Here is a 72,089-nt window from a genome sequence, read left to right as displayed (position 1 = left end):
TTGTCTCTATGTGGTCCATGATGCCTCTGTAGACCTTCAAACTCTGGACTAATGCATGCAATGTTTTTCAGTAAGAATTACTGAGCCATCAATTAGCATTTGCCTTCTCCCGCCCTAAGCAAATTATTTATTTAGAGAAATTTCGCTTAGCATTCCTGGAGCAGAGTCAGCATTTTCTGCAACTTTGCCATAAAAAGGAGGTGGTTCAATCTATTTGTAAAAAGAAGAAGAAAATATTACCAGGTATCTAAATCCCTAATGTAGCCTCCCAAGCTAATTGTGTTAAATGTCACTCTGTGAAAAGTGCTACTGGAAATATTAACTTTGTTCCCCAGTCAACATCCTCCACACAGACAAATGTGTTTGCGTCCCAAAGCACCACATTTTAAAGTTTATTGATATGTTGTCATTGCTTTGGCCAAATCCAGGGCATTTCTGCAGGGGCTGGCAGAGAAATCACAAAACAATCAAGCATCTCTGATACGCAGCATGTTTTATTGAAAATGTTGAAACACAAAAGTGGGAGGAAGGAAGGAGAGAGACACAAACACAGAGAGAGAAAGAGAGAAAGAGAGAAAGAGAGAAAGAGAGAAAGAAAGAGAGAGAGAGAGAGAGAGAGAGAGAGAGAGAGAGAGATCTGGATTCACGTTCCCTGAATTGAAGACAACCATACTAGCCGTAATACTGTAATTATCTCTTTAATTCCAGTGCATGTATATGTGTGCATAACATGAGAACTATGGCTTATATCCAGAGCTGGCCCTGTCATGAGGGGAAAGTGAGACAGCTGCCTCAGGCGGCAAATACTGAGGGACAGAGAGCAGACAGAGCTGTGTACTATGCTTCCTGCCCTGCATCCTCTAACCTAACTTTCTGTCTTTGGGTGCGGTAAGGACCTCTGTGCCATTGCTAGAGAAGAAATAAGATTCAAAGCCAAATTAGGCAGCTTTTGCACCTTTAATGGGGGACACACAGTCTTGTCTTTCACCTCAGACAGCACAATGCCCTGAGCTGGCCCTGTTTTTATCAGTGCTATGGCATGCACTGCTCTTGCCTCCCAATGTTGCTCGCTCTTCCTGAAAGAGAATAAACCTAATGAAATAATTGAATGTGCAAGTTTAGCATGTCTCCACAGAGCCCTCTTTTTATTTGCATCCTTATGCCATGAATCTTTGTCTCCCAGCTCTGGGAAATGAGTGTTTCATTCTTCCTCTCTCTCATGTCTTCATTCGGTCTCCATTAGCTCCATCTCAAATCCCTCACATCACATTAGAGAGCCTTGTTTTATTTATACTTGAAGCATCAGTGCAGTCATATATATTGAATCCTTTGGAAAGAATGCTCTCAACTGTCTCCTTTTGTTGGGGTTCTGGGCAGGGTGCATTAAGGTTAATTACCTAATAATTTACAGCACAAAATGCTTCTGCAGACATTTTGATTTCCACTAATTGTGAAACGGAACAAAGTAAACAAACAGGTTGCTGGTTTTCCAGCTTCAGGAACTTGGCAAGAAATTCTTTGGTGGAGATTTTTCGCTGGCCTCGCTTTGCCCTTCATTACAGTGGCACTTTGATGGCATTCACTGGAGGGATTTGTTTTTCTTAATACAGCCCACACTCTAGAGTACAGATGAGCCACATTGCTTTGCTGCAGCATATCAGAGATTTGACTCTACACCATAATACTAATGAGTTTCAAAGGTTGAGGATTTCCATTTCTTTATTTCCTTGCTTGCTTTTTACCACACAAAACCAAGGCTGACATCCTATATCCAGTTGAGATTCCTGCATTGCAGGGGGTTGGACTAGATGACCACCAGGGTCCCTTCCAACTCTACAATTCTCTGATTCATTTGTATGAACTCAATGGGACATACTCCTGAGTGGACATGCATCAGATTGCACTGCAGAAAATGAAACCAAATGATGGAGATTAGCATGAAACACATGCCAGTGTGGTGTAGTGGTTAAGAGCGGTAGACTCGTAATCTGGTGAACCGGGTTTGCGTCTCTGCTCCTCCACATGCAGCTGCTGGGTGACCTTGGGCCAGTCACACTTCTCTGAAGTCTCTCAGCCCCACTCACCTCACAGAGTGTTTGTTGTGGGGGAGGAAGGGATAGGAGAATGTTAGCCGCTTTGACACTCCTTCGGGTAGTGATAAAGCAGGATATCAAACTCAAACTCTTTGTCCATATAGTAATCACAATTAGTAGCCATTGATAATCTTACCCTCCATGAATTTATCCAGTCCTCTTTTAAAGTCATTCAACTTGGTGGGCATCACTGCCTTGTGTGTGGACAAGTTCTGTGGGGCAAACCTGATCTGCCTTTCAAACTAAGCGAGCCCCTTTTATCCCAGTCCACAAAGCTCCAGGAAGTATGAGGTACCAACAAACACTGTAGGAGTGTCTTAACTCCAGCTACAGACATTGCCTCTGCAATTTGCACCTTCCTTAATGATTGTACCATTTCCCAATTAGATCCCTGACTGGGTAAGTTTAACAAGTTAATCCCACAATCTCCGAACAAACCACATATAATTTTTATAACCGTGCTTTTCTGCCATTAGTGGCCCCACATGATTGATTAGGCTGTGAATCTGTGACTTGTCCACTACACATTGAGCTTTGTTGACTGAATGGGGATTTGACTTCACATAACCTCAATCCAACTCCAACACACTCTCTGGTTAACGCATCCCTCTGACTACAATCTGCAGTATCTTTAGAGACTGAGTTGATTCCAGTCCATCAAATATAAGGCAAAGGTAATGGACCTCTGGACAGGATCTTCTGGATAGCAAAACAGATTGAAAAAAGGATGGGAATTATATGAAAATGATGTATCGTTGCTACTTAACTCCTAGTAAATTAGCTAAAATGTCTAAAAGAAAGTCAAATACATGCTAGAAATGTAAGGGAAAAGAAGGCACCTTTTATCACATGTGGTGGACTTGTAAAGTAATAAAAGAATTTTGGGAGATGATATAATGAACTGAAAAAAATGTTTAAAATAACCTTTTTTTAAAAAACAAACAAACCCAAAGCTTTCCTTCTAGGAATTCTAGGTGCCAAGATAGCAATGGATCAGAAAAGACTATTCAAGTACGCAAACACTGATGTTTGGATATTACTAGTCCAGAGATGAAAAGAAGACACAGTCCCTAAGAGAAGAAGGACAGATTAAACTGATGGATTATGCCGAAATGGCAAAAATGACCAGAAGAATTAGAAACTAGGAAGACCAAAATTTTAATAAGGAATGGGGAAAATATATAATTTACCTTAAAAATCATTGTAAACAATTAAAATTATTAGTAGGATCGGAATGATACTTGTAGTTTAATGTTGAACTATGGTTGTAATGGAGATTTAATGGATTTGGATTAATAAAGAAGATGTGGGAGGGGAAAAGTTAACATAAGGACCCACAAAGGAGAGGAGGGAAGTTCAGTGGATTCTGTGGAATTCTCTTTTTATTCTGGTTGTTTGACAATTGTTTGTAATTTCAAAATCTGAAAATTAAATAATATTTTTTTAAAAAAGAAAAGAAAGAGATACGTGGAGAAAAGTGGAGAGAGAAAGCAGGTGGGTGTGCATGTAAAAGAGGTTCATTTAGAGGGGTTCCCACTGTCAGCATCGCCCTTGAGCCAGTGTCACCAACTGGACTCATGCACTTCAACCCCGACTGGGCTAGGCGAGCTGGGTAGCACTTCCAGAGACCACCTGGTCAAAGTGCTGTGGACTCACAGCTTAAAGTTGTGAGCACCGGATTCACTTCCACTATACAGTCGTCGCACAGCAGAGTATAGCAGAGTCTAGCAGTGTATACACGACTCGGAGAGCAGCTCTGTAGAATATCTTCTTTTATTCTATAACTACAACTATAATACAAAACTATATACAGAGCTAAATAGGTCTAAGCATAAATGAATGCTGCACTGAGTGTCTGCAGCTGCTCTTACCAGCAACCTTATCTCTACACACGATCTCTTAACACTCAGTCTCTCTCCCCGACACACTGACTGACTGACTGACTGACTTGGTGCTGGAGCTGAATAAGTAGAAAGCAGAACACTGCTCCTCCTCTCTGGAGAATCAGCAGACTCGTCAGGAGATTCTTGGATATGGGAGGGGTGAAATCTCCTCACCCACATCTCTTCTGCACTTTATTGAACTTCTATGTTAGCATAGAATTGCAGAGTTGGAATGGACCCCAAGGGTCATCTAGTCCAACCCCCTGCAATGCAGGAATCTCAGCTAAAACATCCATGACAGATCACCATCCAACCTCTGCTTTAAAACCTCCATGGAAGAAGTGTCTACCACCTCCTGAGATATTCTGTTCCACCGTCAAACAGCTCTTACTGTCAGAAAGTTCTTCCTGATCTTCAGCTTGGGATTTCACCATTCTGCCAATTTTAGCACCCCCCTCTTTTTTTGGTGAACGCGAACCAATCAGTCTTACTTTCCATTTGAACATCATTGATGGATTGTACTAGTATAGAGTCACTCTTAATCTATCCAATGGCCATGGTGGAGCATAATGAAGGAAGCTGTCTTTAAGGCATGCATGTTTTTAAATTAATGATTTTTGGGTACCTGCTGAGCACAGTAGGATTGCTCAGTATTAGGTGTTACTAAATCAGACCTTTTAAATATATACATAATACATCAGTAGGAAGAAATGCATTTTAGCAGAAACATTACAGACTGAATACGTATAAAATGGTGTAAACTGATCAGCCTTTTCTTCAAGCAGGTGGAGAAAAGCCTAATTTATGAAGATTTGATCCCTGCTGCATTGTTAAACCAAGAGTGTTTGCTTTTTAAAGGAGCCTGACAAAAGCTTCTCTCAGGGACACAGCCCAGGCAATCTGAGCTGAGCTTCGTAGGGTTTGCATTTAATGGAAAATCAATGCTATTGATTACCTGAAATAAAAGATGCTCTGCAAAAAGTTATTGTGAAATCTAGTAGTCTCAAAGCTTTTTAAAATTATTTTCAGCTGATAAGAATCAGCATGAATTTCCCATGGAAAATACAGTAATGAGCATTTAAAATGATTAACTGGATGTTTTGCCAAGGAAATGTGTGCTGGTAGTTTGAAAGAGCACCTCATGTTCCTACTTCCTTTTTGACCCAAGCCTCTCTGCATGAAAGATTTTCCAGAGATGCTTAATAGCAACATTTAAAGATCCCCCACCCACCTTTCTAATGATTAAATACAGATATTCATCAAAGAAGTGTCAAAATCATGAAGGGGCAAGAATTCATTTATGACAATGCAAAGCCCTTAAACATAAATGGGAACTTCTTGGCATGCATTCACTATGCATCATTCAGTAACACTTTTAACACAACATCTTCAGCATTCAGATGAAACGTTGAACCACAATTCATAGGTGCATATATTCATCCAGATTTTATTCACCTCAGAACTTCCTTTTCATAAACAGCCTTCAATACAACATCCACATTTAATCTAGGGTGTGGGTGCTGGCATGATATAATAATAAATAATTAGGTAACAAAACAACAACAACACAACACAGCAAATTGGAAGTGTGTGTGTGTGTGTGTGTGTGTGTGTGTGTGCAGCTTTTCAAAAACTTGTAATTTCCTAGATCAAGTGTTCATGTAGTGGCACACACATGGTGAGGAACTTTGAATTTGGGATTGGGGCAAATCATAATCACCTAGAGGCCACCTTATGGCAGCTTGGGGGTCCAGGGTTGCAAACTTGTCCGGTGCTTGGGATAAATAACAGCAAAATTATCAGACTCTTGTCTGAGTTCATCGGGAAGCATTATCTAGAATAATGCAGCAGATGGACTAGGGCAGAGATGGAGTACGTTTTTCAGTCTGAGGCCTTCATTCCATCATGGTATATATTACTCAACCATTCCGTCTTAAGCGAGATAGCTCTCCACCCCAGCTTCTGATTCCATCCCGGGAAGTTCTGTTTTGGCTCCCACACTCTGGCATGAGTCAGCTGGCTTGTGCCAAAGCAAGAGACCAAAATATGTGTGTCTTTTGGCTCCCATGTTCTTCTGTGATGCCAGTTGGCTCCTGTCAAAGCACAGGACCAAGAGACATGTGTCTTTGGGTGCCGTGCTCTCACCTTGACCCTGCACGCCACCCTTTCCTCTTCCTCCCCATCCTCCATGTCACATGGCCCAAGCGGCACTGGCCTCCAGAAGTCCCCCACTTAGAATTTCAGCTGGAAAGAGGTAGAAATCATTGCGGCCCTAGTGTGTGTGTTGAGGGCTGGGTGGGGAAGGGGGCCGGAGAGCAGTAGCAGAAGAAGAGCTTGGATTTGATATCCTTCTTTATGACTACCCAAAGGAGTCTCAAAGCGGCTAACATTCTCCTTTACCTTCCTCCCCCACAACAAACACTCTGTGAGGTGAGTGGGGCTGAGAGACTTCAGAGAAGTGTGACTAGCCCAAGGTCACCCAGCAGCTGCATGTGGAGGAGCGGAGACGCGAACCCAGTTCCCCAGATTACGAGTCTACAGCTCTTAACCACTACACCACAATGCCAACAGTTGGGACAAAACAAAAACAAAAAACAGTGCAAGAGCCCATCAGTGGGATGATGCGGGGAGAGTGGTTAGGCCCGAGGGAAAGAGGAAGCCAAGTGAGTGGGGGCCTGAATGAGAGGGGTGGGCCCTCCATCAAGGTGTTTGATGGGATGAGGAGACTCACCAAGGGTGGTGGATGTATCCATGGAGCGGTAAGGACCTGCAGTGCGAGGTTTCTAGCCCCCTTAATGCCAAATTGTTGCAAGCTGATTATTCAATAAAGGAATGGCCAGTTTTCACCCCATCTCAGTGTGCTGGCTTTCAGTAGCCCTTCCTTGCTCCCTTACTGTGGAAACTCTGTATCAGGGGTCCCCAAACTTAGGCCTGCAGGCTGGATAAGGCCCACTGGACTCATTTAGCCGGCCCGTGGCGCTCCCTGCCACCCACTCTTACTGGTGCTGCACTGCACGGCTGCCCATTTCCGGGTCGGAGGAGCACCGGAAATACCTTGTGCACATGTGCGAGCGTTATTTTCACATGCGCAAATGTTATTTCCGGTTCACATCTGGGTCGGAGAAGGCCCGTGCACATGCGCACAAGCTATTTCCGGTGCTCCTCCAACCTGGAAGTGTGCCGGAAATAGCATGTGCGCACACGTATGGGCATGCGCTCCTCCGGCCCACAACGCGATCGGCGCTGGAGACACCAGCCCAAGGCGCGGTAAGTTTGCTGACCCCTGCTCTGTATCAACTAAAGAATGGACCAAGAGGGGCTTAATGTTAGACTTCTGCTGGCGTACTTCGCATTGAATTTCAGTGCTAATGAATTTATTGGCCTCCTGGAAGCAGAAATGAGACTCTTCAATTGGTATCTAGATGGGCAAAGTGAATCTGCAATGGGATATTTAAAGGCATGTAATGAGCTAAATGGTGCCCTTGCCTGGCATAAAAACCAAACATTTCTACTGAGCAGAACTGTATGTTGCTTTATTAATTGTTTTGTGAGATTAAGGGGATTTTTTAAAAAAGTCTGTTGTTATTTGTAATCATCTGTTTTACATTTACCTTTTGCTCAAGGGTGGGTGTTTCTAAAACGTATTTTTATCCTAGGAATAAGCCTATTTTATGAAATGTAAACAGAGTAAGGGAGCATACAGCTCTTGCCTTCTACCGAGACTGAAGCATTTCACTCAGTTTTGTCTACCGTAATTGCAGACCGCAGAGGTGTTTCACTGCACAGCTGTTCTGCCAAAAGTTCTGGATGCCTAAGGCAGGGTTATTTAGAATTCAGATAGGTTTTATTTTCAGGATATGGAAAATAAAGAACAGATCAAAAGGAGATAGGCAAGCTCTTACAGCTCCTTCTTTTGCCAGAGACCCCCTTTCCATTCTTGGGGAGGCAACAGGTGAAACTCCTTACTCTGTAGCACTGAGATTCTCTTTGGCCCTTGGTGGGCTTATATGCTATCTGGCGCTGCTGATAACACTTGAGAACCTGTTCCTGGGGTCATCTCCCCATGGCTTTGTCTTGTGAGGTCTTCAAAGGGATGTTCTAGCCTCGATATATTATGATTCACATGGGGATGTAGGGGACCTTATCTCTAGAGGACATGTGGCTCCACATCTCCCACTTCTTCACTTCTTGACGAAAGATAGGCAAGACTAGAGGTGCTTCTGCTGTGGCAGACTGGGTACAGAATGATCTTGCCCAATTGTCAGGCGAGCACACCCTTGTTAAAGAGCCATTCCCTCAAGATTTCAAAGAAGAATAAAAACAGCATCACATGAATAAGCTGTTATATTGCATTGCCCTGATTCTTCTTCACCAGCTGCTCATGATGCTGTTCCACAAGATGCAGAAGATGCATTTTGTTGTAATTAGAATGATAAGAACAAACTGCTTGATGTTTATACAGGGTAAAAGCCTCACATTCCCCCAACCCCAGGTTCATTCTCCTAATCCTATCCACTGGTGCTGAACAAAAGTTTGCCCACTTTAAAATTTGCAAGATTCTCTAGGTTGGCTTCAAAATCTTCTCTTTCAAACTTGGAATATTTCCACAAGGCTTGAAATTTTGCAGCGTTGAATTCTGACTGCAAAACTTCAGCGCTGGCAATTTCTATTCAGTTTTCCACAGCAACAGGTGAGGGGAGGAAGGCTCTTCTATACTTCAGATGACTGAAATGCTATTCATTGGACTTCAGGTACAAGGCAGAGCTTCAGGATATTAAAATGACGATAGTATAAGAAATGTTACAGCTTTTACTTAACTTTAAGAGAGAGAAAATAAAACAAGGTGGAATCTCCATATCCAGAAACTTAAGATATTAAGTATTGAGACAAAGCTTGTTTCTAATGGTCATAGGTACTGAAACAGACATTGCCATTGGAGGCTTCTGCAATCGTGCTGACATCAGATTCCCCCTCCCCTATAACATGTGATCAGCACTAGTGATTGGGATTGTCTTCGTTCCTTTAATGTTCTTCTATTTAATTTGAGTTTTAGTTAAACTAGGAGAATTTCTAAAATTAATTCTGGAATTGGAGGGTTGTATCCAAAGCCTTCTGTGCAGAATTGTAATGAATTTCCACTACTGCAACAGGATTTTACCTTTTTCTCCTGGTGCTGTGGTCTAAACCACAGAGCCTAGGGTTTGCCAATCAGAAGGTTGGTGGTTCCAATCCCCGTGACGGGGTGAGCTCCCATTTCTCAGTCCCTGCTCCTGCCAACCTAGCAGTTCGAAAGCACGTCAAAGTGCAAGTAAATAAATAGGTATCGCTCTGGCGGGAAGGTAAATGGCGTTTCTGTGTGCTGCTCTGGTTCGCCAGAAGCGGTCCAGTATACCTGAAGGAGCGTCTCCACCCCCATCGTTCTACCCGGACACTGAGGTCCAGCACCAAGGGCCTTCTGGCAGTTCCCTCACTGTGAGAAGCCAAGTTACAGGGAACCAGGCAGAGGGCCTTCTCGGTAGTGGCGCCCTCCCTGTGGAACGCCCTCCCACCAGATGTCAAAGAGAACAACAACTACCAGACTTTTAGAAGACATCTGAAGGCAGCCCTGTTTAGGGAAGCTTTTAATGTTTAATGTATCACAGTATTTTAATATTCTTTTGGAAGCCACCCAGAGTGGCTGGGGAAACCCAGCCAGATGGGCGGGGTATAAGTAATAAATTATTATTATTATTATTATTATTATTATTATTATTATTATTATGACCCGGAAGCTGTACACCGGCTCCCTCAGCCAGTAAAGCAAGATGAGCGCAGCAACCTCAGAGTCGTCCGCGACTGGACCTAACAGTCAGGGGTCCCTTTACCTTTATCCAAAGCCTTCTGTGCACAATCGTAATGAACTTCCACTACTGTGACAGGATTTTACCTTTCTCTCCTACCCACAGCTCCTCAATTGCCCCTGAAATCTTCCCCAGAGGGTGCCCCAATACCCCAGAGCAGATTTTGAAGAAGTGTGGGGAGCTGGAGTGGGCAGCAGTGAAGAGGAAACTGAAGTCCCATTGTGCAACATTAGATTCCATCCAGAGTGTGCAATTTGCTATGACTTTCAGCTCCTAAGCAAACACACACATGGACATGCACACACACACAGTGTTGTTGATGTGCTTGTGTCCTGGAAAGGATGAGTCTACCATGGATTTTGGAGAAAGCATGTCAAGCACTGGCATACAGCAGATAGATGAAGCAATGAGACTGAAAGGCAGAGAGAGTTGACGGTCTACTTTGAAAGTCAAGAAGCTGAAGTAGGAAAGCAAGAGTGGACAGACCTCACTAAGTGCTGGTGCTGGATCCTGACTGGGCCTTTATATCAGGGCTGGGAAAACTGTGCCTCTCCATATCTTGTTGGAATGCAACTCCCACCATCCATGACCACAGCACATGGTGGCTGAGGCTGGTGGCAATGAGAGTGCATCAATATTTGGAGACCACAAGTTCCCCATCCCTTCCTGGTTTACTTCCAGAGCCTGTCTACCCATCACAAACCAGGCCTGTGTGTAACAGAATGGGTAGATTTAAAGAGGCAGCCCTATGGTCTGCAGTGAGGCCATCAATCATCTCTCCATCACTGGTGGGCAGATTGTTTGAGGTGATGAGCAGTTTTGCCACGTGGGGCCCTTGAGGGCCCAGGAGGGTGCTCTGGATCATAGGCTGAAGCCCCTGAGGATTCTGGCTCAGGAATTTCAGGTTTGGGAGTCCCAGACTCCAATAGTTCCTGGTTGCTGGACTTGGGCTCCATGTTGGGTCCCAAATCTAGTGTTTCTGGATTTATATTGCAGAAATATAAGTTCAGGAAGACTTCCAAAACATGAGAGTAGCCAGCAAACAGGACAAGTTCCTCAACATTCTTTGGTGTTCTGTAGAGGCGGGAATAGTAGCTTCATTTTCTTGGAACACTTTCCCCCACACCCTGTAACCCAAGCTTGCTGGTTTTCAATAAATTAGCAGTGTGATTCATGCTTACTTTTAGAAATCTCCTGTGAACATACATTCCTTGCTTCTCTTTATAATGTTATGTTATACATTTTGTGTTAGATATGTTTTCCATTATGCATCTGTTACATTTCATATATAAAGTTCAGGATATAAGCCTCCTGGAGCCTAAGGGATTAGAAGGATAGAAATGTAATAATTTAATAATAAATATTAAAATCCTGCTACTGCTTACTGTGGAATTTTCATTTTGCAGTCTAGCTAATTCACACTTTTCTATTAGGTAGCTAGGTACTAATTTATCTCTTCAGTTCTGACTCAACAGACCATGAAATCTCATACATCCAATTGACTTTGATGGCTGTTAAACACTTCCTTATTTATCACAATACTATCTGCGACTTTTATTATGTGTTTAATTACCAGAAAACTTTTCAATATGCTCTGCTTTTGATTTCTATCATTCATTTCCGCAGTCATTTCTGGGTAGAAGCAAAATCTCATTGAACTATTAAAATCCATTGATTCATTAGTGTGATGTACAGATTAATTAACTTGGTAATACATGTAAAGTCATCATGTTGAGAATTGTTTTCTCAGTTGTCTAAAGGAGGAGTGGAGAACCTCAGACCCAGGGGCCACATGTGGCCCTCCAAACCTCTCTCTTTGGCCTTTGGAACACTTCCTGGATCATGCCCACTCCCATAGGTCTTACCATCCTTGAGTGTTTTTTATCTGGCTGGAATGTGTCTTTGTCCCCTGCAAGACTAGATATATAACTCAGGTGGTTAGGAAGGCCCAACAGAGACTCCATTTCCTCAGGGTCTTGAGAAAGAACAATGTTAAACAGCAATTGATGACCTCCTTCTACCGGTCCACAATAGAAAGTGTCCTCTCATATTGTATCACAGTGTGGTACATTAGCTTGACAGCCACAGACAGAAAGTCTTTACAGAGGGTGGTGAACGCAGCACATGATATCATGGGCTGTCCCCTGAGCCCGCTAGATGGTATCGCAAGGGATCAATGCCTTAGGAGAGTGAGAAAAATTCTCAGGGACAATTCACACCCCGGCCAGCACCTCTTTAATCTTCTACCCTCGGGCAGGAGATACGGAAGTATAATCAGTTGTACCAACAGGCTAAAAAACAGTTTCTATCCGTGGGCTGTTAGGCTGCTGAACGGAAAATAATATAGTGCAACTGACTTTCGGGGTTGGTGTATTGTGCGACAAGCACACAGAGTGCAATGAGATTGAGTGTTTTGCGGGGGGGGAGGCTCAGATAATTTCATTGTATACAGGTTGTACATTGACAATAAAGGTATTATATTATTATTATTATTATTATTATTATTATTATTATTATTAGATGGGCAAATAATAATAATAATAGTAATAGTAATAATTTTTATTTGTATCCTGCCCTCCCCAGCCAAGGCCGGGCTTAGAGTGGCGAACATCATAAAAACAACACAATATGCATAAAAACAGACATAAATTAATTACAATACATCTTAAAATTAATTCAGACAAGTTAAAATTATCAGGCAATTATCAGGTTGAAATTGAGAGTGGTTAATACTTGCCAGGACCAACTGTTTCCACTGATCATACAAGGACCTGTGAGCGTGTTGGGGCCTCCTTCGGCTTGTTTTATACAAAGGAAAGTAAGTCAAACTGCATCCTGCCCAAAGGCTCCATCTTGCAGGCCCTGAGGAAAGATGTCAAATCCCACAGGGCCCTGGTCTCTTGTGGGAGAGCATTCCACCAGGCCAGGGCCATGGTCGAAAAGGCCCTGGCTCTAGTCGATGCCAGTCTAATTTCCCTGGGGCCCAGGATCTACAAGGTGTTCTTGTTAGCAGACCATAAGGTCCTCCGTGGGGCATACCAGAAGGGGCAGTCCTGTAGGTATGAGGGCCCTGGGCCTGTGATGAGGCAGGTCTATTAACCATGATGCTTACCCATGATGCTGCCTTTTACCTGTCTGGAAAGAGGATGGAGTTATGAGCTTTATGCGGGAACCCCTGACTTTTGCATGGCTGGAATGTAACAACCAAGATGTTGGATGTAACATCCATTGCTTGCTGCTCACTGTTGCATCTGGCCCCACAAGGTTGACCATGGGAGAATGTGGCCCATAGGCTGAAAAGGGTCTTCTTTCCTCATCTAAACTCATAGAATTCTTGGAGCAGAAGGGGCCCCAAGGGTCTTCTAGCCCAAACAATGCAATGCAGGAATCATGGCTAATGACTCCCTGATGGGTGGTCATCCAATCTCTGTTTAGAAACCACCACTGAAACAGAGTCCACCACCTTCTGAGGCAGTCCATTCCACCGTGAAACAGCTCTTATTGTCAGAATGTTATTCCTAGCATGTACTTTGTTCCAGGGCTTTTGAACTGATTGATTAGATGAAAGTGGCGATCTAAACCAGACAATTGCTTGTTCTGACAAATTGCCAATGTATGTCCTTCTGTGCCAAAATTTCAGAGCCTCTTTTTGCTCCCAAGTTGCTGATAACATCCCAGAAGGCCACCAACAGTACAATCTCATATGTAGCTACTCAGTAGGGAGTCCTGTAAGAGTTTAATGGGTGTGGGATTGGCATGGGCCTGTCCAAGAACGCATTGCAAAAGTGGATTAGGAGATGTAAACTGAAATGCAGGATTTAGTGGAGTATGTTCTCCTTTGTTCAGTTTTGAACCAAAGCCACCACAAATGCAGGGGGAGGGTGGCTAATTCGCATTTATTGTGCCATTTGGAAAGTCTGTTTTGAAAAGTCCCTCAATCAATGTGCTTAATCATGCTTAACTTTGTGTTGGTTTGTAGCCAGGAAGCATCTGAGGCTAACTCCTCAGAAACCTTACAAAGTGATTTTAAAGTTTTTAAAAATAATGATTGCCCATGCTAATGCGAGGATAATTGCTTGTGTGAGTTAAATGCCAGATTAGTCCTTAAAATGACACTTAGACATTTCATTCATCGCACCATGTCAGAAGTCACTAAGTCTCACTGTCTCAGGGCTAAACTGGACACAACTCTGAATGCGTTGTTGAATTTAATATACATGGGTTCCTTTAAAATATACAAATAACTGCCTAGAGTGGGGTGGGGGCTGATGGTGGAGGACTGAGATTATGGTGGAGAGGAACTTAGCGTTTTCCACATACTATGATCCCAATGGCATTGAGGAGAGGTTTGTTTACAACCCAAATAGAAGCACTGATATGGTCACTTCCATGGGTTCTTTTTTGTGTGCAGAGGGAAGGCTAGGCAAGATGGTTACCCAGTGGTAACTGCCACTTGCTCCCTTCCTGTCCAGCCATGGTGGAGACCCCAAGTCCTTGACCACCCAGCGTGTCTGTACTTGCCAGGGCTGTCACCTGAATGAGGCAGCAGGGGTGGAGCAGCCATCAGTCAGATAGCAACTACAGTGCAAGGCTGAACATTTCCTCAACATCTTCCAGCTGAGCCACATCAGTTGTAGTGGTGGTTGCAGCAGCTGTGGGCCCTGCCAGAGCCCTGGACTCTGGAATTTGTCCAAGGAGTCTGTGTGATAGCCTCAGTCCAAGTCAGTACATAGCAGACATCACCTTTCTCCTGGTGGCTGGTAGAGTGTCTGTGCATCCCCCACATCAGACGATGTTTCACATCAGTTGTTTATCCTTTGAAGGAAATAATTAACTGAAACACATATCTCCATCTAAAGCCAATGGCTCCACTCTCGAGAATGGAAATCACAGTTATTTCTTTAGTCATCCTTTTCCCGTCTCCAGTTGCTGGAGCCATTTGAAGAAGTGAATCCTGTTTCTCCCTTGATATTTGTAAATTCTCTAATGAAGGTAAACACCTGCTTCATCCTAAGCCCAGTAAACGAATCTCTGTAGCCCTTGCGCTGGTACCCTTTGAAGGTATATTGCTTGATTCAGCAATATGCTGATATATGGGTTTTGCTGTGAAGCAGGCTATTGTATGCTAGCCTTAAAATATCTCTGCAAATTATTCAAAATATGAGTGAAAATGGATCCAGAGTTCATTCCTGTCACCAGGTATACATGGCTAAATCTTCAACAAGACTTATGCATGCGTATCAAGGAGTGGGATTGCAGCCTAAATCAATGGGTTTCTTTTATTTATAGCTATTTCTATTATCTCACAAATTGTGCTTTAAAAAGGACTTGGAAAAATTTAGAAAGTTATATAGGACCTCATTGTTGGTGGTGGTGGTGGATAAATTTGTATACCCCTTTACACCCATAGGTCTCAGAGTTGTTCACAACACAAATTTACAATATACAAAGCACAAAATTAATAATAATAATAATAATAATAATAATAATAATAATAATAATAATAGCATAATCAAAACAATTAACAATGCTAATGTATATATGCTAATAAACAATACACCCCCAACAAAAGCCCCTAAGCAACTGCAGCCCATAAATAGAAACATCAAATTAACATATAACATTTTAACAACCATTTAAGACAACCCCACCCTCCAAATAAAACAGCACCTACCCAAGTTAAAACCCCATCCCAGTTAAAACAGTAATGGTAAACCAGTAACCTGAAATAAAAAGCTGCATGTGGATTCCCCTCTTCCTTTATGCAGAATAGACACTATTGTGTTCAAGTCCTGTTTGTTTGCTTCCCAGACGTATCTGATTGGCCATTGTGAGAAGAATATGCTGGATTAGATGGGTCTCTGGCCTGATCCAGCAGGGCTCTTCTTATGGAAGTTACAGAAATTCCAGCTATTTGTTTTAACAAGTAGTCTTTTATAGGAATTAGCACCATAGAAATCATAGCGTTGTAAAGGTCCTCAAAACCTTTCTGGTCCAACCCACTGTTGATGCAGGAAACCCAACACTGCAGCATCCTGAGAGGTCAGCATTCAGCCTCTGCTTAAAATGAAAGACATCTGTTCCCCCGTCAGACAGCTCATACTGTCAGGACATTCTTCCTAACATTTAATCTAAATATCTAATATTTTTGAAAGTGAATCATTAATGAATCATAAGCTGTGTGAAATTCCTTCCTTTGACTTGAACCTACTGTCAATCAACTTTATTGGGAGACTGCCCAGTTTTTGTTTTATGAGAAAAGGAGGGGGTGGAATTCTCTCCACACAGCTCTTCACATCAGTCGCAATTCCGTAAACCTTTGTCATGTTACGGATAAGAAGAACATATCTCCATCAAGACAAAGGCATCACCTTTCTCCCAGTGGCTGGTAGAGTGTTCTAACTTAGCTGTCTTTTTAATTACCGTATTTTTTGCTCTATAAAAAGTGAGGGGAAATGTGTGTGCGTCTTATGGCGTGAATGCAGGCTGCGCAGCTATCCCAGAAGCCAGAACAGCAAGAGGGATTGCTGCTTTCACTGCGCAGCGATCCCTCTTGCTGTTCTGGCTTTCGAGATTCAGAATATTATTTTTCTTGTTTTCCTCCTCCAAAAACTAGGTGCGTCCTGTGGTCTGGTGTGTCTTATAGAGCGAAAAATACGGTAACCCCAAAGCCATACACAGTTTCGTCTTTCCTCACAGAAAATTTATTCATTTATTTGACCATATGCTTTTGTTGGCACCTATCTGTATCGGGAGACAATGGAAGTGTGGGCCTTTGTGGGTGAAGTCAAACTATTGGAAGGTTGCAATGTCTGCTGTGGCTGGAGATACAGGAGAAAAAATTTGTTGTTGTTGCAGCTGGGGCAGATGAAGGCATCCGATTGTGCTGCTGCAAATGCGCCATAATATTTCTTATCTCTGCGCTCCTCCCAGTAATAATTTAAGCCCTCCTATATTATTATAATTATTGTTATTCTACTTATTTATATTCCACATTTTTTTCCAGACAGAGACTCAATGCAGCTTACAGCAAAAAAATGTAAACAGCTAAAAACAAAGAAAAAGAACATAATTAAAGAGCAAGTACAGAGTAATATAGATCTAGATTAAAGCATATAGAGAATAAAATACAGTGGTACCTCAGTTTATGAATTTAATTCGTTCTGGAGGTCTGTTCTTAAACCAAAGCTGTTCTTAAATAAAGGCGCGCTTTCCCTAATGAGGCCTTCAGCCGCTGGTGCCCTTCCACCGTTCGGCTTCCGTTCATAGACCAAGGTAAAGTTCGCTAACCGGAACACTACTTCTGGTTTTGCAGAGTTCTTATACCGAATAGTTCGTAAACAGGGCTGTTCTTAAACCGAGGTACCTCTGTATATGGCTTTTACAGTTCTGTGACATCCTTTAGAGATGGGAAGACAATATTCCAAAAGTGGATGCACCACAGATTCTTTAAGTGAAGGCCAGAAGTGTCCACTCCTGTCCCCCCAAATTTGTGCAGGCACTAAAGCAGGAACAGCCAGGGGCAGAGGAAGGAGGGTGCGGTGGGGGCGGGTTGCCCCAGGTGTCACCACTGAGGGGGGTGACAAAATGCCGGGCAGCACTCACCACAGGACCTGCAGCGTGCCTGAGCCGCGCATCTCTCCTGGGAGTTACATGGTGGCTTGGGTATCCACAGGCTCTGAGCTGCCCACAAACAGTTTGCCTGCTGCCTCCCCCTCAGCTGAGTGGGAGGGTGGCTGAGTGGGAGGAGGCAGGGAGACTCCTTGGAGGCCTCACAGAACATCCTGGCCTGGCTGGCCCCACCCCATGGGCGGCTGGCCCCATCCCTGGGCACAGGGCACACACACCACCCCAGGCGCCCGATTGGGTTGCTCTGCCACTGGGAACAGCCAACATAGTGGGGTGCTATCGTGCTGCCAGGACAGGAAAGTGGCAGAGCAGAGCAGTGACAAGGGCAGGGTGCACAACTGCACCAATGGGAGTGCCTGATTGGGTTTTGCAAAGCCCCAACCTCACCCTGCCCAATTCTGGTAGCCAGCCATGATTTTGCCAGAAGGGCAGCAGTGTATCACCACCCTACTGAGCCAGCCACTCCTGCATTTGCCTCATGCCTTAATTCAACTCATGAAGAGGAGATTGGTGACAACTGTGTCAGCTGCACTTCCCCTGGTGCCATCTCTGCTGCCCTCCATGAGTTGGAAGGTGACTGTTTGCAATTGCACTCTCCCAATGTTGCACATTGCATGGGCAACTTCCATTAATACATGAGGTTCCCTTGATTCAGTTCACATATAAAGGTGAACTTATTTAATTTTCACCTTCTGAAACCGAAACACAGCCCTTCTGTGTGAACCGAAACACAGCCCTCTTTCGTAATTCATACTTTTCTGAATTAGCTAGAACTTTTTCCAAATTTCACAACGCCAAATAATACGCACAAGCAAAGACGGCATGAAAGGCCATATATTAGTGCATATAGCATGCAAGATTGCTTTGCAAAAATGTGTATAATATAAGAACTTTGCACCAAAAAGTTAATGAATTTTCAAGGGTCTTTTTAAAACAAATAAACAACAACTTCAAGTTGATGTAGAATTGTGGAGAACTGAACCTAATATTGGGGGGAAATGAGAAACTCATTTGAGAAATCAAAATTGGCAGATTAACTCTTCCCTGTTCCCCAGTACAGATGGATGCCCTTTACGTTATAGGGGACAACAAGGAATGGATAGAGCTGTTACAGTCATCACTGTTATCCACCCCCCTGCACATATTGAATTAATGTACAAGACAAATTCCTGAGCAGGGCTCAAATGTCATGGCCAGCCACACTTAAATGAAACTGTAGCCTTTTCTCTCTCTCTGAAACCATAGTCCTTTTCTCTTTCTGATATATACTGGATTCGCTTTATTTTTATTCTGGGGTTTGCAGTTGGGTGAGTACACCAGCAAGCTATTGGCACATAAATTGCACCTTGTCTATAAAACAATTCCCCCAGTATCATTGCAAAACTGAAATAATTCTGTTTCACTTACAGATACTTTTAGGAGGCTAAACTGGTTTCCCTTATCTTCTGGGGGGAAATGAGCTTCTCGAAAACATGGTGCATAAATACATAAATAATCCATCCCCTAACTATTTCAAAGATAAATATCAGCTGCTAACCTCAATTCACTGAGACAACATCAGATGGAATGCTAAAGGGAATATGAGTTTTCCTGAAGCTAGTATGAATTTTGACAAAACATCTTTAACAAACTGAACTACACTGTGCATTATAAGTTGGTCTCTGACGGCATCCCCACATCTGGAACTATTTTGATGTTTCAGAGGGGAATTCAACCCTCTGGTTGATGCTTGTTTGTCCAGTCTTTTAAAGCTGTCCTATGTTATTTTTCTAAGTGTGTGGGAAAGGGATCTTCCACAGGATATCTCCTCAGTTTTGATGGCCAGAGGTTATTAAAGCAGGACACACGACCACCCCAATACCCAAGCCCATGCAGAGCTTGTCTGAGGCCTGGAGGAGAAGTCTCATTAGAATAAAGTTATAAGTAAACCCAAACAAAAAAGCAGATGATCCCTGGTGTGCTGGCACACCCCACTGGCCAGGTTAGCTCTCCAAGGCCTGGGGCAAGTCTACCCAGATGTCTTTTCCCTCTGCACAGGCCTGCCACCAGCAGTTCCATGCCATTTTGCTGGGCAGATGTCCTACCCCTACCCTTCAATGCCACATGGTCCTTACCCTTCTAGCTAGTCCAACCCTTTGTTTATCCTACTGGTAAGGATATAGGACTATTCTGGCAGAAATGGGAGCTGAAATTGCAGGTGTTCCCTTATTTTCAGCAAATACAATCAGTGTTCACTGCTGTCATTGCTTTCAATCCACAAACAATAAGTAATCATTTATATTTCCCTCCATTTGCACTGCATTTTCTTCATATTGCAATCACAATGAAACTAACATAATTTAAATGATTACATGAATCCAGCAGTGGTGAACAGTGAACAGTGAACAGTGGTGGCATGGAAACAGTGCTGCCTGTGATTAAAACAGTGCAGAACAGAAAACAATGCCTTCTTACATCCCAACATAGCTGTCAACCGTCCCTTATTTGGCGGGAAACTCCCTTATCCCAGCGCCGTGTCCTGCTGCTGTCCCTTATTGATGATGTCCCTTAAATTTCCCGGGTTTCATGTTCGCCCGGCTCAGGTGGGAAGCAGCGGCTTGGAGTCCTTCGCCGTGAGAGAGAGCATGTGCATGAGCTGCCGCGTCTCCGTTTCTCCCTTTTCCCCCTCAGGGGTGCGTTGTGAGAAGATGGGTGGCAGCGGGCGGCAGGGAGCCCCTCTCTTGTGAGACTTCCACCGCGCTGCCAGGGGAAGCCGGAGGCATCAGCAGCAGCTGAGGAGGCGGCCTAAGGAAGGAGGAAGAGGAGGAGATGGGGAGGGATGCAGAAGGGTGGCACTTCAGGGCCGCCGCCACACCGCAACCTCCTCATGCCGGGCTTGCGGGTGGTGTGGGCGAGAGTTTCTCTCCCTCCCCCCCTCTCTCGGGTGGGGAAGGGCCGATGGAACTCCTTGTGCCAGGATGACGGCAGCCCCGACGTGCTGCTTAGAATACCCCCCAACCAGTGCAGCATCTTAATGTAGTGATTTCCGCCTCTGCATCCCTTTCATAACTCGATTTTTATAAATCATTTGTCCATCCATAGTTCAAATTTTTACTACAAGTTTTCTGTCAATCCTACCAATGTATGTAACTCTTGACAAAAGCTTTTCAAATAAATTATAAACTTTCCCCATTCTTTATTAAAGAGGTCCTCTTCCTGGCTTCTAATTCTGCCCATAAGCTTTGCCATCTCGACGTCGTTCATCAGTTTTGTCTGCCACTCTTCTTTGGTGGGAGTTGTAGACCCTTAGGATTATCTAGTCCAACCCCCTGCAAAACACAGCCAGTCGCAGCAAAAGCAGCATGGCTCCATCAGTGGCAGATTTATGTATAAGCTAAGCAAAATCCCTTATTTTGGCTGCTGATCCCTTATTTTCGAGGCTGCTGGTCTTCCTTATTTTCAAATCTGTAAGTTGACAGCTATGCATCCCAACCTACCGGCTTGATTCCATATTATGGAATGAGAAACTCTTGTGTGCCAATGTCTGCAGAGCAGAGTCAGAGAGATTTAAGAAAGCAGAAAAAGGGAATGACTCAGTGACAGAGAGGGAAGACACAGATAGATGGAATACTAACCAGGAAATAACGCAGCACTACAATACAAACAGAGGTCAGGAGAGGCACAGAGAATGAGTTTGAAACAGGTGTGCTTAGCAAAAGACTTCGTTTCATCTAATTCCTGCAGCTGATACTTCTGTGGTTGAAAACATCGTTTGCTTCACATTAGACTACACATGGCATCCTGCCCAGCTAGTTAGGTTCACCTGATTGAGAAACTTCCATTTGCTCTCCCAAAGAGGAGAGCAATAGACAATGCTGGCCCAGTGTTGGGTCGGCAAACTACAATGACATAAAGAGTAAAAACGGCCAATTTGAGTCCTACATACCTTTGCCAAAGCAAAGTGCAAGTCACCAGTTTTGGAGATGCCCTAAGAAAATCCTGAATGCGTGCCAAGGAGAAACTGTCAAGAAAAGTTTCCGGGAGAATGTGACTCATTCAGTGAACCTGCCAGCAACCAGCATTTTGAAGGTTATGTCTGCTGGCTCTAGCCAGCAGAAAGCAGGGATACTTTAAAGCAAGATCACTATCCACTGGTGACAGGAGAGAGGTGGGAAGGTGGACTAGAGAAGGAAGGAAACATCCCTAGGGAAATCCATATGGGAATTTGTTTCACTCTTGGAGAAGGCTATAAGGTGAATCAGCTCTCTCCAACTCTAGCTCCCAGAGCAGAAATGGGGAACCTATGACAACAAGCAACATTCCATCTAATATTCCAGCATGACCACTGGTCAGGGACAAAGGGAGTTGTAGTACAGCAACTTCATGAGGACCACTGGTTCCCCACCCCAAATTATAGAGGCCATAAAGGTAAAGGGACCCCCTGACCATTAGGTCCAGTCATGACCGACTCTGGGGTTGCGGTGCTCATCTCGCTTTATTGGCCAAGGGAGCCAGCGTACAGCTTCCGGTCATGCGGCCAGCATGACTAAGCCACTTCTGGCGAACCAGAGCAGTGCACGAAAACACAGTTTACCTTCCCGCCAGAGTGGTACCTATTTATCTACTTGCACTTTGAGATGCTTTCGAACTGCTAGCTTGGCAGGAGCTGGGACCAAGCAACGGAAGCTCACCCCGTCGTGGGGATTCGAACCACCAACCTTCTGATCGGCAAGTCCTAGGCTCTGTGGTTTAACCCACAGCGCCACCCATGTCCATAGAGGCCATAGAATCATAGAATTGTAGAGTTGCAAGGGATCCCAAGGGTCATCTAATCAAGCCCCCTGCAATACAGGAATCTCAACTAAAACATCCATGGCAGATGGTTAGCCAACCTCTGCTTAAAAGCCACCAATGAGGAGCTTCTACCACCTTCCAAGGGAAACATTTTTAGCAGGCACTGAAAGAAAATATTCTGATGGCACCTGCCTAACATCAATGAGCCGGGAGTTCCAGAGTGTAGGAACTGATGCACTAAAAAATCAGTTCCTTACTAGTGCTGCTGTACTATACGTACCTACTTCATTTGTCATTGACCTCAACTTCTGTAAGTGCCCAAGTAGTTTCCTTGTTATTATGAAATGCACATGCTCATCCATATGCTCTATTTTTAAATGTCAAATGTTGCATAAAATGATTCATGTTACTGATGTTCCTAGCTAGGACCTTCTGAGCTGTAGTGTGTTTTGTTTAACCTCTGGGCATGAGAAAAGCAGCACTTTTTTAAGGTTTACAAATTCAGCTTATAGAAAAACTGGAGAACTGCAGCCAAGCAGAATTAATAGCTTGCACCTGTGAAAAAAAGAGCTTCAGGCCACAACCATGCCTACAAAGTTAGGCGTTTTTACCCAGATATCCAAAATTCCATAGGTCATTTTGAACTCCTGTATTTGTCTTTAGCATTTTCACATTCATTCGTTTCTTCCCTGTAAATGGCCCAAGATCTTTCCCCGCTAGTCCTTGCCTACCCCACTGCCTTTTATGTTTTTACTGCAATTTTACTGGTGTTAGCCGCCCTGAGCCCGGCTCTGCCAAGGGAGGGTGGGGTATAAATAAATTTATTATTATTATTATTATTATTATTATTATTATTATTATTATTATTATCATCATCATCATCATCATTATCATCATCTCACCACCCTCTATCAAAAGAAGGCCCATAACACAGTGTCGGGGAACACCATTTATATGCTAAAAGTCCTAGTTTCAATCACCAGCCTCTCCCATTCAAGTAACTCAAAAGCCGAGATGGGATTCCTCAGACTGGTACCCTGGGAAGCCAGTTAAGAGTAGAAAACACTGGACCAATGATCCAATTCAATCTAAGGCAGCATCATATGTTCATCTGCAAGAATTGCCCAGCTAAACAGACAAATTAAGCAGGAAGAACTTGGTGCAATTAATGCATGAGAACCTGAAGTAAATTGCTTGCACAAGGAGAAAGAGTTGAAGAAAATGGGGCATGAAATCACTTGAGTGCAAGTATGCATTGGAGAGGTGCATTAGGAACAAAGGAAACTGTTGTTAAGTCAGAATATTGGTCCACCCAGGTCCACCCAGTGACTTTCTGGGGTTTCAAAAATGAGTTTTTTCCCATCAGGCCAGGAAAATTCTAGGGACTGAACCTGGAATCTTCTGCCTACAATGCACATGCTCTGTCACTGAGACACAGTGCTGGTGGGGAATTAAATGGTTATTTTAGTCTTTAAAATAAAATCTGGAATCCTGAGTATTTGCAAAAAATTTTAATAATAATCAAAAAGTGAACGTGCTATCAATACAGACATTGGATTGGATTGCTTGCTGTATTTCACACTTCAAGGTCCATGCTTCATATTGTGAAGAAAACTGCTTGCGTGTCGAGGTCCCCAAGCCACCCTAATAAAACACAAATCACACATAATTTTTGTTTAAGGTTTTTGGCATAATTTTGGCCACAACTTTATTAAAATACAAAATATGTGAGTGGTTGCTTAGGCATTGGTTGCAACTATCTGACCCTGCATGGGGACAGACTGACATTCACACGCCCGCGAAAGTCAGAAAGGGAAAACATTTTGGGGAGAAAGATGGAGCTGGGTACCATGCCCTCACCTCTCCCCAAATGCTCCCAGGGGCTCTTGCGCAACCCTAGCCACTTGACGGATTCGGACAAAAGCATGGTGAGCTCCTGGATTCCTTTAACGGAATACCCTTGCAGCAGCAGCATTGGAGGGGCAGACACAGCCAATCCATGCCCCTCCACCAACCAATTCAAAAAACCAATGCCTAACCGCAACCTTACAAGTTGTGACAATTTGCTACACAGTAGGCAAAAACCAAATGGCACCAGCCAATCAGCCAAATGGACAAAATTCCTACCAGGCCCCTGCCCCAAAAGCAGGGGAGCCCAATCACTAAGGTGGCCAGCTATCTTTACCCGCCCAGCAACAGGGGAATGTCTTGACGGCCCCCACCGCAACACTTACACTCCATGAAGGAGAACACGCTTTCTCATATCAGAACTGATAATTCTAAGATGTTTTTCTCTCCATTTAACTACTTGGGATGCCTCCACTGGAAACTTGCCTCCTGGCAGAAACTCTTCCCCCAAAACATTTCTGGTTGCAAAATATCAAGAAGTGAAGTTGAAGAACAGAAGCCTTTTCACACATTAGCCACCTGAGGGACGAAGAGGGGTCACTAACATGTCACCCATAGGTGCCAACGTGCTTGCCAATACCTCGTTTTAGGTAGTATTTTGTAGCATGGGCTATGTTAATGTTATGTACTGAAGTTCTCACCCTGGGCCAGCAGGGGGATACTGTAGTTTTCACTCAGGTCCACATATGCAAATAAGGAATTGAAAGAGACGTTCAGTGATTGGATAGTTACAGAAAGTTGTTACTGTTGCCTTGTAGTGGAGCTCTATATAAGCAGGCTGGCTAAACCCTTCAGTTCTGTTCTGTTCTAGGCCTGTGAATAAACAAGAGCTGTTTGAAGAATCGCTGTGTCGTCTGATATGTTCTCCTACAACTTAACAGTTAATTTGCACTACAGCTGTGAAATAACATTTTTTGGATACTCCTGTGACATTAGAAACTCACCTGCTGATAGAAAACCAGCAGAGCAGGTTGGCCAAAAACATCTCTGTCTGATGTGCTAGGCTTCTACGTGCACAGATTATTTCATTTTTCCTACCTGGGGAAGTGTCCCAAAGGGTATCCTTCACATGTAGTCCAAAGGAGTTTATTCCATTCTGATACCTTATTCTGCCACATGTGCAGGCCTACCCTAAGCCACACTGAAATCAGTGGCATCAATTTCCAAGCAAACACTGATATTTCTCAGCTGCACAAGGATTCAGAGCTGAATTCCATCCCATTCATTTTCAGTGCCAAACGACCATCAGAAAACAGAAATAAGCTTTCTTCTTTTCAAGTCAATTTAACCTGGACGTTGTCTGAATATCAACCTCACACCCAAATTGAATCCATCATCATTCTCCTTTCAAATGGGCTAAATTGTTCAGTTATTTAAACCCCCCGTTTTCCAGGACCTCTGGGCTCAATATTACATTTATTTAATAAAAAAACAGCCATTATTTACCTTACCTGTAACAGTAAGCACTTTTCACTTCCCTCAAAACAGATTAGAGTTGACTGCATGCTCTATTTTTATTTTTATTTTCATTATTGCTACAACTGCACAAGTTTACAAATCACAATTGAATTACCAAACTGAAGGAATGAATGATTATTCCTGAGGCTATTGTGAGGGTTCCTGGCTTGTTTTCTTTTTAAGAAGCATTTAAAGAATTAGCAATAAATGTTATCAACCAGAGCTAGAAAATGATGCTGACTTATTACTTTGTGATGGCCTTCAGGGGCACCATGAAAAAGAAATTTGATCACTGGGTCTTCTTGAGGGGGGAGTGTTTGTGTGTGTGTGTGTGTGTGTGTGTGTGTGTGTGCATACATACTGTATATAAACTGACAGCTTCTAATCCCCACTGTGCGACCCCTTTCTGCTTAAAATAGAAGCTGGTGGGTCTTGATGTTGAAGAAGAGCAATAGGTCAGTGGTGGATCATCTGCTTTTCTCAACTGCCAACATCTCCAGGTTGGGTTGAGAAAGGACTCCTGTATGAAAGCCTGAAGAGCTTCTGCCAGTCAGTGTAGACCAGTGTTTCCCAAACTTGGGTCTCCAGCTGTTGTTGGATTACAACTCCCATCATCCTTAGCTAGCAAGACCAGTGGTCAGGGATGATGGGAACTGTAGTCCAACAACAGCTGGAGACTCAAGTTTGGAAAACCATGGTGTAGACAATACTAAGTTACATGAGGCACTGGTCTAATTCAGAAAAACTCAGCTTCCTATCTTTCTATTATGTTAGCATGTGGCAAAGTAGAAGTAGAACAAGGCATTGGGAAGTTTGGCACTCATGACCATCTGCCCCCCCCCCCCGGCAGGTATTGTTTTGTGAGTGGGGTATTACTGTATTTGTGAAGGGTGCTGATATTTGTTAGTGTCGGGGAATTGGAGGCAGAGAAGGGGGAGAGAAGGGGGACCTATAGAGATAAGCCTCCGATACTTAGCAGTTGTACTTCCTTGGAGGAGGACGGTGATGAAGGGCTGTCAGAAAGCAATGACTCAGAGAGGGGGGAGCAGCTTCCAGGGCCCAGCCACTCTCGTAACAGAGGAAGGAAAGGGGGAGGGTTCCGGAAGTGGTTATGCTGGAAGAAAGCGAAAGCATCGCCAGTCTCTGCAACTGACACTCCATGATGCAGATGTACTCTCAGAGCTCCGTGTAAATAGCAGAAAGAAACCAATAAATCCTGTAAATATGGCTGGATTCCCAGACTCTTATCTCTTCTAGCACTCACCAATCACTCCTGACAGTTAGGAGACCCCTGTTCCCCTTACAGAGGTACAATTCTCAGAGTGGTTTAATGGTCAATCCCTCTTCTCAGAGAACTCTGGGAATTGTAGCTTTGTGAGGGGAACAGAATCACAGAATTGTAGATTTGAAAGGGACCACAACAGTCACTTAGTCAACCCCCCTGCAATGCAGGAGCCTTTTGCCCAATGTGGGGCTCGAACCCACAACCCTGAAATTAAAAGTCTCATGCTCTACCAACTAAGCTATCCCATAGGAAATCAAATTACAACTCTCAGCACTGTGTACACACTTCTGAGAGTTGCACTGGCTCTTCCTCAGTGCTATTTATGCCCTGGAGGGATGTCTGCAGTGTGGCAAACTGCCCAAAGTACATCAGTTGTCCAACGCTGAGCAGACAGCCCCCAGTGTGTTGAGAGCATTAGGGGAGGGGCTTATGTGGGGTGCACTCCCTCCCCTCTCCCTCCTCACATGGTTGCATTTATGTGTGCCTGAACACCAGAACAAGGTGTCAGTGGGATGGTAGACTGGGATGTAATATGGGTAGCGAAGGAAACAGTTGCCTGCACAGAAGGATTACCACTAGCACAATGGAACTTTCCCTCTTCTCCTTCCCCTGGGCTGTCCCCAGATCTGCTGTGGAGGGAAACTCCAAGCATATTTAGAGGGGTGGGGTAGAGGACAAGATGGAGAACGTTCCATTGCACAAGGAGAAATCATTCCACTGATGGAACCTTAACCTTATAATAATATAATAATTAATAATAATTTATTATTTGTACCCCGCCCATCTGGCTGGGCTTCCCCAGCCACTCTGGGTGGCTTCCAAAAAAATATTAAAATACTATAATATATCAAACATTAAAAGCTTCCCTAAACCTTAACACCACATTGAATGCAACCCGCTATTAAGAACACTCATGGGAGTCCATTGCATGAGCCAAAGAGAAATGTAGCCACCACTATTTCAGCAGTTCCAGAGTGTTCTTTTTTCAACCATTTTGATGCTGTTAGCTTCTAACAATGCATTAGGGGCAGGCATCTCAATGTTAAGTAACTCCTCTAAGCTGGAAAGTAGCCAGCATCCCCCCCCCCCAAAGACCTGCAGTTAACCGAAAATACACATCAGTTTACTTCCAAGCCACCCAAAAGCACTGGACTGGGAGCAGCTTTTCAAAAATTAGGCAATGAATGGTGAAAACCTGAAACTACAGAGCTTTGAGAAATTGAAACCTAAAGTCCGAGACTGGTTACATTATTACCAGATTAATGAAACCTTTAAGCAGGACAGGAAACTAGGATTTCAGAAGGAGAGGTCAAAGTTAGAAACAGAATTGCTAGAACCCAATACTAAGAATTTGTCTAGAATGTATAATTTGCTGCTAAAATGGAACACACAGGATGAAACGGTTAAATCAGCTATGATTAAGTGGGCACAAGATGTTGGTCATGATATTATGTTTGCTGACTGGGAGCAGTTATGGACCACAGGTATTAAATTTACGGCATGTAGTGCCTTGAAAGAGAATATAATGAAAATGATCTATAGGTGGTACATGACCCCAGTCAAGCTTGCAAAGATATATCATCTGCCCAATAACAATTGCTGGAAGTGTAATGAATGCGAAGGAACTTTTTATCATCTTTGGTGGACCTGCCCGAAGATTAAGGCCTACTGGGAAATGATCTATAATGAAATTAAGAAAATCCTTAAGTGGACATTTATAAAGAAACCAGAGGCTTTTCTCTTGGGCATGGTGGGCCAAATGGTTCCAAAGAAAGATAGAACATTCTTTATGTACGCAACAACAGCAGCAAGAATTCTTTTGGCGAAGTATTGGAAGACTAAAGAAGTACCTACTCTGGAAGAATGGCAGACCAAGGTGACTGAATTTATGGGATTGGCAGAGATGACCGGCAGAATCCGTGACCAGAAGAGAGAGACAGTGGAAGAAGACTGGAAAAAATTCAAAATCTATCTTAAAAATTGTTGTAAAATTTCGGAATGTTAAGATGTCAAGGGATTGGATATAAAGAATTACAGCTGTAAAAATTGAAATTTAAAAAAAGCCTTAAAGAGAATTAAATATAAAAAGGGATGAAGGATTGCTAAAAAAATTTAAAATAAGGATGCAGTGAAGGGGAGGTTTGGGGAAGTCGTGTTATGTTTGTCTGTTTTTTTTGTTTATGTTGTAAAATTAATAAAAATTATTTTAAAAAAAATAAAAAAAAATTAGGCAATGATTTCATTTTGTTCTGAGCTAACTAGGGCTCTCTCTGAGGGATCTAGGACATTTTTGTGTATGTGCACTAGCAGAAACATTCACTTTACTTTTTGATTGTGATTCACGCCACTTCCTCAGAACCTTGGTGGTTCTATCTCACTCTGCAGAAATAGTGATGTCCTCTTCTTCTCGCCTTCTTAAGGTCACCTTCTCACTTCAAGACAACCTGCTTATGGAGCATCCTCATTCGTTTTGCACAAAATTTGTGAGGACGTTAGGCAATGTCAGCTGTGCATTTGGCACCTTCAATTGTACCAAAGCAGCTCCAGTCATATTCCTCCAAAACCTTGCAATCATGAGTAAAAAATAATAATCTTCTGTAAAAAGATGAAGGAGTGCTGGTTATGGTGGGAAAGATAAATTTGACACTTTACAACAGATCCAATCTCTTGAAAGACTTTGGTGTTTGGACCTATGGCCTGGCAACCCTACCAACATTTCAATAAGTTCATATATGACAACCCAAGCAGTGTGAGATTCCATTGATGTAGTAATTTTAACACGAGCTACCTATTCTTTGCTGAAATGGAGTGAAATGGTGCTTTGTTCCATAAGGATGTCCAATAAAACTCTTAATTCTATTGCCAGCTCATGCGCCCATAACTGCTTTAAATGGTTTACTGTTTTTAAATTTGTGTTATAATTGCTGTATCCCCATCCTGAGACCTTAGGGTGAAGAATAGGTAATAAGTTAGAATAATAATAATTAATAATAATAATGCTCATTTGCTATGGTTTGCCTAATCTGACAAGCCAATAGACACTGCACTGACTATGGTGAAGCAGGTCTTCAGTCTCTTGATGGCATCTGTCTGTCTCAGGAGACAATGGCATGTGCCTCATGGGGGGAGTCAAACTCTTGTGCCAAGGAGGTGGCAGTTCTGGTCTCCAAAGAGCATGCTGGAGTTTCCACTGCCACTGTAGCCGTGGCAGAAAGAGGGGCAATGCATTCATTGTAGGCTGGATCTGCTGCCTCTGTGGATTCTACTACCCGAAGCAGTTGCCTCACCTTGTCTTGTGGGTGGGCCAGCCTTGTTTATAGTCCATTGACACCTAGAGGGTCAGAATTTCCCCACCTCTGGTTAGGATAACCCAGTGAGTTAAGAACTTGAATCCAAGGTAGCCTACGCGTCTGAGATTTCAATTCTTGCTTCACACTGCCGGAATGGCATAATTAAATGACTACAGCAATCATCCACTGACCTGAAAAGAAACTCATTTTCTATATCATTCAGTAAAAATAATTCATATAGACACTCAAAATTGATGGCCAAATCAAGCTTGATGAATCATTGTTTACGAGAATGTACACTCTGGCTATCTTCCTTAAGCTGTATTGAATTCAAGACAAGAAAGATAGATGATCTGTGAGTTATCTTCTTTGGAAGCTCTTTTGATGGTGATGATGATGATTTTAAAGAAATCTATTTCCACAGGACATCCAAGAAAAGCAGGGGAAAGTGCAGATCACAGCATTGTGTTTATTTCCTTTCTATAGCTGTAAGCCCCCCTCATCCTCCTATGTTTTACAGAGCTTGCTTTCTTGGTTTGTAGGGTTGTTGTTTTTTGCTTTCTCCGAACAAGGGTTTCTTTTGGTCCTACAAAATGCCTTGTGTGTTACAGGTCACTCTTCAAAGCAGTTTAACAGAATTTAGAGAGCAGCACTCCTTCCCTCACTAGCTATAAATATCTGCTCTGCAAACGGATCTGACTTTTTAAACTGCTGAGCTCTTTATGACTAGCATGCTCATGCCACAGAACTGCATGTTACTGGATGGCAGTAAAGGCCCACTTCTTTTCTAGGAGCTATTCTGGTCATCACAGCAATAACAGCAGCTGCTGTGCAAAAAGTAATGTCTTGAGTCCCAAATATCTGAAAGACTCCCTCCATCCCTACAGATCTTCTCAGGTGTTAAGATTGGCAGAGGGGGCTCTCTTGGTTATTCCACCATCCTCTATTTTTAAAAATAGAGGCCCAGGAGAGGACTTGTAGGCATATGTGTCGTGATGTTGGGGAAAGACATGGAACAAAACAAACATGAGACATTTCTGGAGCAAAATAAGGTCACAACTTTATTGATTGATTACAGGGTATATGTTTGGTATAGGCATTGGGCATGGGGGCCCAAAATCAAACTAGCCCAAGTGCTGCTTGATATGCTGTCACACCAGTATGGGGTTCCTTATGTTCTACGTCAGGACTTGCCAACATATCACCCACAGGTACCAGTGTGACTGCCAGTACCTCCTGTGACACCCTAAAAAAAGTCTCAGTAAATATTCCCACAGTGCACAAGAGACCATTGCTCTTCCTGCTCAGATCCTCTGGCTAGGCCTCTGCTTCATTGAACAAACCCCTCTCAGACATGCCCACGTTACAGTGGATGCAAGGATGGTATAGCCACCCTCCCTTCCATTCTGAAAGCAGAAGAGTTGGAAAGAGATTCTTTCTGTGAGTGAACTGATGGCTTTTTATTTACCTTGATTGGAAGGGAGCTGAAAAGGAGCATGTCCACAATGTTTTGTGGTTCTATACCTTTTTTCCGGTTCTTTTAGCTATGGCAGACATTTCATGTTATGCCACACCCTCACAGAAGCCATTTTGTGTTATGCCACGGCAGCCATTTTGTGACTGGTGCCCATGGCACTTCCTTAAAATCTAAATGTGCCAACTGCCCCAGGAAAGCTGGTATCACTTCTCCATACACACACTGTTTTCAACTCCTACTTTGAGCTCCTGTACCTAAGACGGGAGGGGATTTTGTTCTGACCTGAAGGCAGAAAGCTAAATTTCTTTCACAAACAAAAGTATATTTCTTTCGCAAACAAAACAGGCAGTTAAGCAGTGCATTTGAAACACAAGGCTGGCCCACAAGAAGGATGGTTCCCTACCTTCCTGTGTGATTTTATTTTATTTTAAAACCATTATTTTACTTTACTCTGAAAATGAATTCAGGAAACCTTAGCAAACAAGTCGGTTTAAGTCTATACAGAAACCTCAATGTTTTGATGCTTTTAGCTGAGGTAAACTTAGAACGAGACGACAGAAGAGGATATGTTGGTGTTTCTAACTCCTTACCTAAGATTCATCAGGGAATCCTTGGAAGATGAACAATCTTTTAGCCCAGGTTGATTGAAACGACATTGCAGCAACTGCTAGCATTCACAGTCAACATAAACACCTGCCAAGAGCTGCAGCAATGGAACAGTTTGCCTAGGAATGCTTGCAGCCTTCCCTTCCCCTCCTAGCCTGATGCCTCATTGAGTGGCACTTTCCTCCCCCCCCCCTCTGTCTGTTTGTCTGTCTGTCTGTCTCTCTGTCTCTCTCTCTCTCTCTCACACACACACACACAGACACCTGCACACCTGCACACCTGCAATGTCAGGCTAAGTACAACAGAGGAGGCTCTCTGGAGATGAACAGCTGGCCCAAACCCTTGGGCTGCTTGCTTGACGGCCTCTAAAATTCTCCAGCCTGCTTACCTATGTTTCTCTGTAAATTACATATGAAAGCATTTTTTAAAAAATGAAAAAAATTAAAATGGTGGAAAATATTCAGAGGAATTTTACAAAGTGACGTCCCTTGCCCCAGGAGTGCAGGGATGGGGGGGATTCAATAATATCTTCTGGGGAAACGTATTCTAATAAATTTCTGCTCACCTCTAGAAAGGCCCTGCCTCAGTGGAGGGGAGTTGACTCTCAGCTTCTGGATTGCACCCACTGGGCTGTATTCAACTAAATTGTTGCACTAGCAGAAACTTGCACAACTCTTCCTGCTGGCACAGCTGGCCTTCCCCACCTCTCCTCCCACCCTGTGTCCCTTGCATTCTCCCCAATTCTACTCCAGAGGATCAGGAGTACCCCCAGAACAGCACATGGGGAGGGAAAGGAGAAACCATTCCATCAGGCAAGCAGAAAGGTTTGCACTGACAGAACTATCTCCTTAGCACTACATAGAATGCAACCTTATGGGCTCGATCCAACAAACTCATTGCACAGCAGAACTTTGCTTCCTTCCCCCCACCAAGCGCCCCATGCATCCCCTCAGAGTTTCTATAGATGGTTGGAGGGAAACCCAAAGCAGATTGGCATGGGAGGAGGAGTGCGAGGGAACATTCCACTTGCACAATGATTTTGTTTAGGTTTGCCATACGTCTGAAAAATTCCTGACATGTCCTGGCTTTTGGATGTAAAAATGGTTGTCGGGGGAATTTTGCCAAATTGGCAAAATGTCAGGGAGAACTCGGGTGTATGGCAACGCGATGGAAAAAGCAGCAGAAACAGCTCCAAAAGCTTAAAATTACTATTCTGTGGATGGTAGTTTCCCCAAAAAAGCTCAACAATGTGGGTTTGTTCCCAAAATAATTCTGGGTGACAGGAATTTTGCTTTTTGAAATATGGCAACCCTAAGTTTGTTGGATACAACCCTAGGAGCTGAAGCTGTGAAGGCCCTACCATTCAGGTCAGATCAAAGTTCTAACTACCATAGTTAGTCCTTCTCTTTTTTAAAATCAGCATAAATTGATTTAACAGGGCATTCAAAATGGGAAAGTTAAGATTGTGATTGCACCATAGGAGAAGGGAAAAAATAGTTTGTGATGAGTAGTTGAATCTTTGACACTGACATTCAGAGTGGTGCGGGAAGCCTGCCAGGATCAATTCAACTGCTTCGTGTTTAATTCTGCAGGAAAATACAGGTGCATTTTTTCATTCGTGCGATTCTTTTTTCTTTCTTTCTTACAGCCCACTTGCTGTTTAATTGCTCATTCCTATGATGAAAAAATTCTGCCTCGCTGTTTACAGAAAATACTGCTCTCCACAATTTATTTTAAGAAATTGCTCATTATATATACATAATACAAATGTATAATGAATGTAGCACCTTGGCTTTAAAGTCCTATAGCCTTATTATAAATAGATGACCATTTACACACACACACGTGTCTAAAACAAAGCCATAACCATTATTTTAAGCATAATGCTAGAATATTATCATATAAATGGGTAGAATCCAAACAATGTTTGCGAAGTCAATATTTTCAAAACCTTCAGAATTAGACCCCGAACTCTTTCTATATGTAGAATTGTAGAGTTGGAATGGGCTGTAGTCCAGTGCAGCAGAATAAGTAATATAGGAAGCTGCCTTGTACTCAGTTGTACCAAGGATCCATCAAGCTCTGTATTGTCTTCACTGCAGCAACTCTCCAGGGATTCATAGAAGAACCTCTCCTTGGTGATGCTTGGAAGTGAATCTAGGACTTTAAGCATGCAAAATCTGCATTCTACAACCAGACTACTGTCTTTCCCCATGGCATCTCCTTTTTACTGCATGCTTACAAGGAGGAACGTAAGAAACAGATTGTACCGAATCAGAACATTACTCCATCTAGTTCTCTGGGATTTCGGGTAGGTGGTCTTCTCCAGTCCTGCTTGGAGAGGCCAAGCAGGACTGGATTCAACCTTGAACCTTTCTGCATATAAAGTAGATGCTCTATAAGCTATAAGCCTTCCTAATAGGTGACCATCCAGTTCTGCCTCAAATCCTCTAACTAAGTCCACCACTCTCCAAGACAATGTGATCCCTTCATCATACAACTCAGCTTCAGCATGAATAGAGTCCCTACCTCTGCAGTCATGTCTTTTAGAAGGAACTATGTGGATTGGGTCACTGGCATCATTCTTTCACAGCCAGAATTTCCCCCCTTTAGTACTAGGCCAGTACTCACCATGATCTTGTTACAGTAAGTGCCACACTTTTTAACAGCAATTAAAAAGAGGTGCCCGTACCCCCTGAAGAAGAAAAAAGCACTGGCATACATCTGTTAAATGTTGCTGTCGTTGTCAATATCATAATTATTGCTTTTACCCAACCAATTGTGGTTCTCCAAGTGGCCAAATGTGCTTGTTCCTATATAGATTATTATTGTGCCATTTTTAAATGTAACCACTACAGAGGACTTCCGGGTTGGCGCCTCCGGCAATGGCGGAATTCCTCCGATCGGGAGGAACCCGCTCCGTGAGAAATAGGGTCTGACCGCCACGGCAAAGGCGGAGACCCCCAGAAATCACAGGCGGAAGAAGCCTGTGAACTTGGGATTCGGCTGGCACCTTTTGTGCCCCCCCTACTCGCGGGGAGACCCGGCAACGGGAATCCGGAGCGACGTGGGGTGAGCGGCGTGGTGCTTTGAATCGACCGCTTCTTTCACGGAGTGAAGCCACATTGCTGCTGTGGGAGAGCGCTGGCTTTTTCCTGTGGACAATTGGACTTTAAACAACAACCCGTGAGTAGAACGGAAAATTGGACATTTAAATAAGTTAATTTGGCACCGAACGGGGAAGGCTCAAACAGGAAGTCCACCTTCCCTTTCTGTAAATAGACTAAAGCAAAGTACTTGCTAACTAAGGTCTTGGAAAGTCTTATGTAAAGGATCAAAACTCCACTGATTGAAATTATTTAATCCCCCCTGGAAGCGGGGGGAGAACCTGTAGGAGAAGGTGAAATTTAAAATTGAAGCACCACGTCTCTGAACCTGGGAGCGGTTTGCAAAAAGCCCATCGACGGTGAACAGGATAAATTTGACAGCTAGTCTAAAAGAAGGACATTGTTTCCATTGTCCGCTTCTGCGCTTAAAAAGAAGAAAAAGTAACTAAAAATTGTTACTAAATTTACTTTTGGAATTGTGCTGGAAAGGATTGATACAAATGAAGTCTGGCTTCCTCTAGAGGGAGCCTTGGGACATTGTTACAAGAGTGCAGCTGCTAAGATAAAGACTGTGGGAAACCAGTTTTGACCTTGAACATCTCAAGAATGTCGGCTAAGGAAGAAGTAGTCTCTGTACTGAACAGGACAATCTATTTGTTGGGAAAGTTGCATAAACAGATAGATGTCATGGCTACCAATATTGATATCTTGGGAACAAAAGTGAGCAGCAGTACAGAAGTTGACAAAAATCCGGCACAGGAATCTATTTTAATTGAACAAATTGATGAATTGGAGAAGGAGAAAGTCGCTGTTGTTGAATATAATGCAATACAAGGGGGAGCCTTAACCTTACAGAGGCAAATGGAGGATTATAAGTTGAAGCCCTATATGACTGTAACTAGGAAAAGCCAGATTGTAAAGATGGGAGCCTGGCCTGGCTTGGAAAAGGAAAGTGGGAGAGATCCCCTTATGCAGGGATCAATCGACTTTTGGGACATGGATGTGTGCCAGGAGGAGCTTGGAGCTTTTGGGGCCTTTGGACTTAGAGGAATTGTGAAACAAGATTTGGAATATTTTGTGGGCCCTAGCCTCAACTATGGAAATCTGGCGGACTTGTTAAGAAGGAATCTAAGCATCGTTGGGTTGGAGCTCCTCCGAGATCTGCTTTTTAGCATCAAAGATTATCAAGAAGGTTGGCAGAAGGGACGTCAAGGAGAGTTAAGAGCATCGGATATAAGATCTCCAAGTTGATGGACTGTTGGAGGTTGATGGAACTGACGGCAGGGGCCGAGACCGGGGAGGGGAGATGGTGGAAGAAAATTGGGAATTTAAAGTGTATATATGGAGATTATTATTATTATTATTTTAATTTTAATGAGAGATGGAAAAATCATGGAATGCAAATTTTATGACCCTAGGGGAAATGTCTTAAGAGATCAAGTTCAAATATATTAGTTTTAATGAGAAATAAGATTAAATAAAGTAAAAATGGATGGTTAATTGGTGAAAGAAGAGAATGTAAAATTACAGTATATTAAGATAAATTATTAGGATAAAAACAAAGATTAAGGATTTGCTGAAATATTTAACTGAACTAGAATACATAGAGGGGAGGTGTGCGGAGGTCAAGGAAATAAGCTAAAGAAAGAAAGTTAGGTAAAGGTTTGATTTGTTCTTTTTTATTGTATGTATTTTTTTCCTTTTTTATCTGTTTTCCTTTTTATTTATTTTTTGATGTGACTTGTTTTTATGTATTGGTTTTGTTTTCTTTTTTGTTTCTTTTTGTAACCTTTAAAATTTGAATAAATATCATTTTTAAAAAGATAAATAAAATGTAACCACTACAAGTGCCCTTTAAGTACACTGGGATTTGAGTAGGGGAGGTTTGCAGCTTAATCTTGATTCTATAAACTTTAGAACTGGTTCACACTTGCTTGTCCATTGCATGATATCTACAGTTTAAGAGTGATGTCTTGCAAATTTCACAAGTATGCACCGCAGGAGGAGTTTTTCTATGACCTCACGTCACATCAAATGCAATTGAGTCCATTCAGGGGTAACCCATCCCATTTCACCAACTGAGGTGAAATGGGAATGTATGGGACCTTGCCCCACTCACTTCTGCCGCCACCAAAATGCCTAACTCAGCGAGAGCTGGGGTGCTCCACAAGCCATTGCTGCTCGTATTCTATGTCCCAGGGCAAGGAAGACGAGTAGCAGCAGTGCTGGATATAGGGAGTGGAGAGGGCTTCAGCTCTCCCAATATTTTTGGGCAGGGGGCAGTGCCCCCCCCAAATATTGAGGGGGCTGCCACCCACCACCCACTGCTAACAGGCACCCTCCATGTGCCCCAGCCTCCACCCAGCAACCCAGGAGCCAGCTAGGATGTTGTTGTTGTTTAGTCGTTTAGTCATGTCCAACTCTTCGTGACCCCATGGACCAGAGCACGCCAGGCACTCCTGTCTTCCACTGCCTCTCGCAGTTTGGTCAAACTCATGTTCATAGCTTCGAGAACACTGTCCAACCATCTCGTCCTCTGTCATCCCCTTCTCCTTGTGCCCTCCATCTTTGCCAACATTAGGGTCTTTTCCAGGAAGTCTTCTCTTCTCATGAGGTGGCCAAAGTATTGGAGCCTCAGCTTCAGGATCTGTCCTTCCAGTGAGCACTCAGGGCTGATTTCCTTAAGAATGGATAGGTTTGATCTTCTTGCAGTCCATGGGACTCTCAAGAGTCTCCTCCAGCACTATAATTCAAAACATCAATTCTTCGGTGATCAGCCTTCTTTGTGGTCCAGCTCTGACTTCCATACATCACTACTGGGAAAACCATAGCTTTAACTATACGGACCTTTATTAGCAAGGTGATGTCTCTGCTTTTTAAGATGCTGTCTAAGTTTGTCTTTGCTTTTCTCCCAAGAGAAAATCCCCTTCATGGATTACTGCCTTGCCGTGGAGAAGGGGCTTGAATAACTCCGAGAAGCTATGAGCTATGTCGTGCAGGGCCACCCAAGCTGGACAGGTCATAGTGGAGAGTTTTGACCAAACGTGATTCACCTGGAGCAGGAACCGGCAAGCCACTCCAGTATCCCTGCCAAGAAAACTCCATGGACAAAGACAACAGGCCAGCTTGGATAAGCATGGGCAATTTTTCCTTCACTCATCCCAGCCACAGCCCGGCAGCCAACTGGGATGAGCAAGTGTGGAGATTGCCCCCCACGCATCCTTCCCCCACATGGCACAGACCGATGGCATCATGTGAGGCACCCCGTGACACATCACATGACTACACCTCTTCAATGTGGAGGGCTAGTTAGCACCCCTGATGAGCAGTAACACTGCCCTCCATAATGCCTCCCTACCACCAGGGACAGGAGGTGGCATTCTGGCAGCAGTGGAAGCACTGGGGCAGGTGGGGCACTGCCCCTTGTGCTTCTGCCACCTGAGGCAAGTGCTTCATCTTGCCTTATCAGTGGGCCGGCTCTGAAACCATTTACTCATTCAGCTGCCAGCCATCAAGTAAGTGCAGGGTAACTGTGTTTCAGGAGAGCATAAGAAGAGCTCTCCTGGATCAGACCAAAATCCCAATATTCTGTTCAGTGGTCAGCCAGATGAATATGAAAAATATGTTCTGAATGTTGTACACCGCCCTGGGATCTTTTAATAAAGGGAAGTATATAAATTGAAATAATAACAACAACATAAATGCAGAATGCATTCCTATATTCCCCAGCAACTGGAATTCCGAGGCATGTACTGCCAGTGATGTACACATATGTGTGAAGTAGCCACTAAAGCAATGTGGAAGGAACTGGAGAAAGGCTTCTGATCCACACAGAGACATGCTATTTACAAATCAGTAATGTTATGTATGAATGGGTCCACCATTCATACGTTTGGTGGGGCAACCAAAGCTTCCCTTCCTCCCACCCTTGCAAGAAAAGTCATTGCTCTTCTCATCAAATAAAAAGCGCAGGCTTTTCACTTCATGCACTTTCGAAATAAAACATTTTCTGAAGACTTAGTTTGATTTATGGGCCCATATTTTTTTACAGCTCAGCGGATCCACAAGAGGGAAGAGCACGAAATCAAAAGGGAAACAATGCAGCCGACTTTTTCCTCCCCCAAATTGTGGAGATAGAGATTGCTTTCATCAAATGCCATAGATCACAGCCTTTGTTAAACAGGCTGGTCAGGCGAGTTGCCCCTTTCTTCTCATCATCACTTATATAACAGCATCTGATTTTATCATCCAGTTTTGTATCCCTTTCCCTTAGTGCTTAAGGGATAATAGATAAATAACATCTTAGCTCACTGTCTGAGACAATATGTATCCTCAGAGGAGCTCTTTGTGCCTGGACAACATTGCAGAAATATGCTATTGCGGCTTCAGCTGAACAACAGATTCTGTCTCATCTCTACCAGGAATCATATTTACTTAAGTTTGCAGCTTTTGTTGCAAACTTATCTTCCAAGCCAAATATTTTGAGTGTGATAAAGAGTTGTTGCTAAAAGATGGGAACGTGTGTTATCCCAGACACACGGTGTAGGGATTTTTATTTTGAGGGATATCACAAGTCAAGCTGCATACCAGAGAGAGCTTTTGTTTGTGAATCACACTGTAAGGTCTTGTCAGAAGAAATAGTCTAGAACAGCATCCCCCAACCTGGTGCCCTCCAGATGGAATACCATCCCCAGGAGCTACAGTTAAGCTACAGTTGGGATGATGGGAGTTGTAGTCCAACAACATCTGGAGAGCCCCGGTTTAAAGAAAGCTTGTCTCAAAACAAGGCCATATCTAAAATTGCGTATCTTACTATAGAATATTTTGAATTATGGTGTTGGAGGAGACTCTTGAGAGTCCCATGGACTGCAAGAAGATCAAACCTATCCATTCTTAAGGAAATCAGCCCTGAGTGCTCACTGGAAGGACAGATCCTGAAGCTGAGGCTCCAATACTTTGGCCACCTCATGAGAAGAGAAGACTCCCTGGAAAAGACCCTGATGCTGGGAAAGATTGAGGACACAAGGAGAAGGGGATGACAGAGGACGAGATGGTTGGACAGTGTTCTCGAAGCTACCAGCATGAGTTTGACCAAACTGTGGGAGGCAGTGGAAGACAGGAGTGCCTGGTGTGCTCTGGTACATGGGGTCATGAAGAGTTGGACACGACTAAATGACTAAACAACAAGAACAACTATAGAATAAGAAAAAGTTATCACACCACAGTTTGTGTGGCCATGAGTGGTTGGCTATGTAAACAGCATCATGTCAACAGCGGATAGTGACTGAACAAACCAAGAAGGTCAGCGGCTCAGGAGGGTTTTCCATATTCACCCTGACGTGGTCGTTGCCACCCACCTGCCTGCTCACAACAGGGTACAGGAAGCCCAGCGTATGAGCAAGCAGGTGCCCCAACTGAGGGAACAAGCAAACAGGTGGGTAGTCTGCTGGAGTGAGAGAGCAGGCAGCGGGGCAGGTGGCCCAGGCAGACTTTCATACTCTCACCCATCACTGTTGTTGTGGCCACAGGTTGAAGTCATTCTCCCATTTGTACACTGCCACTGTGCCACCAGAAGGAAACATGCTTTTCAGCATTCATACCCCTTCTGTTGGCAGCAGTAAGGGGCAAAGGGGAGAAGGAATTTCTCCTTCTCCTCCGTGATTGGCAGCAGCAGGGAAATATTTGGATGGAGGTAAGCTGCTTGTGGAAAAGGGAGTTTGGGACACGGGTGGCGCTGTGGGTTAAACCACAGAGCCTAGGACTTGCTGATCAGAAGGTCAGCGGTTCGAATCCCCGCAACGGGGTGAGCCCCCATTGCTCGGTCGCTGCTCCTGCCAACCTAGCAGTTCGAAAGCACATCAAAGTGCAAGTAGATAAATAGGTACCGCTCTGGCGGGAAGGTAAACGGTATTTCTGTGTGCTGCTCTGGTTCACCAGAAGCAGCTTAGTCATGCTGGCCACATGACTCGGAAGCTGTATGCCGGCTCCCTCGGCCAATAAAGCGAGATGAGTGCCGCAACCCCAGAGTCAGCCACGACTGGACCTAATGGTCAGGAGTCCCTTTAACTTTACCTTTAAGCTGCTTGTGGAAAAGGGAGTTTGGGGCAAACTGTAGCAGGTGGGGATTTTCATTGGTGTGGGGAGGATGGAGCATAAGCAAGGATGGGAGGTTGAAGGAGCTGTGAGTGGTTGAGGGGTTGGCAAGGATGTGTGGAGTTTGGCAGGGCTGGTGAGCAATGTGAGCTGGCATAAGAAACTGAGAGCACTGAATGAGTTGTGAATGGATGGAGGTGTTGAAGGAGCTGTGAGGTGACAGAGCAGAGCTTTCCAAACTGTGTCATGACACATTAGTGTGTTGGCTGCAGTGTGTAGGTGTGTTGCACAAATGCTCCCCACGCTCCTCCTGGGGCTGGAAAGGGTTAGTTTAGCCTGTGGTTTGCTCATAAAACTGAATTACTGTGTCGCGAAATGACGCATGTCTAAAAAGTGTGTCACAAGCATGAAAAGTTCAGAAAGCTCTGGGATAAAGGGTTGAAGGAACCGCGAGAGGAGGGAGGATGGGCAAGGGGGTGGGGGGTTTGGTGCGGTTGACAAACAACACAAGAGAGCCAGTGTGGTGTAGTGGTTAAGAGCGGTAGTCTCGTAATCTGGGGAACCGGGTTCGCGTCTCCTCTCCTCCACATGCAGCTGCTGGGTGACCTTGGGCTAGTCACACTTCTCTGAAGTCTCTCAGCCCCACTCACCTCACAGAGCGTTTGTTGTGGGGGAGGAAGGGAAAGGAGAATTTTAGGGGAGTGAAAGGCAGGATATCAAATCCAAACTCTTCTTCTTCTTCTTCAACACAAGCAGTCCCTAGCAATATTTTAAAATCTTCTAAGTAGAATACACTATGTACAATATAAAAGCAATATCCAGTAAAACACAAAGGCAGCCTAAACTCAATCAAACAGTATAAAAACAAAAAAGCAAATAAAACAGATTCAGGGGGTTCAATCACATAAATCAGGGTCTAAAATTATGGATAAGGGAAAGCCTGCGGTGGGGAGGCCTTTGCAAAACATTTCAAGCAACCAATCGTTGCTGCTTCAGGTAGAGGAAAGGGCAATCCAAAGAACAGAGGCAGCAGCAGAATAGGATGCAATGCCATGAGCAGAATTTCCCCAGGTAGTCTACATGATCTTATAGGTCTCTACAAGGGGCAAGTGGTCTTTCAGCTAACCTGGTCCCCAATTGTTCATGGCTTACTACGTTAGCGATAAGGTTCTGAACACAGCCCAGTAGCTGATCAGCAGCCAATGTAGTTCCCACAGCATATGTGCAACATATGCACCTCCATGTGCCGCAATCAATATGTTTTGCAGCACTGAAAAACCCTTCCCTTTTAGAACGGCTTTTTTATTTGTTTATTTTTTACACTCCTTGAGAAAAGTTTTCCTGTTGCAGAAGTAGCCAACATGGGTGCTCTCCAGATGCAGATGGACTTCAAATCTTACCATCCCTAATCATTGGCAATGCTGGTTGGGGATGATGGGATTTGGAGTCCAATAACCTCTGGAGTCTACTTCATTGGCTACCGCTGCCCTGTTAATTTACATTGCTCTAACTTGTTCTCACTTTCAGTTAAGTTCACTTCCTCTTCATGATGTGATTCTGTAGACAACTCTTGGTATTTTGATATCATTGTCACATCATCCCCACCATGCTGAGCTTATACTTAAAATATCTGATCTTACCATATTTGAAATTAATGTGATACCTATCATTATGCATTCCTTGAGCTTCAAAAGACATCATATGTTCAGGGGCACATGTAAATGAATGACTCAAATTAGGGGAGCATAAAATTACCTATTTTCCATAGATTTCTATTACAATTTCCATTTGTATTCTTTCTTTCTTTTTTACTCAGTGTTATATAAAGCTGTTCTTCAAGAAGTCAAAAATTACCATGCCTCATACCTCATTCAATTATGTGTTGCAATCCTACTTTAATTAACATATATCCTTTTAGAACTTGGTGATGAAGTTTGATGAGATGTAATTACAAATGTGTCAGTGTTTTATTTCTTTTGCAAAATGTAAATCATTGAAAATTCAGCCAGTGTGTTACCTTTCTAGCAGCAGAACTTTGCTTGAAAGTAATGGTGCACTTTTAATTTTCCCCGAACCTGTAAATACATATAAAATTGCTCCCATTCAGAGTATAATGCTTCACATTTCATATAAACTTAAATTTTCATTTTTAGACAATATTCCTCTGCTGAAATCACTGGACATATGGGCAAATCTATGAAATGGACAGGGCTTCTGGGGAAAAAAAGTATTTTGTGGAATTGTGCATCAGCTCTGCATGTCCCCAGAATAATGAGGTGAAATTGTGATGATTTGGGTCATGATCTCACATTCCAGAGTAATATTGCACCATTAACAAGGTATCTTGAGGTGGATTATAAACTCCCAAAGTTGCCAACTCACTCTGTGGCCTCATTTTTTCCAAAAAGTTAAATGCACAGTGCATATACACTGCTCTCACAACCCTAAATCCACCCCAGACCTTTATCTCCATGGAGTTCCTCATTTAATCCCCAGGACAACAACCTTGTGAAATAAGATAGGCTGTCAGTGACAGACCCAAGGTCACCCAGTGAGTTGCACGGCCAAATGGGGATTTGAACCCAGGTCTCCCAGGTCCTAATCCAACACTCTGACCCCTACACCACACTGTAGATCTATTGATAACTGTTTTTCCTTTTTAAAAAACAGCTTTTTGTTTTGTATAGAATCCTTTTTAATACCTAACGATATGTTTTTAGACATGTTGCCCTAAAAGAAGGATAATTTTTACCAAAAAGCTATTAACAACCTCCATAAACTTAGATGGAACACTTTGAAAACCTTCTTTCTTCCTTTTTTCTATTATTTTAAAGCATATCATATATATTTGTCAGCTCATCCATTTGTCTGCTAGACTTTTTTTTTAAATGACACACAGTTGTTGTTGTTGTTTTTTAAAAAAAAGCTTCAGCAAATCATTCACTGTCCATAGGCCCCTCGCCCTCACAAAGATTAATCATTTGGAAAATGTTGCCGAACAGCGCAGAAAAAGGTACATTTGAATTGAATCTGGTGAGACCAAATCACCCTTAATCCACTATAAACATTATATTTTTGTCATCACCCCAAGTCATTTCAGTTTAATCATGTGAAGACATTACTGTCATCAAACCCCTACAGAAACACCATCTGTATAGTACCACAGTTCCAAGCTACAATTAAACCCTGGTGCATTTGGGTGTGCACAGAAAGAGTCAATATTTTTATAACCATCAGGTGTCTTCTTAAATTAATCTAAGCCGGTGTATGCACTGCTGCCTTCTTCCGCCTGCACTAATACCACTTCCTCGTGTGCTTCATAGCATTTGTAGAGAACTCAGGCTGCTACAGCTCAGAGCTACAATAATGTCCAGCAGCTTATAATTAGCTAGACACAGAAAACCCAGGCTCACCATTTCTTCCTGCTATGAATGGCAACTGATTTATCTTGTATACATTTGAGCTTTGCGTCTGGCTTTGAGATGGGGCTAGCACATGTAATGAGTTAGACCCTATTCCACAAAATTATATATGTCACACATAACATGCTTTTTTTTGTTTTTTACTCTAAGGTGCTACAAGATTTTTTTGCTGTTGTTGTTGCAAATCTAACTTTGTCATCCGTCTGGAGTATAGTCCCTGTCAACTCTGTGTCTATCACTCTGGTCACTACGCTTAGAAGATCTGAGCTACAGTACCACTTAAGTCCATACGGTCAAGCTTATGCAAATGTTCTGCTGACCATAGGACATGTGAACACCACACAACAGGGCCAGCCCAAAACATTTTGCCACCTGAGGCAAGCCACAAAATGGTGGCCGCACCCCACTCCGGCCAGGGAAGAAGAGATGAGTGAAGATCTACATCAGAAACGAGGGAAGGAATCAAAGCAACCTTACCTGATGCTTGAAGTGGGAATCAAAGGCCATCGGGGCAGGGAAAGGGGCCAGGCAGGTGTCGAACCCAGGAGACCCCAGACGGTGGCCCCACAATTTTCTCCTTAGAGGTGGGAGGAGAACAGCAACACCTCATATTCACCAAGGCTGCTGTAGAGGAGGCATTTGGGTGGAGCTGCTGAGGAGGCAGAAAATCCGACCTTGCTACTCCCTTGGGTGAAAGTGTGGGATCTAAATTCAAATCCTCATTGTCATCTTCTGAGTAGGCTAATCATAGCTGTCAACTTTTCCCCTTTCTTGCGAGGAATCCTATTCGGAATAAGGGAATTTCCCTTAAAAAAGGGGAAATGTTGACAGCTATGGTAGGCATATGGGTTTATGCTGGGTGGTTTATGCTTGGCTCATGCTGGGTGGAGACTTAGAATGGCAGGAAGTATGAAAGCAAAATTCGAATGCATGGTTTCTCTTGTCCATCTGTTACACGTTCACCCTTCCACTACAGACCTTAGAGCAGTATGTATGATCCCCATCTCCATCACAAGAATACTGTGAGGTCAGTTAAGCTAAGAGATTGTGAGGAAGTTTGGGTTCTCGCCCTTTCTCATTAACTCTGAAAGCACTTGGGATTTTTGAAGTATATACCAGTCAGATACATCAAAGGCTTTCTCAAGCATATTAGAAGAACATGCACCAAAGCTATGGGGCCACCACCACTGCCTCCGTCTCCGCTTCCTCTACCCCAAAGCAAAATACAACAACACTTACCTTGGGGAAGGAGAAGTGGTGGGTCATCCCATAGACATATGAAGTTCTGGCTCTTCTCTCCAGGATCTCTACTTGGAACTGACCCTTGTTGTGTCATTTGTTGCCAAGGAGGTCTCCAAGTTTTTTGAGTTACTATCCTTCTGCCTCATTTCCCTACCCCTGGTGGATTCATGGTGCTTTAATGAACAGAACTGCTGCACAGGCAAGTACAATTAGAAGACTGTCAAACAGTTCACCAGCCAGTGGGTCTTTGTGAGCTATAAAATTTTAGTTGCTTTGATTGCATGCTGATTTGCTTTCTGGAATTTGACAGAGTGGAGTGGAAAATCTCAGCTGTTTCCTAGAGTTGTTCTTTTATCTTGCACAAAATAATGCTAATTGATACCGTTTTAAAACAATATTTTTCAAGAAGCCCAAGGATTAAAAAAAAATACACTAACATATATTAACTTTTATTATGTAACAGCAACATAATAAATAAATTTATGAATTCATATGGCCTTTACAAAAAGACAGAAAAGATATTGCACCAAGTTCAGGTACCGGCTATTTGGATTGAATATTTGCTAAACAAATGAGGCTCAGTGCAGTCAAAGCTAAGCACAGTTAAGACCTATTGATGTTAGTGGAAGAATTAACTGCACACTTTAACCTTCCCCATTGAGATCAATAGGACTGCAATTCTATATACACTAACCTGGGAGTAAGTCCCATTGTACTCAGTGGGACTAACTTCCAGATACATGTGCCTGGGATTGAGCTGTAAAAATGCTTAACTTTGCCTGGACAATGCCCACAATATCTATCATCATATATACATTTGCGGAGTTAAGGCAAAACCAGATGATACCTCAAAATACAACAGAAGGCTTGAGAAACAGACATAATTAAAAACAAGAGGGGAGCATTTCCATCTCCAACTAATGAATTAGCTGTGTCTAAGGAACAAATCCCTTCGGTTTTTTAATAAAGTGGTTATTATCAATCATGTTAATTAAAGGTGAAAAACAAGTGTAATTTTCCTATAGAGCAAGGCTGTTTTGCAGAGCTTTGCCAAAATGATCCCATTTAACCCTGGTAAGCATTTTTTGTTAGCATGATAATCTCTTCCTGTTACTAGAAAATACTTTCTGCAGAATATAAACTCCATCCATGTGCAAATAACATCCAACTGTGACCTACAGACTTTCAGTCGGGTGGTCCTCTTTGAGATACATTATCTGAAGGAAAACATCTAAGTGAATCATCCAACACACTGTACAAAGAGGAGTAATGAAGTCAATCACTTATCAATAACCATTATCTATTCCTTCCCAACTGAACAGGATGGATTTATGTTAATTTTTAGAGCGAGGGGAACAAAGACATAATATAACTAATATATCAATGAACGGTTCTTTGGCAGCTATGTATTAATCTTGATTGAAGACTGAACTCAAAGATTCTTAAATTATAGACCTGGTTGCCAGTCTTTTAAAAATATAATTGGGGGAAGGGGGAGAGACAACAATAATGATCCACTTCTCCCACAAATCCCATATGTCCAGTAAAGGAACTCTGAATAAATCTTGCAGGCAGCTTTTTTCGGTAACATCAAGCATAGATATTTACTGTCTGCTTTAGGTCGTAATCCAAATGCACCGTATTTTAAACACACAAAATTCGGTGAAATCTCAAAGGAGTTCAGAAAGGGTCAAATGCCATAAATAGAATCCATATTCATCCATGAGAAACCAAGAAAGAAAACATCAATCCAAAGGATGAGAAGATGATCTTCGGAGAACAGAAGCAATGACTGGTCCACACCTGGGTGAATGTCATGGAGAAATCGACCTTACAGGGGAAAGACCAGGAAGCCAGAAAATGTAGAATACTGCCATCCACCAACCAGATTACCTTTCTCCAGTTTCAGGTAAACCTTGTCTTCCTTGTCTAGATAAAGTAGGACTCCATTTGTGGCAGCTTCACGAGTGACATCCTTGTCCCCAGCAAAAGCAGAAATGACCGGTTTTCCATTGAGCATCAGGTTAACCTACAAAAGAGAAAAATCGCTGGAAAAAAGTTCAAGGTAACAAGGAAACCCATCTGTCATTAGCAAATCCTATGCAAAGGATCGTTAGAAGCCACAAATGCCTGGAGTCCACAGACTGTTTGCTGTTCTTGAAACATCCTTTCGGGAAATAGCAGTTACAAATACTTAAGGTATTCCATATGTGGAAGGGGAGGGACAGGGCAAAATGTGTTGGTGACTGTGGGTCTATAGCAGGCTCACTGTAGGAATAAAAATGCAAGAAGAGTCCTGCTGAATTAGGTCAAAGGCTCATCTAGTCCAGCATCTTCTTCTCACACTGGTCTACCAGATGCCCATCAGAAGCCTGCAAATCAGACCATAGTATAGCACTTTCCCCACCTTTGATTTCCCTCCTGACACCAATCCCTTTGTAAACAGTTTTGCATCTTTTCAAAATGGTGTGCAAAAGCTGCTGACCAGGTAGACCTTGTATTGTGGAGGCCAAAATGTTCACCAAAGTCACCCACCTTCGTGGATTAACCAGAGAGAGAACAATGTCAGCGCAGTGATGGCTCACTGTTATAAGCAGGCAAATGTGTACAGATATCTAAGCACACCCCGGAAGCACCAATTAAGATCCACCCTCTATTGTGTGGGCAGGTAATCCCTCCCCCTACCTGGCCTGGTTTCCCTGGCAACACTTCCCCCAGGTGGGATTGGACAACTCACTGGGGGAGGCGGGGACCTCCAGGTATCCCACCTGAGGGAAGGCAAAGCCTATGTTGATGGGGCCACTCCAGATCCAGGGCTGCGCGCGTCCACGCAAAGGGCGCCCCCCGTTTTTTAAGTGGGGAGCGGTCATTATAAGCAGGCAAATGTGTACAGATATCTAAGCACACCCCGGAAGCACACCAAAATGACCAGGTGCCAGTGAAAAAGTCGCAAGGAAAAAAATGCACACATACCCCCAAACACCCAAAATATGTTAAAAGATATAGGTGTTTATAAGCTAGTGCTAAAATCCTAAAAACCCAAATGGCAAAAGTAGAGTCTCTGATACTAAGGCCTCATCTGCACTATAAATTTAAAGTATATTGTACCATTATAAACATTCATAAAGGTAAAGGTAAAGGGACCCCTGACCATTAGGTCCAGTCGTGGCCGACTGAGGGAGCCGGCAGACAGCTTCTGGGTCAGTAGCCAGCATGACTAAGCCGCTTCTGGCGAACCAGAGCAGTGCACGGAAACGCCGTTTACCTTCCCGCCAGAGCGGTACCTATTTATCGACTTGCACTGCTAGGTTGGCAGGAGCAGGGACCGAGCAACGGGAGCTCACCCCATCGTGGGGATTAGGACCGCCGACCTTCTGATCGGCAAGCCCTATGCTCTGTGGTTTAACCCACAGTGCCACCCGCGTCCCCATAAACATTCATAGCTTTCCCAAAAAACCTGTAGCTGTTTGGAGACACCTGTTGCTCTCACAGAATTGCCATTCTCAGAACTCCCAAGGAAAAGGGGTTGATTATTAAACCGCTGAGCTGATTGTAGCTCTGGGAGGGGAATTGGGGTCTCCTAACAATTCTCAGCACCCTTAACAAACTACAGTTCTTTTTATTTTGGAAGGGAAGACAAAAGCGATATGAAAATGCTTTAAATGTATTGTGTGAATGGGCTCTAAAAGAGAATATAGTAAATGAGAAACCTGGTGGGTCATTGAAATAAAGTAAGGTACATGTACCCACAATGTTATTCTGGAGGTGAGAGCAAAGTGTTCAAAACATTTATAATTATGATTATAATTATAATTATTATTATTAATTTACACCCCACCCATCTGACTGGGTTGCCCCAGCCACTCTGGGCAGCTTGCAACATAATAAAAGCACAGCAAAAATGTCAAACATTAAAAACTTCCCAATTAGAAATCTTTAGTGAAACAAGCTTATCTACAGAATCATGAGGGTAGGAATGATCCCAGCTGCCAAGGTAAGTTTGTGCTGGAGCATACAATCAAGTCACTCTAACCAAAACTCCAATAAGCATCCTGGGATATAGAATGAAATGAAAAGCAGAAGGTTGGCACAATAGCTCAGCAGTGCATCACCTGATTTACATGAAGAAGATCTCAAGTTCGGCTCCTAGCATATCTTGTTCTTACTTAAGGACTCTTATAAATCCAGATGGTTCTAACTCTTACATAGCAAAATCAGATCTATTGGCATTGACTTGGAACTCTTGTATAATTCAAGTGAGCCATATATTTATCGCAATATTCATACCAGATTAAGGGACATTGAAAAACAAAACACCGATTCAGCTGTAAATAAAATGTACTCCCCCAAGTTCTATGGTTTAAATATGACAGATAACAGGGTCACTAACATCTCAAAATTAACAATTCCAGTCCAACAACTGAACGTTTTCCCCTCAGCTCTTGTCAAGGGCAGATATTCAAACATCCCCAGAAAAGATAGACATTGTGGGTGTTCTTTGAACATGCCAGACATTGTGGAACATATTCTTTTCTACTGTCCATTGTACAACCAGCTATGCAAACACATGCTATCCCCTTTTGGTGGTAGTCTAACATCACAGCACAATGAAAATATAAGATTCTATCTGTCTGACAGTAACCCGGAAGTAACTATTTAGCAGGAAGAAATTACAATGAAAATCTTCATTAGTACATATTTTACATGGCTGTTTATTTGTATATATTTTAAAATGTCATATATGTATGTTTTATGATGGCCTATTCTTGTAATGCCTAATAAAGGTTTGGTGAAGTAAGTAAGTAAGTAAGCATATTGTATCTTCTTAGCAGGATCAGGCAATGGGAAAGGCCCCTGATCAAGATTTTAGGGCAGGGATGGCCAATGTGGTGCCATTCAGATATAATTAAACTACAACTCTCATCAAACCCAGCCAATGTGTTAGGAGTCACAGTCCATTGACATCTGGGGCACACAGTATTGGTTAACTCTGCATTAGAAAGCTATCCCTAGTCAATAATAGTGATTTAGATCAAGGTAGGTAATATGGTGTCCTCCAGATATTGGTGGACTACAACTCCCATCATTCTTGATCATTGGCTTTGCTGGTTGGGACTTATGGGAGATGGAGTCCAATAACATACAGAGTTACTGGCTATCCCTTATAAGAGTGGACCAATGGCTTGGCCTGATATAAGGATGCTTCCTCTGTTCTTCAACTGTGGGGAAGGGCAAAGTAGAAAATGTACTAACAAGTGATTATTTCAATTACTCTCAGATTGACTGGCTAATTGTAAATTTGTGTCACAGCAAGCTGGCAAATAAATAGGCTTAAACATGCTTAGCTCTAAATTGGACAGAGTCCAAGAGTTTTAGCTATAATGAATGAGTGTGCCTTTACCAACACTGAGTCATGGAGCCAGCGACAAAGGAAATGACACTTGATTTAATCCTAAATTATTCCCAGAGCAGTACAAGAAGCTATAAACACTGTTGAACTTCCTGGAAACAGTGAATACAGCACTACCAAGTTCACCATATTATATGACTGGAAAATTGCCCAGAAAATCCAACAGAGTCATATTTCATTCCAAAAGGGGGCTTTTATTGTCAAAAGTGAGAAGGTTAGCTAGGAGGAAACTGAAAGGTAATGTCAGAAGGGTAAAATCTCTCAAGGGAGCATGGGTACTATTTTAATGCAGTATAACAGAAGTTCAAATAAAATGTATAGCACAGCTTCGAAAACAATCCTAAAAAGGATACTTTTGTGAATTACATTGAAAAGGCACAAAAATTAGCTGTAAATTCTAAAAGGTGAGAAAGCTCACATTACAAAATGGAAGGCTGATGAAAATGAGAAAATTCAGGCAAATTGAATGTAAACCGACAGTAACACAAACCCAGAAGAAAATTAGGGAGCAAAAGCCAAAAATATATAGAAAGAAGAAGAAGAAGAAGAAGATTAAAAGAATTTAAATACAACAGAAGCAGGAAACCAGCAAGATTTCTGGCAAGATAAAGTTAGCATAACTTGTTAGCAGGGTAAAATTAGCATTAGCTAAAAGAAGCATTCAATTTCAGTGAAGATGCACAAATTCAACCTTCACTGCAGATGTTGGCCAGATGAACTCACCTGTACAGGTGAAAATGTTTGTGAAAGCTTTTAGCTCAGCACTAACCTGAACTGACAGGAGCTGATAATATAAGGTGTCAAAAGAAGGTTTACAACTAATTGAATTAAAACACACACACACACACACACACACACACACACACACACACACACACAAAACCCAGCCATAGGGCTAGGTGGCACTCAGCCAAGATTTCTTAAAGAACTCAGATGTAACAACATTTTTCTCATAAGACAGTTGCTACAACCCATTGGTCATTTTGGTTGCCACTTTTTGAAACTTTTTCCAGCTGGAAAAGAGTTAAAGTGGTTGGAAATAAACGCAGCATATAAAAATAAATTAAAATCAGAGCAAATTTAAATGCTAACCATTCAAAACACATAAAAGGCCCAAATTAGTAAAGACCAAGTAAAGTAAAGACCCACCACACCAAAATATAATCACACTGTAGGAGACAACATTGATTAACTGACCACCTGGGTAGACAGAAAAGTCTTAGCTGGGCATCTAAAGTTGGCAGAGGTGGCATCTGGAAGCAATTGGCAAGTAGTATAGACTGTGTTGACCTCTAAGTAACCTAGGGTCACAACACTGGGACAGTGAAGGAAGAGTACGCCAAGCATCGTTGTCAGTGAGCACTGAGATGCATTAAGAAGGGTGTGAGGATCCTTGAAGTTTGCTACCCAGGACTGTGGTTCTTTGAGGGCAGAGAGCATGACTTCTCTGGGGCACACCTGCATCATCTACTCAGGCCTTCAGACCTGGGAGGTTATAACTCAAGCCCTCAGCACCGAAAAGGTGTGGCTGAGAGGACAGGGACAAGTAGTGCTCTGTATATGTTCCTAAAATAATAATAATTTATTATTTATACTCCGCCCATCTGGCTGAGTTTCCCCAGCCACTCTGGGTGGCTTCCAATCAAGTGTTAAAAACAATATTAAATATAATTAAATATTAAAAACTTCCCTAACCAGGGCTGCCTTCAGATGTCTCTTAAAGATAAGATAGCTGCTTATTTCCTTCACATCTGAAGGGAGGGTGTTCCACAGGGTGGGCGCCACTACCGAGAAGGCCCTCTGTCTGGTTCCCTGCAACCTCACTTCTCGCAATGAGGGAACCGCCAGAACGCCCTCGGAGCTGGACCTCAGTATCCAGGCTGAACGATGGGGGTGGAGATGCTCCTTCAGGTATACAGGACTGAGGCCGTTTAGGGCTTTCAAGGTCAGCACCAACACTTTGAATTGTGCTCGGAAACGTACTCTCAGGATCGGTGTTATGTGGTCTCGGCGGCCACTCCCAGTCACCAGTCTAGCTGCTGCATTCTGGATTAATTGCAGTTTCCAGGTCACCTTCAAAGGTAGCCCCACGTAGAGCGCATTGCAGTAGTCCAGGGTGCATGTGAGAACTGCAGGCTTGAGTGGAAACCATTGCTTAATAGCACAATGTGTTTAATGTGTGTTAATTAGCTGAAGGTGTGACAGGAAGGTCTTTGCTAAAGTGTTGTGGTCACAGAACCTGGGGATAAACCGATGTTGTGGCCTCCAGAAGGTTGTGGCCTCCCATCATTGTAAACCATCAGCCTTCTTTCCTGGGGCTGATGGGAGTTGTAGTTCAGCGACTTCTGGAGCTCACCCTGGCCTATGTGATGTGTAGGAAAGACAAGGAATAACAATCAAGTAAAACAGGACAACGCCCTAGCCAATCAGGGCTGTAAACAGCAGCAAGGAAGCATTTTACTCCTGCTCCAGAGGGTAAGACCTGAAGCAATAGCTTCAAGTTACAAGAGATTCCCACTAAACACCATGAAGAACTTTCTGATGGTGAGAGCTGTTCAACAGTGAAATGGACTCCATCAGAAGGTGGTGGACTCTCCTTCCTTGGGGTTTTTAAAGCAGTGGTTGGAGGGCCATCTGTCACGGATGCTTTAGCTGAGATTCCTGCATTGCAGGGGGTTGGACCAGAAGGCCCCCAGGTTCCCTTCCAACTGTACAATTCTATGATTTCATGAGTCACTGCCATACCATTCTAGCAACTGACGTGTTCCCTCCATATTTAAACATTACTGGAACAGCAGGAGACTAGATGACGTGGAAATAGATCACACACTGCAGTGGCAATATATTCAGTGAGCCAGAGATAGGCTTGGCAAGAGCAGAAGAAAATATGCTGCACGTGACCATTCATTTTCGCAGAGACATCTCCACATTCTTATCTTAAGCAATCTTGCTCTTTTCTCCAAATGAGGCAATTGCCTGAATACAGCAAAGGGCACGAGGTCTTCCCATAGCTGGTATTTATGATACTTTTGAGCATGGTTTCAGTGTGCACATTACATAGTCTGGAAAGGCACCAAAGGAGAAGTGCAAAGGGGCTTTTAATCTTGCACCAAATGAAATTTCACACAATGAAATTTCAGCAACCCGGGCAGCTGGGATTTTCTTTTAGCATATCACCATCACTCAGAGTACCAGCAAAGCTTCATAATCATCCTTGATAGCCATGGGTCAAAACAAAGCAAATGCACATGCAGGTGCCTGGTCTCATCCTGTGCTCTCTGTGAATGCTCAAAGGTACATGACACCACCCTTGTTTTGGGACGTTTGCCTCAAATGGAGTTTAAAATCCTATTGAAATAAAAGGACATTTTAAGAACATGGGGATGGGGCTTTCTCCACTTACAATTTACAGTGGTGTAGTTGCTGTCTGATCTGATCTTTTTAAATTTTGCAGCTGATTCGTAGCACCTTTGGTCACATGTTGTTGTTGGCAGTGTGTGGGTGTGAGGTCTTCCTTTCTATTCTGCAAGCAGGTTGTACCCAAACCGAGAAAAGCTCCATGGCTGTAGCCACGCCCCTTGCATTCCTCCAACCAATCAATGCTGGCATTATGAGCATGTGCCCTTTTGCAGCATATATATATATATATATATATATATATATATATATATATATAGACACACACACACACACACACATTTAATGCCCAGAATTCTGGAATTCCAATCTTGAGGGAGTATAGAAGATTCAAACGGAAACTATATAGGCTGGATCTAGACACATAGAAAAAGCACTTCAGTTTAAAGTCTTGTAAATTTAAATAGGGAAAACAGGTAGCGAAAAATGGGACTCCACGTCGCCATCTGGTGGCACAATATTATATCGCACATACAACGCATATAAATCGCTTTTTTATTTACCAGTCTAGCTGAGTCATATATGCGGCAGTTGTTGTGCTACGCCAAACCTGGTTGCCATGATGACATTTTGTCTGCAGCCAGTGATGGCTGTTCATAGGCAGTGCCTTGACTCAGCAGCAGCATCTCAATCTGCTGAGATGTCTCAGGACCATCAGCACAATCTGCAGTCTCCTTTGAACTGAGCTTGCAAATAGGAAGGCCAGAGGGTAGTGGCACAAAGCAGATGCCTCACAAGCCATGCCCATCAGCCCCAACCCCCAGCACTCAGAAAGCAGGATCCATTCTGTATTTTTATTTTTGCAGTAGAGGAAAAATCTGCTTTTTGAAAAGTAAAATGGGAGGAATTCAATGTCACACTAAGGCAATTGTTCCTTCAGGGGAAGCATTTCAGCTTACTTGAGAGTAGGACCACTCTCCTCCCCCTACATGCTGTTCTGAAGGTTCTACATGGGAGGAGGATAGTGGAGAGAGAGAGAGAGAGAGAGAGAGAGAGAGAGAGAGAGAGAGAGACCCAGTAGCTATACTACTATAAATGGGAAGCATGGGAAAACAATAAGATGAAATCTGTTGGGTTAGTCCAAAGGCTCATCTAGCCTAACATCCTCTTTTCATCAGTGTGGTCCGCCAGATGCATGCAGACATACTGTGCAAGCAGTGCCTGTTCTCAGCATCTCATATTCAGAAGTACAAGTGGCATAGGCAACAAAATGTTGCAGCATGGACTGCTGCTGATAAGGATTCCAGCCACTCCATTGCATTCCACTCCCCGTATTTTCTGTCCCCCTCCACAACAAAAAACAACAACCATGAGTCAAAATTCCATGGTTACTGAGCATGCTCAGTTCTCACTGGCCTGCTTTTCTTTGGAAGGGTCCCCCATTTAAGTCTATTATTATTAAAGACTTGAACATGAGCAGAGGGGGCATGTTCACCACCACCCACACTAGTCAACCTTTGGTGCTGACAATGCTCCACAACCCAAGGGTACAATGAGGTGAGTGATAAACCAGCCCCTTCACCCTCCAGGGGTCTCAGGGTGTTGCTGCCACGGCTAAAAATTGGCTGCTGTTTCTTTAATGCTAACAGAACTAAGTCAGCATGAGTCAACGGCCTATAATGACTCATGCAATCTTTCACCAAATTGTACCTGTATACATAGAGTGGTTGGTGTTAGTGTTGGGTGTGGGTTGGTTGGATGGTAAAAAGCTGGTTATGTTTGGTGTGTGTAAAAAAAGCTGTCGGTCGTGGTTGGAGAAAAAGACTTTTTAAGAATAAAAGTAGCAACACTCTGTAAATACACTCTTCTCAAAGACTCCTTTGTGCCCACTAAGGTCTGAGGACTAGGCAAAGGAGTAAAAAGGACGTCAGAACTTTTTCTTTTTCAAACGCAAACAGGTTATGGGCCCAGTGTTTCTGAGCATGTGCCGAGTGCAAAACGACTGACAGCATCTCAGCAGGGAGCTGGTGAGTCCTGGTGGTGCAGCTGACCATATCTGAATCTGTGCCTACACCCCATGCCAGCATGACCCAACAAATACTTAATTCACAAAGCCATCCCAACTGGCTCGGCAAAGTGGAAATGCCCCCAAGCCAACTGGATACAGCCCGAGCAACCGATCAGGCGCACGCATCGATCAGTCAGACTAATAATCCATCTTCTTAATATTTTCCAGTTTGGAGTAGGTAAAAAAAAAAAAGGGTACATTCCAGGCACATTGCTGCAAACTTTATTTTATATCCTATTCAGATGTGTCATTAAGTAATCCGTGTTCATTTTAAAGGTTTAACTGATTCTTTCTGTGTTTTACTGAAAATTATCTAGCATATGCTGGGGGGTTTTAAACAGCTTTGTGGATTTTAGATGGGGGGGGGGTTAATCCATCATTGTATTATGAACATCGCTTTGAGAGTTTGGGATCAGGTGGCCTATACATCTTTCTAAATCAACAAATACAAATTAGTTAATGTGGGGGTACCCCAAAAAAATCCTAAACAGCCCCTTGGAGTGATTGATTATTCCCACATGATACTAGGCCCTAGGGGAAAGGGGTGTCCCACAGGAAACCAAGAGAAGGTGGGACTGGTTTCTAAGGCTGGCTATGTGACTGAGGCCAGCATCACCCCAACATCAGACTGCTAAAGTGAGGAGACCTTCCTTCCCCTACTTTCCTGATGTTCCACCAATCTCCAGCCATAGGCTTGCCACTAGGATTCTTCCTCTCAGGCCTTGACATCAATATCTGTTTCTGGTTGTATTCTCACTTGCTCAAAATGTGAGGGACCCCCATTCCAAATGCTCTTCTCCTCTCACCTTTCTTTGGATGCTGCTTTAGAAGGCACTTGTTAGGATGTTGGACTAGGACCTTGGGGTAAAGGTAAAGGACCCCTGACAGTTAAGCCCAGTCACGAACGACTCTGGGGTTGTGGCACTCATCTCGCTTTACTGGCCGAGGGAGCCGACGTTTGTCCGCAGACAGTTTTTCCAGGTCATATGGCCAGCATGACAAAGCCGCTTCTGGCGAACCAGAGCAGCACACAGAAATGCCGTTTACCTTCCCGTCAGAGTGGTACCTATTTATCTACTTGCACTTTGACATGCTTTTGAACTGCTAGGTTGGCAGGAGCAGGGACTGAGCAACGGGAGCTCACCCCATCGCGGGGCTTCGAACCGCCGGCCTTCTGATCAGCAAGCCCTAAGCTCAGTGGTTTAGACCACAGCGCCATCTGCGTCCTGGTAGGACCTTGGGGGACCAGGGTTCAAATCCCCACTTGGCCATAAATCTCAGGGGGTGACACTGGGTCAGTCACTGCCTCCTAGCCCTACCACACAGGGTTGTTGTGAGGATTAAACGAAGAGGAGGATTGCACCCTGAGCTCCTTGGAGGAAAAGGTGGGCTATAAATGCAAAATAATAATAAATTATCTCTGTTCCCCCAAACTGCTCTCTCTGCAAATGGGATGGAATGCATTTCCACAATCCATCTCTTTCTCACGCTCTTCATTCTCCCAGGTTTCCTCCTCCTAATGCCTCATCAGAGCCAGTGTGGTGTAGTGGTTAAGAGTGGTGGACTCATAATTTGGTGAACTGGGTTCGATTCCCCACTCCTCCACATGCAGCTGCTGGGTGACTTTGGGCCAGTCACACTTCTCTGAAGTCTCTCAGCCCCACTCACCTCACAGGGTGTTTGTTGTGGGGGAGGAAGGGAAAGGAGATTGTTAGCCGCTTTGAGACTCCTTAAGGTAGTGATAAAGTGGGATATCAAATCCAAACTCTTCTTCTTCATCATCAAGTCCATATGTCCCTCTCTACATTCCTGAATCATCTCTGCACCCTGAGAGGAGAAGTGTGATCGCTAGCCTGACCTGATTTACTGCTGACGAGCCCTTCTGCAAAGACGTATATAGGCAAAGCAGCACAGTTCTGCTCACACTGGAGAGAGGGGAAAGGGAAGTGGCTTTCATGAATCCCATCCTCCCTCTGCAATATAAGATAAAATGTAAATGACCCCCTGGATGGTTAAGTCCAGTCAAAGGCAACTATGGGGTTGCAGCGCACATCTCGCTTTTAGGCCGAGGGAGCTGGCGTTTGTCCACAAATAGCTTTCCTGGTCATGTGGTCAGCATGACTAAACTGCTTCTGGTGCAACAGAACCCCATGACAGAAGCCAGAGCACACAGAAGTGCTGTTTACCTTCCTGCCACAGCAGTACCTATTTATCTATTTGCACTGGTATGCTTTCGAACCGCTAGGTTGGCTGGAGCCCAAGAGGCTCAGTGGTTTAGACCACAGCGCCACCTGCAATACTCTGTGTCCCTCAGAAAGGAGTCCTTTGTAATAGCACTCCAAGCTTTAGGGCCAAAGGGGAATTGCTTCCCCACATCCTTCTTCCATTATGTAGACTCCACCATATTCCAGTTCCTTCTGTGAATGGAAAGAGCCCTTCTGTTCACAAAGGGGCAGGGCTGGGTCAAACCGAGTCACTTTTTAGTCCTACTGATTTCAATAGGAGAGGTCTGTTGCACTCAGATCTTGCTCATGGGCTTCTCAGATGCATCTGAATGGCCATTGAATTGGACAAGGGACTAGATGTGTGTTTGGCTTGATCCAGAAAGCTGTTCTTATGCTGTTACATCAAATGCATGCTTCCTTTCATTGTGCTCATAGCATTTATTATCATGAAATTACTTCCAACAGTCCCCAATGTGAGATTCACAGAAAAGTTGTAGCACATAATTAGAATGCAAGCACACTCTTTATTTTGAACTCTCAAGGCCGTATCTTGAACTGGTGAGCAACATTGTTATCTTAAAATGTCACTGAAATCCATTTGTTATTGGCCAAGTTGAGCTATTTGCTGTTTCCTAACTCATCAACATGGGTGTATTTAAACTATTTCTACAATAGAAAATGGATTTTCGCTATTATCCATTTATCTATATATATATATATTTTTTTTAGGGAAATGGGGAAGGGGAGAAGGAAGGAATGAAATGCTAACAAATGTGTTCCAACAGATTTTTTGAATCAACATACCTGGATTGTTTGGCTCTGGTAGACTTTAATTACATGAAAATTAAAACTGTAAATTCCTTTTCTTGGTGCTACAAAGACAGACTCCAGCGTAAAGAAATTCCCCACATTTACTAGGATCTACAAATTAAAGAGAGAGGAAATAAGAATTAATGGAAGCATTCTGTGTTCTTGGGGGAAAATATAATTAATTTGCAACAGACACAAAATTTCTCACCATGCCTACACATCTAAAGCCAAGGTGTTAATTTTTCATAGAATCATAGAATAGAATCATAGAATCATAGAGTTGGAAGACACCACAAGGGCCATCGAGTCCAACCCCCTGCCAAGCAGGAAACACCATCAGAGCACTCCTGACATATGGTTGTCAAGCCTCTGCTTAAAGACCTCCAAAGAAGGAGACTCCACCACACTCCTTGGCAGCAAATTCCACTGTCGAACAGCTCTTACTGTCAGGAAGTTCTTCCTAATGTTTAGGTGGAATCTTCTTTCTTGTAGTTTGGATCCATTGCTCCGTGTCCACTTCTCTGGAGCAGCAGAAAACAACCTTTCTCCCTCCTCTATGTGACATCCTTTTATATATTTGAACATGGCTATCATATCACCCCTTAACCTCCTCTTCTCCAGGCTAAACATGCCCAGCTCCCTTAGCCGTTCCTCATAAGGCATCGTTTCCAGGCCTTTGACCATTTTGGTTGCCCTCCTCTGGACACGTTCCAGTTTGTCAGTGTCCTTCTTGAACTGTGGTGCCCAGAACTGGACACAGTACTCCAGGTGAGGTCTGACCAGAGCAGAATACAGTGGCACTATTACCACTATTTTAACCCCAATATTTATTTATACTAATTTATTGTGAATAAAATTAAGATTTCCAGACATAAGAAATATTTTCTCCAGCAAGATTAAACTGGCCTAGACATCCTTTCTTTAAGGTTACAATTCTGTGCATGCTTAGTTCATACCCTCCAACATTTCTCCGAGGAAAATAGGGACATGCCATTCCATAATGGTAATTTTACTATAGATACCCCACACATCTTACTGGGTTGCCTCAGCCACTCTGGGCAGCTTCCAACATATATAAAAATATTAAACATTTTTAAAAATTCCCTATACAGGATTGCCTTCAGACATCTCAGGGGGTCAGATAACTCCATACCCTGCATTTCTCCAATGAAAATAGGGACATCCTAAGGAAAAGTGGGACATTCTGGGATCAAATCTGAAACCGGGACGGCATCTCTAAATCAGGGGCATCCCTAGAAAATAGGGACTCCTAGAAGGCCTGTTAGGTAAAGGACCCCTGACCATTAGATCCAGTCGTGGCTGACTCTGGAGTTGCGGTGCTCATCTTGCTTTATTGGCCAAGGGAGCCGGCGTACAGCTTCTGGGTCATGTGGCCAGCATGACTAAGCTGCTTATGGCGAACCAGAGCAGCACACAGAAACGGCGTTTACCTTCCCTATTTATCTACTTGCACTTTGATGTGCTTTTGAACTGCTAGGTTCGCAGGAGTTTCCTGCTTGGCAGGGGGTTGGACTCGATGGCCCTTGTGGTCTCTTCCAACTCTATGATTCTATGATTCTATGATTCTAGGAGCAGGGACCGAGCAACGGGAGCTCACCCTGTCATGGGGATTCGAACCGCCAACCTTCTGATCGGCAAGTCCTAGGCTCTGTGGTTTAACCCACAGCGCCACCCGCATCCCTTGGAAGGCCTGTTAGTTCAGGTCAGATGGGCCTGCTTTTGAGTTTGCCAGGATTAGGTCCATAATGCACAGGCTGTATCCTGAAAACTGAACAGCTCCTTAGTTCCACTAAAGCTCTTGCTGAGTTTTAAGTACTGCAGAGTTTTAAGCCACCTCATCATAGTGAGGGGAGAGGCTCATATTTTTAAAATCTGTTTTGCAGGGGGTATGGGTGTGCATGTGCACACACTGCTATGTATGTTCATAATGTGCCATCCATCATATGTCTACCAGGCTTTACACACATCTGACTGCTTCACACAGTCTTTCCATGCCCTTATTGAAATCTGCACATGCATTCCTTTCCTGTATTGCAACACAGAGTGTTCGCATATATCAAATGATGCACTTGTGACATCATATATATGCCTGGTGTGAGCTGCATGCATAAGTCCAAGCCACACTATGTGTAATAGTACACTTGAGCCATGGGAGCACTTATTTTCATAGAACAGCCCCAGTTAGCTGGCTTCCCATAAACAAAGGGATTCAGGGATTTATTTGAAGTGCTTCAACTTAGGAGAGCTTGAATGGAAAGGGCAGTTGTGCTTCCAAAGGGATAATAATAATAATAATAATAATAATAATAATAATAATACATGGAACTGAATGGGAAAGCCCATTTCTGCAGGAACTTCACAGGTATATCAGAGCAAGCAACGGGTTTTGGAGCATAGGGAACAATGATCATTAAGGAGACTGCAGGTATAGTCAACTACAGAAAGATAAGATCCCCTTATGTCTCTTGCAGACATAAATCCTGCCCTTTCTTTGGGTAGCTTTGGGAATGGCTGGGTTGTGTTACAAATGGGTCCAATCCACAGAAAGTCAGGCATGTGTGAGCCCTATTGATTTTAATGGAATTTATTTCTCAGTCCTAAACACAGCCTTTAAAAATTAGCCTCATTGATCTCAAGGAAGTGTACTTCCCAATAAGTGGCTTTGGGCTGCAGTTTATAACTGGAAAAGCAAACCTATTGATCAAAATGGGGCATGTGTGTATATATATTGTTCAAAATGGGGCATGTGTGTATATATATATTGTTCAAGATTCTAACCTTTAAATCCTTGCATAACTTTGAGATCACTTGCTCTAGTACATATCTCCCCCTGCCCTTATATCATCAAATGAAGCCCTCGTTTTACCCAGCTTTAAGCTACAAAGGAGCACAACTGGACCATTTAAGGTGTTCTTCCTATGGAGGTTAGGATGCCCCCTCCCTCTCAAAACATTTCAACCACCACTAAAGAAAACTATTTGTTTTCTTAGGCATAAGCTGGGCTTGGAAGAGGTTGTGGGAGGTGCTTTGTTGGTTGCTTTGCAGCATTCTGTTTCATTTTTATTGTGGATTTTGTTGTGTTTTATTATTATGCACATACCGTAGTTGATTTTAGCGCTTCTTGGTTGGCAATTAAGAAAAGGGAGGGAGGGAGGGAGGGAGGGATAAATCTTGATCTGAATTGCAGTACAAAACCTCCCCAGTGTATATGCATGGCTTCCACGGCTGACTATGGAGGTGACAGGCAAAGATCTATAAACACTCAGGGTCCTTTTCCTTTCTGTAGGCATCGATCAAAGCATCCTTCTTAGGAAAGTTACTTTGCTGAATCATGGGTCAATGTGTTCAGGATTGTGGAACTAAACTGGAGAAATCACTGACTAGCCCTAGGGTCTTCAGTCTGGCTCCAGGAAAACGATCTGAGGGTAAATTCTTTCATAATATTAGTGCTCAAATTACGAGAGAAGAGGTGGGCATGTTAATGAAACCCACAAGCTTCACTCTTATCTTGTCTCAGTTTTAACCATATTATGGTCCCCAGACCCTGGGGGTGGCAGCTCAGATGATAAGGCCATTAAGCTCCTCTAGCCCCCTATAATTCTAGCACAGCTAGCCTGTTGGACAGGGTGAAATGGTCCGGTGCTTCCAAAACTGATCCCTGCATTCAGATATTCTTTCAGATTTAAAAATAAAATGAAAACTATTAATATTTGGCACCCAGCAAATGATGGGGTTGTTTCCCCAAGACAACATTCCCCCCAGACAACAGTGGCTGTTCAAAAAGAAACTGTTCCATGCAGAAAAGTCATCCTGTTTTGTAATAATAATAATAATAATAATAATAATAATAATAATAATAATAATAATTTATTTATACCCTGCCCATCTGACTGGGTTTCTCCAGCCACTCTGGGCAGCTTCCAACGAAATATTAAAAATAATACAGCATCGAACATTAAAAACTTCCTAAACAGGGCCACCTTCAGTTGTCTTTTAAAAGTAAAATAGTTGTTTATTGCCTTGACATCTGCTGGGAGGGCATTTTACAGGGCAGGTGCCACTACCGAGAAGGCCCTCTGCCTGGTTCCCTGTAACCTCACTTTTTGCAGTGAGGGAACCGCCAGAAGGCCCTCGACGCTGGACCTCAGTGTCCGGGCTGGACAATGGGGGTGGAGACGTTCCTTCAGGTATACAGGACCGAGGCCATTTAGGGCTTTAAGGTCAGCACCAACACTTTGAATTGTGCTCAGAAACGTACTGGGAGCCAATGAAGATCTTTCAAGACCGGTGTTATATGGTCTCGGTGGCCACTCCCAGTCACCAATCAAGCTGCCACATTCTGGATTAATTGCAGTTTCCGAGTCACCTTCAAAGGTAGCCCTACGTAGAGCGCATTGCAGTAGTCCATCGGGAGATAACTAGCGCATGCACCACTCTGGCAAGACAGTCTGTGGGCAGATAAGGTCTCAGTCTGCATACCAGATGGAGCTGGTAGACAGCTGCCCTGGACACAGAATTAACCTGTGCCTCCATGGACAGCTGTGAGTCCAAAATCTGTTAAGACTGTCTGCAGATCTGCAGTGGAGGACAACTGAGTTCAAAGTGGATCTGGGAGCATTATAATAAACATGTGCTGTAAAATCAACACAAGCTTATCAACCTGAGTGGTCTCAGGAGACCTGTTTGCATCAGATCCCAAAATGTTTCAGTAATAGTGTACATTATTGCACTTGTAACAGGGGTGGGGAACATGTGGTCCTCCTGATGTTGCTAAACGGTTCTCATCAATGGCCATGCTGGCTGGAACTGAGGAGGAGCAGGCAGTCCAACCATATCTAGAGGGCCACAGGTTCCCCATTCCCCGCTCCAATGAAATTATACTGACATGGCACCTGACATGCCCACCCCTTGAGTACTTAATTCCTGAATTTAGGATAGGCCTATCTCTACCTGCCTCCTTCATTGATCTCTAATAAAAGCATATTTTCTTAAAATAGCAACAACAGCAACAACCCTGGATTTTGCTCTAGGGTATCTCCCACCACCTACTAGGAATCTTTCTTGATGAAATGTTGGTCTCAATTTAAAATTAAAGAAGTGATGAAAATCGACTCAATTGTTGTTTTTTAATTAGATCTCACATACTTGGGAGGCAGGCTACTTATTATCCACAGAGGAAGTGACCATGATTCAGTGGTAAAACTGCTTGGAATGATTTCATTGAATTTCAAAGTAATGTCACCTCCCCCTTTTTCTTCAAGACCCTCCTTAAAATCCACCTTCCCATGAAGACTAGAGCTTAACTCAGGGATGGCGCTCATGTGTGCAGTTCTCCAGACTCTGAATCCCATCATTCCAAGTGAGCAGGGCTAAAGGATGGGGATGATGGGAGCTGTAGTCCATGTCTGGAGAGCCCCCAGTCCCTCAGCCCTGTCTTAACTCCTTACTGCTCAGCCTCTGCTCAAACGATGGCTAGGTACATATAAGAACCTAATAAGAGCCTCCTGGATCAGGCCAAGGGCTCATCAAGTCCAGCAATCTATTCTCACAGTGGCCAACCAGAGCCACAGAGCCACAACAACATTCTGCCCAACTGCAGTTTCTAGCTACTGGTATTCAGGAGCATTGCTGCCTCTAAATGTAGAGGCAGAACATGGGCATTAGGCTCAGTAGCCATTGGTGGGCTATAAGAGTCTAATCCTCTTTTAAAGCCACTTAAGTTGATGGCCACCACTGCTTCTCGTGGGAGCAAACTATGAGCTGGCTAGAGAAGTACTTTCTTTTACCTTCCTTATTCATTTTATTGCATTTATACCCCATCTTTTTCTCAATGGAGTACAATGTAGTAGCAGCAGCAATTATTATTATTATTATTATTATTATTATTATTATTATTATTATTATTATCTTATACCCCACCCATCTGACTGGGTTGCCCCAGCCACTCTGGGTGGCTTCTAGCATAATAATGGTTTTCCCTTTCCGCATTTAATCCTCAACAACAACCCTGTGAGGTGAATAGTCTGGGAGACAGTGACTGGCCCAAAGTCTGTGTGGAGACTAATAATTAGAAATGAGTTTTGAAAGAGGGTAAGGATTTGCTGTATCTGATTGGCTAAAGAGGAACACAAAAAAGGGAGGCGTGAGGAAGTCAAGAAAGAAAGTTAATTAAGTATGAAATTCAAAGTTGGAGTTTTTATTTTATTTTTTGTGTTTTTTCTGATTTGTTTTATATGTATTTTCGACTATGCTTTGTTTTCCTTTTTCTTTGTGGTTATTGCTTCTTGTTTTGTTCTTTGAAAAAACCTAATAAACATATTATTATTATTTTTTTAAAAAAAAAAGTCTGTGTGGAGACTTGAACCCTGCTCTCACAGGTCCTAGTCTGACTCTCTAACCCTACACTATACTGGCTCTCTAGTTGTATTTGCTCACTTTCATCACTTGTTAGCCATACTTCTCTTCCCTCCCTGCTGCTTCCCCCCCGCTTGCCAACTGAGGCAGCAATCTTATGCCCACCTGTCTGGAAGAAAACCGCATTGAACTCAATGGCACTACTTCCAAGTACACATGAATCGGATCACATTGTCAGTGTAATATAGCAATATAGTGAGAAGGTAAGAAAATGAGCAGTGATTCATGCATTCCTTGGTTGGAATCTCATCTCTGCCAAAAGCTCATCCAGTGGCCAGGGGGCACACTTTTCTACTCAGCCTCCCACCTGCAATATGGGGGTGATTGTGCTGATCTACCTACCCTACAGGGTTGTTGTACGGATTATCAGGACTGACCCAAGGCATTTTGCAACCTGAGGCAATGAAGAAAATGGTGCCCTCCACTCCCAGATGCATAATACCACTAACTCAAAGATAATTAGCTATAAAAGAACATGATCATTTAAATCAGTAGATGGCGTAAACATAATCCACTGTATTATGCTGCCTGCCTCCTCTTTCCATAAATTTATGGATAAGATATTCCAAAACTGAAAGAACTGAGGTGGGGCCAGAGATAAAATATTTGCTATGAGGTATAGCCTGTTTCTGCATCACACCCCTTTTGCTGCATGCCCAGCACATGCTCCTTGAGGTGGCCACCTCATTTTACCTAATGGTAGGACTGGCCCTGAAGACTGCAACCAATGTGAAGTATTACAGTTATTCCTCTTCTTATATTGTAAGCTCCTTGGAGAAGTTCCAATATGTGTATGTTACCCTGTGAAGTTCTCGTTCTACACTGATGACATCATAATATATTGATAATACTCTTGAGAAGATGAAAAGGAAGAGGTAGAAGAGGAGGAGGGGGAAATGGTAGCAATATATGTTTTAAACCTAAAGTCTGAGGCCCCATCTACAGCATCTTTTGTGGACGACTGGAAGGGACATAGGAAGCTGACATATACAGAGTCAGACCAATGATCCACCTCAGCACTGTCTACTCTAAACTGTCTACATGGCATATTTAGGAGGAGATGGGAATTCATGTTACACATTTTATACACTTGTACTTTTGTAATATTTTGGGGAAATGCAAGAATTAATATTATATTTTTAAAAGTATTGTCTGACCTGACTAGCAGTGGCTCTCCAGGGCTTCAGACAGGGGACACTTCCAGAGCTACCTGGAGATGCTAGAGATCGAACCCGTGACCTGCATGCAAAGAGGATGCTCTGCCACTGAGTCATGGCCATTGTGCCATGAGAGCTGCTGGCAGTCTGGGCAGACCATACTGAGCTAGATGGCCTGTTGACGTGAAACAGCCAAAAGCAGCTTCATCACATTTCTGACTCTGCAGAAGTCCAGGGGAAATATTTACGGGAGTTGCACCTTGGTCATTCTTAGGAGGCAGCTCACGTACCCCTTTACATGCATTGCTGTCAGCCACACACTATACTGGTGAAAGTGATCTGTCATTCCCTTCCACCACCTCCCATTACACCTCAGTCCTAAGTACATTTGCATGAGTTCAATGGAAAGTCGGTTTTAGTTAGCTTTGCCACTGCCGGCTGAAATCGGTTGGAATTTCTTCCGAACATAAATGCACTTTCAGATCTGTTAGTGTGGGGATGGATTCCAGTTGTCGTGGCAATTGAGGAAAAACAATGTCTTCACATATATCACACAACATATGTTGGCTCCTTGCTCAGTCTTGATTGGAACGAGTGTGAAGGCATGAGAGGTGAGTGGGTAGTTTCTCACAAGAAAGCAGGAAGCAAAGAACATAGTAGGAAGAGGAGAAATTAATTGCATGGCACTTTTAGGTTCTGCACAAGTGATGGGTGGGCACGGACACTTTTAAAATTCAAGGCTCATAACCTGTACCTAAGGGGGAGAAAAGCCCTGTACCTTGCCTTGCACTCCCTTTCAAAAGATACAGGCAGCTGTCTGATGCCCTGGCCATTTCCATGTCTCTTACATATCCACCTGTCTCCTGGCATCTTGAAAAGGTTAATGGCAGTGCAACTTGAGCAAGGTACAATATTCCCAGGACTCTTTGTAGTCATGGGAGAGAGTGAAGATCCATCATTCTCTCTGAAGAATATGCTGTGAAAGACTAAAGAGTAACTTCCTGGGGCTTAATTAACCCACTGCGCTAATATTTGCAAAGATAGGCTATTCCACCTGCTATCATACATAATCAGAAGGGGGTGATAGAGGAAATAGCTGAGGGTAGAGTATTAAACAATTCCCAAGAAGGCAGAGACATTTCAAACTGGAGCTGACACAACATAATTACCATGCCTTCCACCACCATTTCTTTCTTTCTTTTAAAAATACATATGGATCTGATCCAGCCCAAACTGCACTCTTGTATATCATATAGATTTTAATGGGAGAAACTGACACACATGTTAAACTCTTGCATTAAAACAAATGGACTTTTTTTAAAAAAGGTAGTAGCATTATCTCATAGACAGCTGAAAATATAAAGTGTGTTGTTGTTGTTTTAAAAAATCTTTCTTTGTTAAAGTATTCATTCTTATTTATAAATGACTTAACATTGACAATGCAAGACCTTACTTTGGAGCGGGGATGAATAACTCTTTTTGTTTTGTCTAACCATTGATCATATGCCTGGACAGAGGGTATGTTTGGTGTTTGTCTCTGAGAGGTAGGTCAGGGAAAAGTGAAACAGGGTGTCTTTCCAATATTGCAACATTCTGCAGTGATACACTAAAGGTGCAGTGGATCTTTCAAAGGACTGCCTCCATATTCCTCTGTTACCTGACCGTGTTTGATTGCTATATACATGCCAATGTGATTGCACCAGAATAAATAGATTTTGGGTTACAAGAGGTGCCTAAATTCCACTTGCGGATTTTGACACTTTATAAAGTGATAAAAGGTTTGGACTGCTGTGAAGAGGTGGCTGGAAAGCAAACAGGAATATCCCACAGAGTTAGATAGGATATTTGGACATATTCAACTGCACACAATGCCCTTCCTTAGAATCTTAAAAATCCCCACATTTTTCCTTCAGGTATCAAATCATCTGAGCTGGAAGGCTATAATCCTATGCACACTTAACATGCCCACAGCGGGGCTTACTTCTGGGGGAATATTCTCAGGACTGGGCTACAAGAGTGCAGAAACAATAAGGTCTCTGCATTGGTGACTACCATCACCAGTGACTGCAAATAATCTAAAACTGGATGCATTCCTGAGCAGTCTGGTCTTCCTTCATTAATGTCAGATACACAGACCTTGTTTAAACATCATACCTTTTTTTCATAAGGATGCAAACTTTTAGGTAGTAGGTGATTGTCATTTCTGAATACTGAACTCTGGAAACTTATGTAACCCTGCATGAGTTATAAGAGAGTGGAATGGTAGGAATCTAAATTAATAAGTAGTAAAATAAACTGCTGTATTCTCAGAGCAAAGCAGTCTGCGTCTTCCTGGTTACAGCCTTATGACTAATTCAATCCAAAGACTTACAATGTGCAAATGCACTCTTGCTTGGTAAAGTGGAATGGCCATCAAACTTCACTGGAAAGGCAAGGAAGTGTCGGTTGGAAGGAAATGAGCCTATTGACTGAGAGTTTCCAATGCCACTTGGTAAGTTTCAGCCCACTGCTTGTAAAGGAGCATTAAAGAGTTCACAGATCGACTCCCACCTGTTGATCCCCACCTCCTCCCCTGAACTGATCTCGTCTCAGCTTCATGACCGGTTGCCTCACCACTCCACTTCTAATCGAATCCCTTTCCCAAATGATAACTCTTCTCTCTATATATTTTAAAAATTGCTCTTCCCTTGATCAAAACTACTCATCCTTTGACCGATTCTTCTCTCGCTCTTTTTCTTAACCTCCTGGCAGGGGGAAATGATGAGAATGTCCTGCCTTTTAAGAAAGAATATGCATTCATTCACTTCCTATATTACCTGATCGAAGTAGATTATCCTGGTTTTGTTGCTCATCTCGGAAGGTTCGTGGTTGGTACTCCTGACTGCCGAGAAAGCAACCTTGGAATTAGCAGCCCGTACGGAGATCCCCAGAGGAGAAGAAGACGATCCCTTAGAATCGGTAGCCGGGTTGGAATCGCACACGACCAAGCATTTCCCTTCCAGGACGATGGGCTCCGTGTCGTTTTGCGCCCAGACGGGGAAAGTGGGAAGCGCCAACGCCAGGAGGACGGTAGGCACCACGGACAGCGCCCTGCTTGAAGCGCCCATGTTCAGCACCAAGAGAGGCGGACAGCGAAGCCTTGCTCGGAGCGCCCCAGCGACGCCTCTCGTTCCTCCTCTCTCCACGCTTACACACCAAGCTAGCGGTAGCAGCCCTACCAGCACTTGGGGGGGAAAGGGGGAGAAGAAAGCACACCCGCTACCCGACGCAGCAGCAGCGAAAGCTCCCTCTTTTTCACTCTTCCAGCAATTCCAGCAAAAAAAAAGTCAGTCTTCCCTCTTCCTTTTTTTGGGGGGGGGGTCCTTTAAAGAGCTCTTGGAAATAACCTCCCGGACAAAATCAGCACTCCCCAAAAACCCTGTTCTTCCCGGTCCAACCCCCCCTCCACTATCCACAAGGAGCAGAGAGGGGGGGAGCCCTAAGGTGAATTATTGATGAAAGAGAGGAAAAGAGAAAGAGAGAGAGAGAGAGATCAGGAAGAAATAAAAACATTTGACGTAGCCATGATTCGTTGCATGGCGAGCCTGTCTCCTTTTCTTGTCCTGCAGGAATCTGAGCAGACGTGCCCAGCTCCTGACAGCAGGAGCTTGCCCTCTACGCTAGCTCAGGCACTGCTGGCTGAGCTCATTTGCCAGGATGCTTTGCAAAAAGCGGAGTTCCCTCGCTCTTTACCACAATTCCCCCCCCCCCCAGCGTCATGGCACACAGAAGCACGCCCAGCCCTCTCTCTTCCCCTCTTCCTCTCCTCCGCACACCCCGCTGCATTTTAAGCTTTGTGCGTCTACCAGCCTTTCCCCAGTATTGCCCTCCTAGGCTGTCGTCCCAGACAGAACTCCCACCCCCACCCCAAACAAAACAAATAGAATATTTTGGAGAGTGCAGAACAGGGCGATTTAACCCCCAATGAAACGTTGGCTACGTGCCTTAGGTGTATATATATATATATATATATATATATATATATATATATATATATATATATTGTGGCAAGCATTTAAAATATTGACCCAATGATCAGGGAGGTCTTTATAGGGCTACAACAGCCAGGCAGGCAAATTAACCCTTTCAGGACTGCAGAATAGCTTGCACTCAATGAGACACAAACTGTGGTGCTCTGCAATACGTAACATGCGTAAGAGAAGCACGCACACCATCTATCTCATTTAAAAATAGATGAGGAACATTACACTTAAAAATCTTCAGCTTCTTGGTAAAACATCCCCCAAATGCCCTGTGTCATACAAAAGTAATACGGAGTTCCAGTGTTCTCCCACTTTTGGAACAGGCTTGGCGAGGTTGTACTCTTAGTGCACTGCCTAGTGGCTCTTGTTTGGAAATGTTACCAGGTGATGCAGGAATTTATTTCCTTAATGTGTGCTGTGTAAGAGAACGGTAAGAGCTACTGACGAAATCTGACAATGGCAATCTTTGCGCTTACAGTTGCATTACAAGGCTGGCTCT

The 72,089-nt window shown here is 43.4% G+C and overlaps 1 protein-coding gene across 1 annotated transcript; it reads right to left on the bottom strand.

Annotated features, from left to right (window-relative positions):
- Positions 1–46,526: 46,526 nt before the first annotated feature.
- Positions 46,527–71,373, bottom strand: CBLN4 (cerebellin 4 precursor). The gene is made up of 3 exons (XM_081866282.1): positions 70,385–71,373; positions 59,971–60,087; positions 46,527–48,135 (listed from the first exon to the last, which is right to left on the bottom strand). Exons 1-3 carry the CDS (start codon positions 70,673–70,675, stop codon positions 47,938–47,940), a joined length of 606 nt encoding a protein of 201 aa, XP_081722408.1. The 5' UTR covers positions 70,676–71,373; the 3' UTR covers positions 46,527–47,937.
- Between the last annotated feature and the right edge of the window lie 716 nt (positions 71,374–72,089).

The sequence above is a fragment of the Podarcis erhardii genome (assembly GCF_964252035.2).
Source record: "Podarcis erhardii genome assembly, chromosome: 6".
In the NCBI taxonomy this organism is placed as follows: Eukaryota; Metazoa; Chordata; class Lepidosauria; order Squamata; family Lacertidae; genus Podarcis; species Podarcis erhardii.
The sequence above is the reverse complement of the archived record's forward strand: the minus strand, read 5'-3'. Positions and strand labels throughout refer to the sequence as shown.

What these genes read in the sequence shown, in the direction of transcription:
- CBLN4 (XM_081866282.1), bottom strand. Translation starts at nt 70,675, where the DNA reads ATGGGCGCTTCAAGCAGGGCGCTGTCCGTGGTGCCTACCGTCCTCCTG. An exon ending in GGATAATCTACTTCGATCAG is followed by an intron (nt 60,088 to 70,384) that starts GTAATATAGGAA and finishes TTTAATTTGTAG; the next exon opens with ATCCTAGTAAATGTGGGGAA. An exon ending in ACCAGAGCCAAACAATCCAG is followed by an intron (nt 48,136 to 59,970) that starts GTATGTTGATTC and finishes TCTCTTTTGTAG; the next exon opens with GTTAACCTGATGCTCAATGG.